The 72,089-nt window shown below is 33.5% G+C and overlaps 1 protein-coding gene and 3 long non-coding RNA genes across 5 annotated transcripts; all 4 read right to left on the bottom strand.

The window, feature by feature from the left end:
• Positions 1-5,399: 5,399 nt before the first annotated feature.
• LOC123565658 (uncharacterized) lies at positions 5,400-9,076 on the bottom strand. The gene is made up of 3 exons (XR_006689168.2): positions 8,723-9,076; positions 7,576-7,687; positions 5,400-7,045 (listed from the first exon to the last, which is right to left on the bottom strand). It is a non-coding gene; the product is annotated as an uncharacterized LOC123565658 (long non-coding RNA).
• An 8,202-nt stretch (positions 9,077-17,278) lies between these two features.
• LOC123560749 (uncharacterized) lies at positions 17,279-26,550 on the bottom strand. Its single transcript, XM_053549180.1, has 4 exons — positions 23,646-26,550; positions 22,432-23,412; positions 18,882-19,049; positions 17,279-17,379 (listed from the first exon to the last, which is right to left on the bottom strand). Exons 1-4 carry the CDS (start codon positions 26,548-26,550, stop codon positions 17,279-17,281), a joined length of 4,155 nt encoding a protein of 1,384 aa, XP_053405155.1.
• A 3,615-nt stretch (positions 26,551-30,165) lies between these two features.
• On the bottom strand, positions 30,166-34,197 carry LOC128559088 (uncharacterized). The gene is made up of 4 exons (XR_008372150.1): positions 33,885-34,197; positions 33,200-33,279; positions 32,648-32,708; positions 30,166-32,160 (listed from the first exon to the last, which is right to left on the bottom strand). It is a non-coding gene; the product is annotated as an uncharacterized LOC128559088 (long non-coding RNA).
• A 15,835-nt stretch (positions 34,198-50,032) lies between these two features.
• LOC123565659 (uncharacterized) lies at positions 50,033-59,088 on the bottom strand. 2 transcript variants are annotated; one of them, XR_006689170.2, is made up of 3 exons: positions 58,783-59,088; positions 54,983-55,100; positions 50,033-53,413 (listed from the first exon to the last, which is right to left on the bottom strand). It is a non-coding gene; the product is annotated as an uncharacterized LOC123565659 (long non-coding RNA). The 2 variants fall into 2 exon arrangements; XR_006689169.2 differs by lacking the exon at positions 58,783-59,088 and having other exon boundaries at positions 54,983-55,579.
• Positions 59,089-72,089: the final 13,001 nt, after the last annotated feature.

Raw genomic sequence — 72,089 nt, 5'->3', positions numbered from 1 at the left:
CAATCTTTTTAATTTTAACAAGTACCTGCATAGAATTCCATCACAGGCCGCTTGTGCCATAAATACCCTATTAGTTAATATAGGTGATTTCTTAATGAAGCAGATTAGAACGACAACCAGTCTTCAGGGCAGGTAACCTAACCGGTGTTCTTTAATTCTGTATTCTCAAAAAATAACTTCTGTCTTCACCACATAAATCAGAGGTTGAGGAAGAATGATTTAGGACTAGTGCCTTCTATCAAATCGTCACGCCCTACCCGGGGAACCGAACTCACAATCCATAGATCTGCGCTCCTTCTACTGAGCTAAGCGGATTGGGTAAAAGAAAGAATAATGAGCACTAAACTTGTAGAAATAAGGATTTTTGGCAAATAGCGTCTGTGGTATAGAACTTCTAAGTAATGAAAAATTAACTCTGTCCTGTAGAACCAAATTACGCCATCAAATTATGTGAACATATTCGTGAAGCTTCTCGTTTTTAATAAAACTGTGTGGTCACTAGAAATATAAACTTCAACCATCTGAGAAATCATTTTTTTCTGCCACACCGTTTAGAATTATTATTAGAATATTACAGTTCTGTAGGAAATTTACAGTATTCTGTTATACTGTATTAACGGAACATATTTAGCACGGTAACGTCATGGTTTCTACAGTCTTACGCGTCGCGCTTTTTGGCATTTAACTATGATTTTCAAAGTTTTTTAGCAAAAGATCTAACGAGAACACATGCCTTTTTTATTAGTTTATTTTAAATGGACACAGCAGCAGACTATTTCAGAAAATGAAACACTTTGACCGCACGGAAAAGAAGTTATAGGACAAAATGCGTAAATTTGCAAGTACAAATTTTATAACGATTTCGGCGTCAGTCAATTTGTTTTCAGAAACTGACGGTCTTTTAATGCAATAAATACATTTAGATTTCGTCAAATACATTGGAACAAACAACTAAATGCGCAATCGAAAAAAAAATCGCCAAACTATTATTGAAATTATGACAGAAAAACGGGCAATTGACGTGAAGAATCGGGTGCCACCAGATGGCGCTTTTAACGTAAACGCACAAACGTAAAATCGAAAAGGAAACCTACATTCTGAAAATATAGACTTTGATCTATATCTGAACCAAATTTCATACTTTTCCGTCAAACTTCTACATTCCGGTCCTAAGATGTGGATCGACCTTAAATATAAAATGTCTTTGAAACATACCACTTATCAATTATTTGGATATGAAATAGGAAATTTCATTTCTTTTCATCTTGCTTTACATTGTTAACTTTTAGTATTTTGTACCATTCATGATACATTTCTATACCATTTTGTAATAAAATATTTTTATGAACAATAAAGAAAAGTAATCATTTATACACATATCATGTCTAGATGTGGTATATTGATATACTGTACTGCTGGTATATATTTTATTCTTTCTTTCCGAGTAAGAAGCCCTGATGGGTCCAAATATATATTATAAACATAACACACACGATGATTTCCAGGTCCGAAAGAGCCATTTAAATTAATTATTCCATATTCATTATTTAACTTAGGCGCCTTTGGCAAATTATTGCTACAGAACGTATCCCTAACTCTTCCGGCTTTCGATTCATTATCCATTGTTAAATTTAAAAATTAGAATTGGCTTCAATTTTGATTTTTTTTCTTTTAGGTTTTGACTTTATAGTTTTTGGCACTCTGAAAAACTGTTTTTTTAACTTAGTATATTTGGCTCTGCGAAATGTTATTCTTTCTTTTCCTGGTACGAAAAATAAATCTGTGTACCATGAATCTGACCCTTATCACTTAACAAGGATGTAACCAAAGGTATTCAGAGACTAGCAGGCAGCGTTCCAAAGAAACTGCACTATGTTTTTGTTTTTATGTCAATGTTACATTTGCTTGTGTTATTTTACCAGGTTATCAATTGTGTTTTATTTTATTGCTTAGGATATTTTGCTACACGTGGTTTGATGCTATTTGCTGTGTGTACAGTCCTATTTTCTAACATTTTAGTTTGTTGACACTAGTGCCTGCAAGGCCACTCAGAGCCCCAACACACAAGGGAGCTAATATTTTTAGAGCAACTCCAGCAATAACTGAAATGACTGCTCACCCAATATACCTGAAAGGGCTCCAAGAAATCCTTCGTTTTCGGCTGTAACTGGCCATTTGTTTTTCGAAATTGTAGCTTCTAATCCTTATTCTTAACAGTCTTTTAAGAATTGTCCAGTTGTGGTAGGTAGGCAAAACTTACAAGTTGTGTTGCTTCCCTTGACTCATACACTTGGTATTAACACTGCAGGCACGCATGTGATCGGCTTGTACAGACATACTCGAGAATTTCCAATTCGAGTAGCCGTATTTTTATGAAATGCAGGTAAGGAAACTGTAAACTCCAAAGAATGTCATCCTATCATTCGTTTCATCTTAAAATAAGCGGAGTCCTGAAACACCTAAAATTGGCACACGTGTACATGAAAATGGACGACGAAGCTACTTTTCATTGAAGCAAAATGAAAACAAAGGACACTGCAAGTATATCGTCCGGTTCGCTATTTTGAGCATAATAGATTTAGCGCACTTTATTTTGATCTAGTTTTCGTAAACAATAAAACCTTTTGACGTCACTTTTGTGTTAGTTATAGAAATGTGGAAAATTAATGACATTCAAATACATTTAACATGCATTTTCTTTGGGTGGTTAGAAAAACACATTTTTGTTAATTCTGTTTTAATGTTTTACGGAATGACTTATTATTTGACTTGGCAAAGAAAAGTAAGCACAGTCCAATGCGACTTGCTCCTTAAAAAAGAAAAAGTTAGATAATCAGGAGCGTCAATTCGTTGTACTCAAAATCCCAGCAATGTATTGACCTACATATACAAACTAATGTTTTTATGCATAAAAAATTATTTTTTACTAGTGAATTTACCAGAAATGAAAGAAACAGATTGACTATCTATTTGGAGAGAAAAAACTACTCTTTAGTGAAAGGTCTTAGGTTAAAGAGACATACCCTACTTCTAGCTGATTATATTATGCAACCGTATATTATGGACTAGATAGACGTAAAATAAAAATTCATTACACTTTTCAAGAAGAACATATGTCAAATATTCCGATTTTGGTGAATAATCACATATTGCGTCAGTTTATATTAAATCGCTTCCACCCAAAATATGTCCAACAACGATTCGATACTTAGTCTAATAAAATGTAAATTGTTTTTGCTATTTTGGATTTTTCAGCTGAAATTTCAGAATTGATGAAGTTTTATGATTGAGATTAAATGCAGGTGCGCATAAAATCAACATTATATCAGGTAAATCGTGTGATTTTCGCATGGAATTTGCTTCCTACTGCGTCCCCGTAAATTCATATTATTATGTATTACGTTCGTTATGTACAGTGCCAGGTGATGTTTGATTTTCTTTTATATTTTTTTCCTTTTGATTCAATGTTTCATTTACACATGGTTTCTGAAGATATTTAAGTGCACTCAGTTGGACAGAGGAAGTACTGATAACTGATGGAATTAGTAATACAAATCCGAGAACAACCACTGTTAAAGATTTAAATAATGAAGTAACACAGGGTTCATTTTATGAGCAAGGTCTTTTACCTACAAATCAAGAATAATTTAGAATAGAACAACTTATTAGACGAAACTATAAGAAAAAGAAACTTTAATAAAATTGAATGGTTATGGTAAAACATTTAATATTTGGATTCCATTTAGTGAATTAGAACCAATAAAATTAATTTTAACTTGACTAAACTTGCTGCTGTTATTAGCTTTGTGGCAAAGTAAATACAGGACTACAAATTACATCAGATAGTTTTGGTTTTTCGGCTGTATTGGCTCATTCCTCTCATTCCGATATTTTAGCAGTTGCTGGAGCTGTTCCATCAGTAATTATTATATTTATTAACAAACTAAAAGTTGAAGACTATAAAACTATTTTAAAATTACATCATCACAAAAGAAAACCAACTAATAACATTAGCGCGGATTGGAAAAGTAAACAAAGAAGAAGAGGAAAAAGTTATTGAAAATATTTTACAATACTGTTAGAAATGCAGAAAGAAAACAAAACAATTAAATGCCTCTTGAAATGAATATGAAGGAATTTTAACTTAGCGCACACAAAAATAAAAAAAAAAGAATAGTTGTAATAAATATATTTATTTCTTTACGTGCGTTTATTAAAACTAGTTTTGAATAAGTGTAAATGGTTAATAGAAAGGAAGATAAACTGATTATACCAAAATTACCTAGCACTTTAGGAGAAATAGCTAATGAAAGATAAAAATTCATAAAAATGTACTAAAAAGCAGAAACGTTATTAAATCAAAACTTGATCATATTGTAAGCGATGAATATAAAAGATATGTGATTGATAAATTACAAAATGTTATAGATCCTTATGTATTAGTAAATAATATAGATTTATTTGAATGGGTTTGTGGTTGTTTATTACCCGTCCCTCCAGTGGTGTCTTTAGCCGGTGAGGAGAATAACGAAAGATTATGTGAGAGCCCCAGATCAAATAATCCTCGAAACAATCCTAAAAGAGTTATTGCCACCGATTGTGACAATAATGATGGAAAGCATATATAATTTCTTAAGTAGCATCTCAAGGCCTTGACGAAGACCTTGATATTAATTCTTGGTTAATAAAAATGTGCTGTAAAGAAAAAAATGAGTAAAAATTGGAAAATCTAAATGAAATGGGAGAAAGTATAAATTTAAACATTTAACCTCCTTTATTTTTTTATTTTCTTATATATTTTGTTTGTTTGTTTTTGCTTAGCGATTCTTTTTTTCTAAATATGATATATAGATGCCTGTAAGAAAAATTGAAAGGGCTTTAATTCAATATATAAATAAATTTGAAATTAAAATTACATATAGACAAGATAAAAAAAAAATCAAATATATATTTAAGTATAGAAGACTCATTTTATCTTCTTAAAAATGAACTTGAGACATTAAAAGGTATAAAAACTAAATGTTATTTTAAAAATTATTCTTGCGAAAATTAGTTAAACAGATACAATATATAAATCAGGTAATTTTCAATCAAAGGCTTTAATTATTATCAATAAAAAATTGAAATAAAAAGACTTTACGTCAAGCCTTTGATGAAATAATTAATATCATTGGTAACAAGCCTGCCCGCTTAGCTCAGTAGGTAGAACGTCGGTCTACGGATCGCAGGGTCGTGAGTTCGATCCTCGGGCGGGGCGTATGTTCTCCGTAACTATTTGATAGACGACATTGTGTCTGTAAATATTAGTCCTCCACCTCTGATTCATGTGGGGAAGTTGGCAGTTACTTGTTTTTGTTTTAACGCCGTTTTCAACAATATTTCAGTCATGTAACGGCGGACAGTTAACCTTATCAGTGTGTGACAGGATCAACGTACCGGGGACAATAACCATCAGGACAAGTCAACACCCCTTACAATATTTACAAATTTGTGTCAGGCCATGAGATTTTTGGCCCGAATGAGATTTTGGTCAAAAATGGGGTTTTCAGGTAATCTGACAGATTGTCATGTTCCAAGTAAAAATCTGCTATTTGACAACAGAAATCAGCCGTTGTTATGGAGAAATTACCGCTTTTCGGACACCATATTTTCGTCTAACTGTATCAAAATAGAGGCAGAATATCTTAATTCAGACTCCTTCTTAAAATAATATGAAAAAAAAATACATAATGAAATATCAAACACAACATACAGTTAATTAAATCTATTTTTTTCTGTTTCTTTTTTTTTCATATAAGCACATATTATTTTCCCCTTAAAACCGTTTCCATGGCAACACAGTTGTTAAATCCAATTTGAATAGTTCCTTGATAAATCCAGCAAAATTTACATCAAGAAAGTGAAGTTAATATACCCTCAACATTTTCCAGTGTACAGACAGAGTTTAAAGATAACAGTTTTTTTGCAAAAATCTTAATATGGCTTTCTTTTGTACAAAAATAGATTTACTGGATTACGGGTTAGATAGCATGACAAAGCTATGACAAATTAACCTTGTTGTTAGAACACTTGACTCGTTGACATATTTCTTTGTAACTGTTAGACAGAAAATCAGGCAAAAAGATATAATTATTAGAAATATTATAAACTGATTTTGCTTAAAGAAGTAGTACAGATGTCACACTGATCAGTGACTCGTTACCATAGCAACCATGATGTATTTTCTTACCAAAAGTACCATTTCTATCAAGTTCTTGAAATAATTGAATATGTTAAAGTGTTTTTCAAAATACTATTTACATTGAAAGCTGTCTAATTTCATATTCAAAAGTAAGAAAACCTCATTTCATGTAAACTGATGTCACACTGTTTGGGATATACATTATTTTCTGATACACACGACACAACTCTTGCTAGATTAAGGCAGATTCATATGATAACATAATGTTTTGTTGATGCAGTTATTACTTAGAAAAGAATATGACCTTACATTAACTTTTTTAACAAATAGAACATATAAACATGAAAGATGTTTTACAATAATTTATAGACAGATTAATGTTTAATACCATGGCAACAATGCACTGTTTTCTTATAAAATTAAAGATAGCATTTATTGTCAAATTTCTTGAAACTGTATTATTTAAATAAAAAAAAAGAGCACTCAAGACATATTATGCATGGAGTATGTTTCAAAAAAAAAATCTGTATTACTTAAACAATGAAGACAGTTTTACTCTAACCACTTCACTGCTGTTCTGACAACAAAACATACTTTTACCAAACATTTCTCACAGTTGAACTGTGACAGTTCAGTTAGTTTTACTTTTTTCTTGACTCCCATTTGCAGTTTGAATCAGCTTGAACTTTTGCAGAAAACATGACCTTATTTTGTGCACTTCTGTGACAGTTGCACTTTATTTCATTGGCATACTTTTAACTGGATGGTAAGCAAATATATTAGTTCCTTTGGTTTCATTTCCATTCACAAATTCATAAAGAATTTTATTTTTCTGGCTGGAAATTCTTTCTTCCTTCAGCCATTCTGCAAAACAAAACTACATTAGTATTAGTACCTCTAAGTAGAAAGTTACAGAATAGAATACTGTGAAGCATTTTTTAAAAATAAAAGTGTCTTTTTGTGTAATCTACATAAAAGCATGACTAATAAGTACCTATCCATTCATCAATCTCATAATTTTCAAGAATACAAAAAACTAGCTGATCTTCTGACATACTAGTAGACATACACTTAAAAGAATTAATTCATTCAGTCTAACTAAATGAATACTCAAATATTGCAACAGTTTCTTAGGAAAATACATGTATGATGATATTCAATCATTATGCATATTTCCCCACTCACCTCTTTTTATGCTGGATATGTTTGTTGAATGAATCTATTAGACTAGTAATGATTTCTTTCAAAATGCTATTAATACAATCAGGTCATTTATGTGTATGATATTTTAAGATTTATTTAACTTACTTGTATTAATTTTAAGAGGAATTCATTTTTTGTATATATTCTTAAGATGTATTTATCTTTCTGCAAAAATGCAGAAAATTACAAACCCACAAACTCTTCCAACATGTGGTATGTAGGCATGCCTTGAGAATTCCTTTTTTTTTGTTTAAGGTCATAGCAATATGCCAGATGTTTCTCAGTAGTTCATCAATAGTTGATCTGTAAAATTAAAAAAATACTTTATAAAAAAGCTGAAATGTGAGATAAAGATGGTCTAGCTAGTTACCTCAGGACACAGAACACAAAGATTTATACTATGAGTGTTATATGTTTCAATCAAAAGCATGACTTTCTTAACAAAATGTCTTTAAAGTTTAAAATATATTCATTTAATGTGTAGAAGTTGTTTGTAACTTGTAAAGAACATTTTGTAGTGGTGAGGAATCCAACAATCATGGTCAGGTGAACTGAATGCAAACTTACATGAAAAGCTATTGAGCATCTGTTTTATACAAAATAAAAACAAACAGCTATTTTTAATACTTTTTTAATTGAAGTGAGTTTGACATGAATAAGAAATAATTTATTTAAACTGACAACTGTTCCTGTAAGTCACTACATAAATATGGATAAGGCTGTGACTTTTGACATACTGGTCTTTCATACTAATACACTGATCAAAAATAAGAGTGAAAACTGTTGTGGAAAAAAGTAAGCTTCCTGAATGCCCCCCTCCCCCCCCTACACCCGCCCCCTTATTTGGAGGATATAGGAGGGGGGTAATTTACAGTTAAAAGAAACGGAGGAGGGGGGAGATGGGGTGTATTTAGTTTATAAATGTAGTGTAGAAGCAGTTCTCAAGCTGAGGAAGGATGTATTTCATATGACAATGGGTGGGAAAGAGAAGGGAGGTATTTGGAGGAAGTTGATGGGAAGGGGGGTGATTTGAGGTAACCCAGTTGTGGAATGGAGAAGGGGGGGTAAAATGTTTCCGGGAGGGGGTGATTTCCTTTTTCGAAAAAATGCGGGTGTTCTGGCTGAGATAATTTAACTGACGCTGTTTTAATTTTCTGATCATTTCCCATTACCATCAGAGGTCCGTAAGAGCATATAAACATCTCTGAGCTGAATATTTTTAGCTAGAATTAAAGCCGAGATGACAATTCCGGGATATTTTCGAAGGACAAAACGGTCAATATGGATTTAATATTAATATTTTAAAACTCTACATACTGTGTAAATATTACTACTTACCTGTAAATCGCTCAATGACATTCATTATCCCTTTTAAATCAATCGTCAAATTACTGTTTAAAAGTTTCCTTTCACACGACCTTTCATGTTTACAAATGGCGTGTTGATACAAAGGGCGATAAATTGTCAATTATTTGATAATGAAACGAAATGTCAAAACACGGAAATGTTACAATACCTGCTTGGTAAATGACGTTTGTCTCTTCATTCATTTATCGTCCCAATAATATAGTGTTAATTGATAAAATGCATTAACTGACGCGAAAACGTGTTGAACTCCACTCATTTTTGTGACGTAACTTTAATCGGGTTTTTCTCGAATGACGTAACGCCGCATTTGGGCCAAAAATCTCATGGCGCAACACATTTATTTATAAGAAAATTATCATTTACAATGAATAAATGAAAATTGACAAAATAAATTTTATTGTAAGAAATGAAGAAAAAAAATCTGAGCTCTGTTAATATTTTTAACAAGTATAAAGTCCTAATACTAAAAGTTTCGTGACGCACGTGTTTCCGTTAACTTCGAACTTTAAGTAGCACCAGAATAAACAACATATCTTCAAATAAAGCCCCTCTAAACCGTGAATATGTTGACTCCGTTTTGGCTCCCTATGATGGTAGGTTATTGCATCCCTGAGCTGACTTCAGTAGATCACAAAAATTATCGTCTTTGCGGTTTACAGCAATACCATGGGACGAAAGGTCTGCGCTTGAAAAATCACATCCAGGGGAGTGAAGACAAGTTAACCTCGGGTATTGTCCTTCCGGGTCGTGACATCATCACCAGGTAAAAGTCTTCTGGTGGAAGAGGCTAAATGACTAATATATGGTAAGCAACATAGCAAAGCAAAAGTCAGGGCATAAAACTGCTCCTGTGGGTACACCATACCTCCGTTGGCTCCCATAAATAATACGTGCTACTTAGACAAAATATATATGCTACTAAGTTCATACGTCACGTGATTAAAATACGTCAATTACTACGTCAATTATTTCTTAAATCAATTACTTAAAAGTCTAAAGTTTAAGTATGAAAAAGATATAAACAGTTTATGATGAACAAGTATAGATAGGGAAATGATAAACTGCAGTTTTTATTTACAATCTCAAATTAACACGATGCAATGCAGAATAAACGTTCTACAAAAGCTGGCATGAATATAATATCAATTTCCATTTAACAAGTGTTTAGACGTGCTATAGATTGGCACACAATAATTTCAAATTACAATAACTTATTGAAAGTCTCTCATTGCAGCCATTTCTGCGCATGCGCGAAAGCAATATCAATTCGGGCGCACGCAGAATTGCTCATTGTTTTTGCATGTCCACGCGCATTTAGTGTATAGTATGCATAATATACTGACTAGAGGTTAGGGTTAACATCACAATGGTTACAAAATATATACATTTAAGATATTTTCGTTCAAATTTAGTTAATCCGGTATATACTTGAGTCTGTGATATATCACAGGCGCACCAACTCTGTTTTTAGTCACAACCTAACTTATTACATACACGGTACTAGACTTGCCACAAAATGTATACATTACAATGCAAAGCAGTATTAACAACAAAATGTTAGACATATGTTTATGACAAAGAGTACTTTACAATTATCTTGTTACACAATTTTCAGTACAAATCTTACAGCTTATATGAACGAAACATTTTAGATTCCTCTTTCGAGATAATTTACCAAATTCTGAAAAAGTACTAAATTATCCTGACATACTAAAACTACCGAAAATCAAATACCGAAAAAGTAAATGTTGCAAAATCCTGCAGAACTAACACAAGTTTACTGAAGAAAAAACGTAATTCAAAAAGTATACAAAAATCTAACAAATAAACTTCTTACCTCGATCGAGCAAAAATTTTTACCAATAAAAATCAGTTTGACGTAAATTTTCGTCTACTTTCGAAACTGGTGTGCCCTAGGGATATCTATTCTAGTCTATTTGTAATGTCCCACCATATATTAAATTGCATTGGACTCACGACATTTGCGTGTACTCTGACTTTTTGCATTTCCGAAGGAATCACAATATAGTCGGGAAGTCTGACTACTTTGGCGCGGATTATAATTAAACATTTTAAGGCTCGTTTTTGGGATAAAAGCATAAATTTTTGAAGTTGATATATTATCAACTTTCTCACTTCCGAACCGAATATAGTAAAAAATACATAGAAATTTAAGTTATGAAATACAAAAATAACATGAGAGGTATCGCATGCGAACAATCTGACATTTACCTCAATAACTCAGAAAATTACAAAACGATGATGCAATCCCTGCATTTAAACTGCAAATACATTGAGGCCCGTATGTCAGTTTGTGACACAGTGTTCCTGGAGTCTGTACCAGTACAAACCGGAAGTAACTGCCAACTTCCCCACATGAATTATCAGAGGTGTCTCTTGTCTCTTGTAATATTTGTGGAAACGAATATAAGAAAACTGAAATTCTAGGACGAGATCATTTTCATATAACAGGAAAATTGAAAGGAAGTGCTCATTCAAAATGCAATTTCAATTTTAGATTAATTCATATTGTTTCTGTCAGTTTTCATAACTTAAGAGGTTATTACAGGTATCTTATTATGTAACAAATACAAAAAATATTAAAACAGAAATATATATATCATATAAAAGAGACTTAAAGCAGGAATTAGTTATATAGCTAATCGTTATAGCAAAGCAAACAATAATTATGTGAAAAGCTATAACCCCAAATTAGGCAATAAGTATATAATGTACCTCGATGCCAATAATCTTTACGGATAGGCAATGTGTTGACCTTTACTCACTGGACATTTTAAATTGATCACTTCAAAACAGTATGATAACTTTATTGCAAAAGGCAAAACTAATTTTGCAAAAAGGCAAAACTAACTTTGTAACTGGTTAACTATCAGTTTTCATAATTTAAGAGGTTATAACAGTCATTTTATTATGCAATACATAGAGAAATATTAAAACAGAAATATATCTTATTCCCAATAACATGGAAAAATACATGGCATTGATGGTAACTGATTTGATTTTTATAGATAGTTATAAATTTATGTCTCAATCACTGGATAACTTAGTAAATAATAATTCAGAATTTAGAATGCTTTTCAAGAAATAAATAATTAAAACCGTATGCTTACATGGATTCAGGTAAAAAATAAAGAAGCAAAATTACATCCTAAAGAAAAACTTTATTCTATTTTAAATTCTACTTGCCTGAGTGACTTTGAATACTCATATGCTTAATATTTTTGGAATAAATCTAAAATTAAAACAATGGGATACTAGCCTGATCTGTATTTAAAAACTAACGTATTACTTTTAGCTGATGTTTTTAAAAGAATTATGAAACTGTGTTTGTGATATTTTAAACTTGACCCTTGTCAATACTTTAGCCGTCCTGGACCTTGGGATGCAATATTAAAATGACTGGAGTAAACCTGGGTTTGATATCTGATATTTATATGCATCATTTTATTGGAAAGGGACTTAGCGCAGGAATTAGTTATACAGCTAATCGTTATAGCAAAGCAAACAATAAATATATGAAAAACTATAACCCTTAAAGCAGGCAATAAATATATTATGTACCTCAACGCCAATAATCTTTACGGATGGGCAATGTGTCGACTTTTACTCTTTGGAAATTTTAAATGGATCACTTTAAAACAGTATGATAACTCAATTGCAAAAGGCAAAATTAATTTTGCAAAAGGTAAAACTAACTTTTTTCTTTTTTTTCATTTTTTTTAGTTGTTGGGTTTAACGTCGCACCGACACATTTTTGGTCATATGACGACTTTCCAGCTTGTAATTGAATGTGATTTGGAATAGCCAAAAGAACTACACGATCTTCACAATGATTATCCCTCAGCTCCTGAACATATTTGTATACCTGATAAATGGCTTTCAGAATGAAGTAAAAATATTTAAAAAAAGTTATTTGAAATAGTAAAAAGTAATGTAAAAAATAGTCCCAACTTTAGTGAAAACAAAAACAAAAGTATGTTGTTCATTATATAATCTTAAAACCGCCCCGGTCAGTATTACCTGAAGTGGTCAATACTTTTCAATACTGGTCGATTGGTCAATTCTGGTCAATAAGTACTGACTGTTAAGATATTTATGAGTTTATGAACAATATTAATAATGACTATTTAAGAGCATTTGGGTATTGTGTGTGTGTGTGTGTGTGTTCGGGTTTAACGTCTTTTCAACAATTTTTCAGTCATATTAACGACGGCGTCTACTTGTAGCAGTGAGCACAATGCCAAACTTTATAGTCCTGCCTCACTGGAATATCACGCCGTACACACGTGGCATGATACCCCACCTAGTCACATTTTACTGACACCGGGCTGACCAGTCCTAGAACTATTCCTTTAATGCTAAGCGCAAAGCGAGGAAGCTGTTAGTACCATTTGTTACTTATTTTGTATGACGCGGCCGGGGATCGAACTTACGATATCCCGCTCTCGAAGCGGACGCTCTACCACTAGGCTACGGAGGCGGTTCATTTGGGTATTTATGAAGGTGAATGCAGGCATAATTTTTAGTTAAAGCAACCAAATTAAATTAATACTCCCAAATTAGTCAGAAGTAGTGAATTTGTCCGTGCCTTTTGACACAAGTCATTAAACTGCTAATCTAACTGAACTTCATTTGTAGAAAGTATTTCATAAACTGTAGCAGTTAAGTGTATGGTTCACAAGTCATGCATCTAATTGTTTTTACCTGTATAAAATTCAATGAAAAATGTTGTGAACAACTGGACGCTTTGATTGAAGTGGTTTAATTATGTATTGATAGCAAGTGTCGCATTGCCCAGTTCACACCACCTCTTACAATATACAGTAGATTATATTTTGGAGGCCTGTCCATCTAGTCACTAACTGGATGTCATGATCAATCCCTCTGTATTAAGAAGGTGCTTGAACATGGTAATTTTATGTTAAAAATAGTTATGTAATAAAAGTATTCATATGACAAATATTGACCACTATATGTGTTGATCAGTGATACTGTGAAGGACCAACATTTGAACTGACCAGTACTGTCCATTTCAAGTTGAATCATTGTTTTTTATCAATTTAAAATTAAGGCTACTATAAATAGATAAAAGCATTGAATAAACTAGTATTGACCACTGTCCAGTCTATGTATTTTGTCCAGAACTAAATCTGAATAGGACACATTGCCAAGGACCAAAACTGAATCGGCCTGTATTGTCCACTATACTTTTTAATGAACAAAATTATATATTATTCAAGTTCTTTCTTATTTTTAAATTATAGTTACAGCCTATTCAAATCTGTGAATGTGCATTATATAAAAGTGTTGAATAAACCAGTACTGACCACCCGAGAGTGACCAAAATATTGAATCGAACAGTATTGACCGGTATTGGTCAGTATTGACCGGCTGTAACAAGCCGGCCCGGTCAATACTCAAATTGACCGGCTTTTGGCCAACATTGTTGAAATTTTTGTGCGGGAAAAGAGGAAAAATGGACTGGAAAAAGACGCCACTCCCTATAAAAAGGGACTAATTTATGGGCGTTTGTTTACATTCATGCACACTTACGACACTTGAACAAGATATTGACAGCGCTATGACTTCCATGACAGTGGTAAGAACACGAGGATAGAAAGGAAGGTAGTCTAGAATTAAATACTCGTACTTCAAAACAAACAAAATGAAAAAGTAAGGCAATGAGTGGTGACTTTTTTTTACTTGATAGTCACGGCCAATTGTAATCCCGCTCGAAATTAGTTGAGAAATATAGCCAACTACACCAAATTATCCATTGGTCTAAAACAATAACAATATGTATGTATATCTTCTTTGGACCGCGACTGGATATGAAAATGAAGTCATCGATATGGTTGCCGATTACGAAAATAATACTGCTGAATAATTTCCGAAAAAAAGCGGTAAAAATGCTTATAATATCGAATATCATAATATTAAACAAGCCAATATGACATGTCAGATATCTACATTTACACTTCATCAGGAAAGAATATACTCAATATATTTTAACTGTTTAATTTGTATCCCACCAACGTAATTAACAATGCATTTTTTACACGTCGCTTCTTCCTCTTGATATTAACTAATTTCGACTATTCTCATGGTGTTGAATTTGAAATAAGTTTTTTTTCCTAAAATTACAAGAAGTATAACATACAATTAGGTGTATATGTTACCAATATCTGCTTCTAATAAGTACCCAGAAGAAAAGGTATTTGAAATTCAGTACAAAATCAATGACGGCACAAATAGTTGTCTATGCTCTTATAATAAGATTATGACTGTGCAAATTACATGCATTGTTTGCAAGTTCATTTTGATAAGATTTTAGCATGATTAAGACGATTATTCCAGTAGAAGTGTAACATAATTATTTTAAATGATGCAAGCGTTAATTGCATGATAGCCTTCCTAATTAATGTGAAATACTAGTTAATTATATCAATCAGGACTTGGCATCAACACTGAAAGTGTTCTACTAAATTCTTTTTCAGCCTGACGATAACAAAGCTATCTACAAAAATATTATTCATAAATCTATGCATTTAAATTTTCTGACATTAATATGGGCTTTTCATAATTACGTTCAGCTAATTGCAAAAGGAAGGGATCAGGGGCATAGGGTAATCATTTTTCTTTTTTTCATCATTCTTTCTCCTTCTATGCAACTCAAAGTATTTCTCAAAAGATCCGACGTTTAACATACTCTTTGCAGCAATGTGTGTATAGTTCAGAACATAATAAACACATGAAAAAAGTAAAGCATATAGACAGAAAGCTCAAAACGTGAAATAACGGAAAATAACGCAATACGGCAAGGCGTTGGAGTGGTCAGTTGTACAACAAGCTGATGTGCTTAAAACAGTATTTTGGCAAAAATGTTCACACACTATATCCCCATTATGTTCTAATGTGAACAATAGACATAAAATTAAACCCTCGACAGCTAAATGTCATATTCGCGAAAGGGAAAGGCACTTATGTGAAAAATAAAAATGATTGGGTAAATATCTATATTGTATATTAAAAACCTCTAGTATTTTAGCTTTATAGAATTCATTTGGTACGATCACAATAGAATTCTGCTAAAGCTGCTGCTAAAGAATGTGAGGGTATTTCATTTTTTAAACATCTCATGAACAAACTTAGTCAAACCGAGTCTTCTATTATTCTGATTGGTTGAGTTCTATACTTTCAAATGATCTTGTTGAAGCTTTTAACAAACTATTTGTGCATGTTGTCCATGCCGTTGCAGAAAGAAGACCAACAGCAGAATATCATTTAGGATCCGACGAATCAGGAAAGCAAAATAAATCAAAGTAGCTCAGTATAAGTTGGCATTAAGAACTATCATGGCGTCGTCCACAATTCGCTAGACACGATTAAACAGGAAAGTCTACCATCCAGCTGACAAAGGACTAAACACCAAATATATAATATATCTCGAAAAAAGTGGATCAAAACCGCATATATTAAAGCATTTTATCATTTTATCAAATACATTTGGGAAAATTTCCATTGAATGTGATAAAAATTTATTGTTTTGATACACTTAGCAACAGAAGTGCTTTAAATTGCTATTAAACGTAAAAGAAACACTAAATTACGCTACTGACATTTGAATATTTTCGCAGTAGGTAATAGCGGTATGTTTGAAAAATGACATGTTGATAACGTTCATTGAATTCTTGAAAGTCGCTCTTGCAAAGATATGACGACCTTATCAATGTAAAAGAAAAGGTATTTATTAAACGTCGCATATAACCAACAGATTTCATGACCTACAGCTGTTGTTAGACAAACTTCTATTAACAGATACTTACTTGGTCTGATATATTTCAAAAGGTTGTACGTGGAATATCCCATAACCCGTCTAAGTAGAATAAAAATCACTTGAGTAAATCGGTGTACTAAATCAATTTTAAATATGCGATACATATATGTCAATCGAAAGCGATGCAGTTTTGTACTTAACATTTAATAACTGCACCTTCCTGCCATAAACATGTAAACTATTCGAGCAACAACGGTTTGTCCGTATTTGAAAACATCATCAAGAATGCGTTAATTATTGTTGATATAGTAACACACATGACCATACGAAAAATATCTGCGACTAGCTAGGCAGAAATATTTTTTCACTTAATATGAAAAAGGCAAAGCCTAAAAGCGAGCTCGAAATTCGAGTAATCCAGCTGCTAGTGCTATCGCCTATAATTCGTATACTATAATCCATATTGTACATAGCACAGGTGGCAATAATGCCAGTATCTAGATTTATCATTGATTGGTAACTGACCTCTACCACCTAAAATCCCTGATACAACCCTTAAAAAAAAATCTGACACTCTCGGACTTTCCTTAATAAGTCTAAATAATGAGACCTCGAGTAGACTGATTTTGCATTTTGATATTTTATGTTGTCTACCGGAGGCGGATGTCGACAAGTCAAAAATATATATCGATATATAACTCTCGAGTACAATTATTTGGACTAGTTCCTTAATATCCCCACCTGAAAAGATCCCTGATGTACCCTGAAAAAATATCTAACACTTTTGGACGTTCCTTTATACCCCCATTGAAAGACCCCTGATACAACCCTGAAAAAAAAAAACAACAAAAAAAAAAAACTATCAAATCAGTACATATTATACCAGTGGTAAGTATACATAGGACATTATCCAGTATAGAACAAATCAGTTGTTGTTAAGAAGATGTTTTTAAAATGTAAAACCAGTTGCATTTATTTATCTTATTTTGATACAGACAAGATTTTGTCAGTGCCGTGCCACACTGTGAAAATAACATTGAACAAGATTTAACCAAAAAAAAAAAAAAAAAAAAAAAAAAAAAAACAACATTTAACTTTTCAACTGTCAACTTGTAAATACCGTATATTTTTGGCAGTTATGGTAGAGATCCTCTTGGTAGTGATAGATGCTGATAGATGCCAATGTTGGTGACTGTTTTTTTTTTTCTCAGTATTGTATACTTATTTAATTCGCCAGGCAATATAATCTTTGTCTCATTTTAATTTTCTTTTGTCAAAATAATTTCCATTATTTGATTTTGAGTTAATATTAAATTGTAAAGTCACAATGCTTTTAAACGGAACAGTTTAAAGTTAATTTGTTTCAACTATTATACTAATAAACTTAAAAAGTTTTATACAATTAGTTTTACAAGTTTGTTGTCTAGTCATTTGATATGTACATTTACAATGAGTAGATATGATATTTCACAATTTAAATTCCAGTAACAATATTATTATGTTTTTAATGAATAATTTTACTTCCAACACTTAAGTATAATTATATGAAATTAAGGTCAGCGACTGTCATGTCACCCACCACAAGTATTGTTGGAATATAATTATATGAGTATTTAAGGTCAGCGGCTGCCATGTCGCCCACCAAAAGTATTGTTTGAAATTAAACCATTCAATACCTTATACATGAGATAAGTAACAATGGTCATATTTCTACTAGTCTTAGTATGAATCTATATAGTATATAGACACGTAAAAACTCAAAAGTATAACATCTATAATAATAGTCAAAATTGTTACATTACTCCTTATATATTATAAGGAATAATCTGTAGTAATTTTGACATAATTAACTGGCAAAGTTATCAAGATTGTACTTAGCTTACGATGTAACTCATTGCAGAGTTGGAGCGGTCTTCTGTGCTCGAAAGTGATTATCAGTTGTAGCGCACGGCAAAAATATGCATATTTTTGCATGTCCGCACACATTTAGTGTATAACATAAAATACTGAGTAAAGGTTAGTGTTAGTATCACCATGGTTACAAAATATATACATTTAAGATATATTTAGTTAATCCGGTATATACCGGAGTCTGTAATTTATACCAGCGATCAAAGTCTGCATTGAGTCACAGTCACAGTCCTTAGCTTATTACATGTGCATTTTTTTCATCTAGATTTACTAACTATCCGAGAAATGTAGTCTTGATCGACTATATAGAAGGATTAACAGTAAAAACAATGGACACATTCGACAGCCAATATGTAATTTAACATTTTCTTTTTCTAAAATATGGTATAAGTAGAATAATCTACCAGATATATATTGTACCTAAAATATCAGACTTTTCAAGCAACTGAGTTATCTTCAAACCTGGTATTTTCTTCTTGCATACCAGACTGGGATTTCTGACCATTTCACCAGTGATGGAATACTCCATCTTGCACGCCGGGGTGTAAGATGGTGCTTGTTCTGTAAATGACATAGAACTAACTACATCTGTATACCGTAGTAAAATTGTGTAGTAAGAATTCTGTTTTACTTAAACAAGATATTCTTTCACTCTGGCTGCGCCCTCGTGATATAATTCCTTCACATCTGAACTCCAAGCAATGATTTTATTCCATAACAAATCACAAAATGAGAAATATTATTACATATACAGTACGTGGAATGCCTTGATAATTTCTCTTTGTTCCTTTTAACATAATTTTCAATTTAAAAAAAAAACAAGACCATTTTATAGGAAAAACCATAACCGCAGGTGATTAAACAAAACAAGAACTACCCGGTATTGCGTTGTTTTCAATTTTATAACATCATAATGTACATCATGTACACAGACCTAAATATTCTGCGATAATTATGACCATTTTGTGTCGATTCGCCTTAAAACCCTACTTACTAAAGATCCTGCGCTTTGTCATGTTTGTTGATATACTATAATAAGAAAAAAGTGCTATAAGAAAATTATTGTTTGAAGTTATTTTTTACTATTATTTCTTGAATATGACATCAGTCAGGCATGCAAGAAAAAGAGTCAATCACTGATGGCAGATGCAGATTGAAATATCCGGCTCTCAGGTACTATTTAAGAGGTAACTCAGGAAAGCCATGTTACCCCCTAAACAGTTACTCTCAAGTCGGAAATTGCCATCTGCATCTATTACCAGTGAAACATTTTTTAAATGTGGATCTACAGGTATTGAAAAGTTATTATTAGATCTACCTAGTTTAGGCTGTTTTAGAACTGATTATTTTAACGTTTGAAGTCCCAAGACTCACTGTCGGATGTATCGTTGCACTATTTGTTCCATCATTGAATGTAAGATTTTGAACTGTTTTACACATTAATTTGAACCATTTTGTTTCCAGTATATTATCTGGATGAACTCCATCATAAAGATGAGAGTAAAAATATTTCTTAACTTTGACTTTTAAAGTATTGTTTGGTCCCCTTCTTTTTGTTGAAATTTTTGTAACATCTTTATCTGTTCTTATTGTAGGTTTATTAGAATTAGAATTTATTTCTGAAATATGCTTGTTTATTAAAGTTAAATCAGCTTCTAGGTGGTGTTGCATTTCAGTCATATCATCATCATTAATGAAACTGTAACAAAGTTTGTTTTTTTGAGATTTGATAGTCCCTGAATTTTTTTTATGGATACAGGGGCTATCGTTGAAAAGACAAAATGAAAAGAAGCATCAAATTTGCTTGTCACAGATGCAGTAAAAGTTTCAAAGCATTCAATAGTGTTTGTAACATTTGTACGTTTTCTATTATAAGTCAATTCAATTCCCCCCAAGTGATGTATTTTTTCAGTCAGATTGCAAATACCAGCAGAAACAATAATTTTGATAATGGTTGATGGTAAAAAATATAGACCAGAAAGTGTTGAAATGATTTTTTCTTGCAAATTTTGTATTTTTCCACCAGGCTGAACAATGACTTTGACAATAGAATTTAAAAATAACTGATTGTCAGCAATATAATCTGGAAGACCTCTGCCTCTGGAATCTGTAGCAATTATAATGATTGGCTTTTCCATTTTTATCATTCCTATTAAAGAAAGAAAAGATATGAAAGATGTACTAAAAGGCTACCATTTGCTAGAACATTTTATCATTATTTAATTTGAATTCTAGAAAGTCATCAAATGAATTTTCACACTGTGTTTACAAATACTTACACACAGTAGTATATAGTATTTATAAAACTGACACACATTACTGTTTACAATTATGAACATACTGTAAAATCATTTAATGTAAGTGGGCATGAAATTTCATAGTTTTGGTCAAAACGTCAAAAGGATATGAATTTGTGGACTTCAAATTTCGTACATACCGGTAAAATGAATGGGAATTTTACTTGTTCATTTGGATTAGATTTTGTTGATTGTTTCAACCACGAAACCCACAAAAATGATATAATATATATATATATAGGTTTAAAGTGAATCATGAAAACCTGTTGGCTGGTATGCTGAATGGACACAGAAAAATCATTATACTATAATATTTGGAAGGCAATATAGAAACTAATTAATCCATATATTTAAAATAAGATTTTGTACAACCCCAGCCTGTGGGTGGATTTAATACTTTTTAACAATGAATACAAACATATATAATTTTCATTTATTGAATGTAAAAAAGAACAACAATGTAAATACATGCACAAATACTGTATGAGTATTTTAATTTTGTAATGGTTAGCGACTGTCATGTCACCCACCCTCAAATGCTCACATTCTTTAATATTAAGATAGTGAACACATATGAGCCAGGTCATGAGAAAGCCAACATACTGCATTTGCGACCAGCATGGATCTAGACCAGAATGCGTATCTGGGAAGTCTGGTCAGGATCCATGCAGTTTGTTGGTTTTCTCATGGCACGGCCCATATTTTTTTATCTTAAAGATTTGAAGTAAATGTTAAATGTAAACTGTATGAACTAATTAATACCAGTGTTTTTTGTGACTGCAGATGCAGCATTACTATGAATGTTAAGAAAAAGAATAAATCAGTCAGAAATTTACTAACTTTTATGGACATTGCAGCAGGGGACAGTACATTGAATGGTTTTTACAAGCACTCAGGTTTCTTATATGAAATATAAGATATAATGTGTTGGATATGAATGGATGCATAAGCCAGTTGATCACAAGAATCATATTCATTTTTACATATAGACTAAAATTAATTATGAATTTCTTATATATACATTTAAGAAGATATCTATAGGTCAGCGATTGTCACATCACCCACCTGACAATGTAAGAGTTACATTACATTACCCACTACATAATGTCTTGGTCAGCGATATACATATCACCCACCTGGTATTATATAGGTTGTTAGCTTTGTATCGAGAAATATGCACAAGTTCTGCAGTGGAAGTATCATGCGACTTTAGGAGGGTAATATTATTCTGCTAAAGAGTGCATATTTCTTAATGCAAAGGTATTAAATAATGGTATACTGATGTAAATAAACATAGGAAACACATACTTAAGATAAAGATCAGACACAACTATATAGATAAATTCGGACATGAATTTGGAAAAATACCAAAAGTTTTTGGTTCCAGTGTAACATAACGGGAATAAAAATGAGTACGCAATAAACATTCATACTCACTTTATTTACACACAGTGAAATGGTCACTTTGTATCAATGAAATAACAAGAAAAAGCTCATCTAGAGCTTTTCTGTTTTACTTAAACCAGGGCAGGTATTGCAAAAAGAGCAAGTTATTTCACTAGTTGTTGTAGAGGATGGAAATTCCAACTATTCTTCTACTGATTCTATATCTATTGGTAATTGAAGATGAGAAGAATTGTACAAAGTTATGAATTCGTTTTGAGTTTTTTTACATAAGGATTCTATTCTTGCAATTTCAGATGATCGGGCTTTTACTCTGTTTGTATTAACAACATGGCAAAGTCTGTCTTCGTTGACTAATACCGATGAATGCCAAGCAAAATCGGGCTCCCTAGTTGCATTACCAGCAGACTTTGCCCTTGAAAGTGCTACAAACAAAGCGCCAGGATTTCTTGACTCAAAAGCACGTGTGCCAGGATAGATTACAATATATCTATGGCATTCACCTTCGCCAACAGTCATTCCTTGGCATTTGTGAATTGTTAATGCCCAACCTAGACGTAGTGGGATTTGCTTCCGCTTGCATGTGTGACAGGCACAGTCAATTCGCCTCTCTACAGGAACTTGTGGAATGACTTTAGGGTGTGATTGTATAAATGCAGGCCCTGTGTAGTTTGGGAATTGTACCATAACCACAGTTGGCAAACATTCTGTTGGCATTTTATTAGGGGGATATACAATATCAAAAACTGTGCCAATGGCTCCATTGAATAGTCCATATTTCACACATAGGTTCACTGTTAGCATAACTCTAGCATTTTCACATATGTATATGCTAAGTAAGAGGCCATTGGATTTGGCACTACTTGCTGATTTAGAATGGGGACCTTTACAGATTGCATCGAGTTTTGCAATTGGAAAATATTTGTTAACATCTAATATCTTTTCTTTGTTGTGTTCCCAAACTTGGTCATGTGTAGGAAAAACATGTAGCGCATGTGCAGAAAGGTTGCTAATGAATTTATCACCATATTTCTTTTTCAAAGTTTGCCACTGAAAGTTTTGTAACCATTGTGATTGACTAGATATTAGCCTATATTCTCTGAGAGACAACAGAACATTACGAAATTCATCTTCTTCATTATTTTGACGGACAATTGTCTTAAGGGCAACAGCTACAGAAAATTCTTTCCAAACAAGTAAACCATGTAGTGCTGCCGGTAAAGAATTCTTGCAGTCATATATTGGGGGATCTAAAACAGGTGGTAGTTGGACATCATCTCCAAAAAAACAACAACAGGAAGACCACCCCAAGATTCATTACAGTTTTGTCCACAGTTTACCCCATATCTACAGTGATATTCCATCCACCCTAAAGTTAAAGCACCAATTAGTGAACGTTCATCAACAAGTAGAACTTTTAATCCATCACAATTGCTTTGAAGCTGCAAACCTACTGCACCATAGGGTAGGGTCATGTCATTACCTTTATAATTTGTTGGGACTTTTAAAAAGCTGTGTAATGTAACACCTGCAATTATGTTTGCACTATTTCCTGTAGGACAAATAACTTGAACAGATTTATTTGTACCAAAGTATGATCTAATTGATTTGACTAAGCATTTTATCAAGTATGATTTTCCAGACACAGCAGTACCAGTAACAATCATTCTTAATGGTTGAAAATCTTTACTTTTATTTGAGATTTCTAGAATTTTGTTCATTATAATATTAAATGCAAAATTTTGCTCATGGTTCATTGTACTTAGATCAACATCTGGTATTTTCAACGATTCATTTTCATCATCTAATTGATCGGTCAAATTTTGTATCCAGGAATTACCAAGATCATCAGGATATTGACATTTTGTTTTACTCCAATAAAAAGAATCACCTCCATCATCATAATTGAAATCTGTTACTGGACTTTCAAATTCAAAATTTGGTCTAATAGCCTCCATCCAGTCAGGCTGTTGGGAACAAATAGATAATTCATCATCACTTTCATTGTCATTAATTGGACATTGTTTGCGTTTAGCCCTTTCTACATCAGCTTTAACAAAATTTGGGCATTTGTCACTACACAAGAACTGACTCATTTTTTGACACCATGTTAAATTTTCATCTTTGATATCGGAAATGTGTCGCCAACTTGGCCAGTGGAGAAAAAGCATTGTTCTACAGTACTCTTCTTCCAGTGGCCAAGTTGCATTGATTGTACAGCCTGAGAAAACAGGAACTTTACCACCTTCACAGACAAATTCATAAAAAGATACATTTTTGTTTTTATCTCTAAACAGATATTTGTCAAGAGCATTGTTTCTTGAAATTGCTTGGCCATCCTTTTCAAGGACACGAGCACCTGATAAACTGACAGATTTAAATGTATGACTACTTCTATACAAAGGAAGTGACGATAGTTCGAACGAAACTTCAACAGATGAAACGTCTCTTTTTACGGTATTTATCAAAACCTTGGTGCAGATGGACTTGGCATTGGATCCACTAGACTCATCTGAAGTGTGTACCATATCATTAAAAAGATCTGAAATAGCACCTGTTGGCTGATTGCCTTTACATGCATAACCAGTAATATATTTTTCTGTAGCAATTATTTCATCTACTGAAGGGTTATCTGGTGGACTTTTAGAAAGAACCAATGAAATGTCACCATTAGCTCTCCAGCCTTGTGTATGATACCTAGAATGTTGTACAAGCATTGGATGGTCTCTTGTCATTTCAATACGTAGAGATCCATTTTTATCCTCAAGTAGTGATTCTTGTGACTGGCTTACATCCATTAACAATTTTACAAGAGGATTTTTGCTCTCCAACGGAGCTGGGGCTGTACCTTCAGGGGGTGGCCAAAGGTCTTTTCTTGGCTGTCCATTATCATCTTTGCCGGCAGGGTGACTGGCAGTCATTCCTAACTGTATTTTTGCCCAATTTTCTATTTCAACAGCACATTGATCATCAGACAGACCTGCTTTCAAAGCTTCATGTATTAAATTATGTGGTTCTCTGTCTGATCGCCAGCAAAGACCATGCCAATGAATCATGCCTCGAGATTTTGCAAACTCTTGGCGGTACCAATAAGTGTCGACACCAAAGACAGGTCCCATAACCTCGCGAAAATAAGAAGTTGTACGTAAATCAAAGTAATGAGCTACTATATGGGTGTTCTGCTGCAATGTCTCAAAAAGTAAAGCAGGATCATTTAGATTTATTTCTTCACCAGTTGCGTCCTTTTTATACATTTGTAACAATCTTTTGAGTGGTTTAAAGTGGTACTCTGCACAACTACCAGTTGTGAAAAAAGATGGTAAACCATGGCCTTTACTAATCTGATATTGTGACAGAGAACGAAGTTCTTTTGCACGCTGTGCCCAGTATTGACTTGTGCCACGGAGTGTTGCACTTAAATATACTATTTTGTTTGATAAAGAATAATCCCCATTTTGTATTTTATTACGAAGGTCTTCAATTGAAAAATGCTGATCTCCTAATTGTTGCCTTATAATAAAGTTACCCTTTTCAATTGCTGCTTTTCTCATAATCATATTATGTACTACAAATTTAAAATAATGATGACTTGCAAATCTTCCGTCTTCATACCAGAGTAAATGGTCAGCCCAGTTTGCTAATGATGTACATGTTACAGGACGATTAATGTGAAAATCCCCTGTCGCGTATGGAAAAAGACAAGGGAATGCTAATGTAAAAAAGTACTGTGTTGTAAATTCAGACAAAGGATTGTTGTCGCGTGTTGGCCATGGAATTGTTACAGTGCCCTTTTTGTTCACTGTAACCTCCCCATGACTTTCACCAACAACATCTTTGACTATATTGGTAACTTTTTCTTGTAAATTGATTGGTACATCTGGCAGAAGAACAGAAGATGCAGTTTCACCATCAATCTCTCCAGGTTGTATTTGATCAGGAGCAGGCCCAAGGTCATTCAAATGAGAAACCGATGAATTATATTCTGCAGTTGGTATATCTGTAAGTTCTCCGTCTTCAGGTAAAAGACTTAATCTCTCTTTACAAATTTTGATGTCTGCATATGCAGGATTATTGTTCTTTAACCATTCAAGAGCAAGTTGGATTTTTTTCCGCCGTACCCTGAATTCTTTGCTGGAATGATTTAAGCCTAATTTTCTAACTTTAAGTATATTTATTTCATTTGGCAACCTTGGAAATATTTGGGCAGGTTCATTAAGTTCTTGTGGAAATGTAACACAATGACCACTAGATGCAATTCCCCCATGTTTGAGCATGTGTACATTAATACATGGTGATATCCTACATATAAGTTGTTGTTCAATAGTTGTAAGATGCTTGAGTTCATCAGGCTGGGGTTTAGGATCCATTACATTCTCAGGTGAAAACATTTTTATATTATTTTTGTCAGAGTGACAACGTTTGCAAGTACCTTCTTTAGACATTTTCATTTCAATACGACGCTCATGGCAAATGTGACACTGATTGATTCTGTATGACATTTGTTCAAGTTCAAAAGAGCGGATCGAGTCCATAGCTTTGTTATACTTCTTGTCGGATGATAATGGGGGAGGGTCTGGTATTTCATGCAGTTCAGTAAGAAGTTGATTCTGTTTTTTTTTATTTGGTACTCAAGTCTTCTCTTTTGGTTTAAATCTGTATCAGATTGTGAATCAAGATCACACCAAATACCTAATTTTTTGCAAATGAAAAACAGTTCATCCATATTGGTTGTAGAACATTTCTTTTTTTATTTTTAGTGTCAACAGACGATGTTGGCTCATCATGTTTTTTTCTTTTGTTTTTATTTTGCTGGTCACTTAATAGAGTTTTTTGTTTAGTGGTTGAATCACTTAAAATAGTATTTTGTTGACTGCTTGACTTTGCATAGGAATGATCTGCAAAAGGCATTTCGGTACTAAAATCTGGCTCAGTTTCACTGTTTTGTTCATCAGAGACTGTGTAGGAGCGTTCTTTATGTTTTTGACAAAAAGGCATTGCATAGGAATGATCTGCAAAATGGGATGGGTGTGTACCATCTTTTTTTGTGTGCAAATAATTTTCAGCTTGCAATGAATTTGACATGTATGAATGGGAATCATGTGAATGACAAAAAGGCATTGCATAAGAATGATCTGTAAAATGGGAAGATTGTGTTTGTGGTTTATTTTCTTTTGTATTTAAATAACTTTCAGTGGGCAGTGTTTTTAACTTTTCAGTGGATTTATTCAAGTTTTTGTGCTGATGAACAGGTGTATTTTCCTCAGTTTTACTGTTAACCACTTTGTTTAAAACCATAAAGTGGTCATTTTCCAGCAATAAGGTGATGGTATTGTTTTCACACACATTTGGTTTATATGAAACCAAGTTATAGGTTTTTTGACAATTTTCATTTACTCCCTTTAAATAAACATTTATTTCAGACTTCAATAAATCAGAAGCAGACTCAATTTCAGATGCATGTGCCCACCAGTTACCATCCAGCATACCAGCCTTATACATTTCTAGTGACATTGCATGACCATGATAAATTTGTACTTTGTTTTGCCAGTAATTCCAATTATTTACAATTCTTTGACAAGATTTCTGAACATTTGTGAGTTTTCATAATTTTTACACAGTGCATGACTTAAGCAGTGAAAAAAACAATTTCCATCAGGTGGTACATCTTGCACCATATACAGAACACCATCTATTCTTTCAAATCTTTGTAACAACCTACTTGTCATTTTTGACAGATGTTATGAAAATTTTTGACAGATCTAGGTCAAATTCAGAAATTTGAAAAATGGAGTTTCCAATTGAAATAAGTAACTATTAAAAAGAGAAATTGTGCCAGTATATTTTTTATTGAGTTTAAAAGCAAAATATCTCTAAGATATAGATCTAATCCTTTATTTTAGTTTACCTGAGTTGAAACCTGACTATTTTTGTTGTTGTTGATATTGTGCAGACGATTAGTTGACGTAACTGGCTCCGCCCACTTTCTTTCTTTCTTTTTTTTTTTTAAATACGCAATGTGTATAGACACAGGGACAAATGCATTTTAGTCTACGCTTAGAGAATCTATTTTGTGGATAATGATTGATAAATAATAAGTGCTTAAAAAAAGAAAAAGAAATGCCAGTACTAAATATAGTATAATGACGTCATGTAAATGGGAAACCCCGGCCTCCTGACAGCGAACTCAGGCAAAACGGCAAATGTAATTTACCAAATAATGTTTAAATATTTTTTTCAAAATAACTGAATACAGTTTTGACTGATTTAAAATCATTTGTTATTTATGTTATTGATTGATTAATCGAATGAAGTTCTGTATTCACTCCGGAAAGAAGTACTTCCTGTGAGCACCTATCCGTTAGGGTGGGCTTTTTAAGAACTTCCGACGAAACTTTTCAAATCCATCACCAAGTGTGGAAGTATACTTGCGTTACCGTAAAGCTCGATTCTCGAGCAGGCCCTTCGGGCCTGCTCTTCGAGCTCGCTATTACTTATTACATCTCGAAAAAATGCAGTCCAAAACCGGACATCATTGTTGTCAAATAAGGAGAGGCTTTGACAAACTGCTTCATAGCTTCAGATGAAATATGCATATTTAATATATCATATATATAAACTTGACAATGAAAAGACTCGGCACAAGATGGAAGTCTATAAATCAAATAAATAAAATGACTTAACATGCATTTCCAACAGTATTTAAGACCAATTCTCTGTAAGAACCAAAAAATTAAAGAAGGGGTCGGAAACTCATAGTCTCAGAATTACTTCACATTTGCACCCTTTTTAGTATTCAAGTCATATATGAAGAATCAAGGGGGAAAAGATATGAATCAGCTCTGGTTACCATGGAAACGGGAACATTATACTTTTTGCGAAAAATGGCAATTTCTGAGAGTCAACTTTTACTAAAATGTTACAATTTTCTTTACACATAGTGGTCTCTATGTCTGCAATAGAGCACTAATTTTCATATTTGCCTGAAAAATACCTGAAGTAATTATTGAAAACAAATATTGTCTTCCAACATATTCACAGTTTTAGAAGCAACAATTTTATAAATACCCCCTTTTAAGATTTTACATTATCTTTAAAAATTGGTCTGCATGTATATTTTTCAACTTCTAATAGAAAAAAAAGTGCACGCATCTGAATATAATACTTGTATGGATTCAGCAGAGCTATGATACCCATTTCAATTTAAGGAGGAATTTTAGTGGGTCATTCATATTTGAGCTTTTTACAGAAATTTGAAAATTGACAAAAAATGAGTTTTCAGCAAACTCATTTATGCCTAAATTACAGAATAACCTGATATAATATTATATTGCCAGATACAGAATTGTTGCAAAACATAAGTATTTCATGTAAAATAATTTTACAAAGTTATACTGTCCAACACTTTGTCTAGAAATTAAGGAGAATGTTCCGTTACCATGGCAACGTACAAGAAAATTATAATTCAGACCTTTTTAAAGCACTTTCTGTATCAATTTTGTATTCTATGAAACAAGAAAAGTTCATCTGCAAACTGTCAATGCATCTAACGCACCTGAAGCACATTCTGGGCAGAATTAAGAAGGATACAACCATAATCATGATCTATGAAACTTAAAGCATTTTCACATGGTCAGTTCTCAACAACCTTGTATGCACTTTTCTTTCTTTTGGGTAAACTAATTTTGAGTTTCAAAGCAGTTGGAAATACTCATAACCAACTGACACTGGCCTTTAAGGTATTGTATGGTTACTAATCATGACTGTCCAATTTTTTTTTCAAGTTGCCATGGTTACAACATTCATTTTGCATTAAAAAACAGGGATCATCCTAGGTCAAAATTTGAGGGAGAAGTCCTCCACAGAATTTAGGGAGAAATCGAGGAATTTAAGGAGAAGAATCGGCATAAAAATATCTTTGTGTGTTTGTGTAAAGACAGTGTCCTTTCACCTTTTGAAATCATTTTGTTGCCATGGAAACAAATAGTAGTAAAAGCAAAATCATGTCTACTTCGCCATTTGATTTAATATTTACATTTTAAATACATTTCAAAATTATGAACAAATAACAGTGTAATCCAAGACTGAAAAATATCATGATATTTAAAAATAATACAGTATGTTTATGTAATAACAATCATGATGCACATTCTTCCTTTAACAAGCAAAGTAAATCAAATTATCTACAGAACAGTTTAGTCAATATTTTGCTAGATACAACTTTAAATGAGCCGCGCCATGAGAAAACCAACATAGTGCGTTTGCGACCAGAATGGATTCATACCAGCCTGTGCATCAGTGCAGTCTGGTCAGGATCCATGCTGTTCACTAACAGTTTCTCTAATTGCAATATGCTTTGAAAGCGGATGGATCCAGACCAGACTGCGCGGGCTGCTCTGGATCTATGCTGGTCGCAAAGCCAATATATTGGTTTTCTCATGGTGCGGCTCAAATGTATCTAATTCTTTCAAACTATCAAGACAATGGCTAGACTTTTTACGGATAGCTATAGATAATGTAGATTTAAGACTTTACTAAGTTTATTCAGAAAAACCCTGATCATGCACATTCCAGTGCCAGTAAATACTCAGTTAATACAAACTGCAGTTGCAGAAATATCACCTAATGCTTTTTCCAAAATTTATCAAAATACACACCTAAATCTACTTTATTTATTAAAGTAAATACATGCTGGTAAAATAGGATGTTATATGCCTTGTATATCTTAGAATGAAACCTGTTTTACAGATGACAATTTTACTGGATTTCTGAAGATTAATAGATGTTGTTACATGAATGAGGTCTTAAATTAGTCAGAAAGTCAGCTAGAAACTCAGATGTTCTCTTTAATCATTGGCCAATTAGTATATATGGGCTTAAGTTATTACCTAACACAATATAGGTAACTTTACAAATGTATGAATTTTCATTAATATCTGCATTGCAACATTCTTAAAAAATAAATTTCATCAGAAAATATGATTTTATGATACAGGCTTAAGAGGGAAAAAGAATTGTAATATTTCAACAGTCTCACAAAATCAAGTATACTAATTCAACCATTGTTTTGCTATATTTTCTCAGTATTTTTTAAAGATTTAAAAAATCTATATGAAATAAAATTATCTATGGTAGAAAATATACAATTAGATATGCATATGTTTGAGTAATAAGCCTTCATGTATAATTATGCTGTAAATTGGTAACCAAATCTGATGAGAACTGCAAAATATGTGCTTTTTTACAGATATTCAAAGACTGTCATGTGTTTATTCCATTTAGATATGTTCAAGTGCATCTTTTTCAAAATACATTAAATTTTATCAAATTTAAATATAACAAATTTAATGTTATACATGCAAAAGTAATCAAACAGTATCATTTTTTTTTATTTTAATATAAACATGATAAAGTCAAGAATAAAGATATTTTTCAATTACAGGGCCTTTGGTTAAACAACTATCAACATTTTTAAGAAATGACATTCTAATTGTTTTTCCATAAATCTGAAGAAAAAAAAACATTAATGCAAACAACATACATTCTTGTAATTCCATCTTCAGGGTGTCCAGTGTGAGTTCTTCTATTTATATCAAAGGCACCAATCATTATTTTGGTCTGTGGCAATCCAAAAAAGGGACAGATCTTTACTATTCAGATGTCCATAACTTATTCCAAAAACACTAATTGATGATTCCCTACTTTCAGCCTCTCTATTTGGGAAACACACACACACTATATTCATAAACATTTTGCCTTCACAATGACATACTGCATTTCAAACTTGTGTCCTCTACTATAGAGATGAAATGTCATCTTGTCAACACTAAACTACCTGGATCAGACAGTTATGTCACAGGCTGCACATTTGCAAGTTATAAAAAGTCTTTTTAGCAGTCCTTGTTATTTTTATTTGATACAGAATCTTGAGAAGGCTGGCTCTTCAGGTGATATCAGAGGTCTTCTGACTGCATTTACTTTTACCCTGACTGTAGCTGTCACTGAAAAATAGAGATGTGAGAGAACAACAATCTGAATGTCTTTCATTTGACTATGGATGGTGGTGGGATGGGGATGGGCTCTCCAGTTAAAATATTTGTGACATCATGTTACTGGGTAGAACTATTGATCTTCTACAAGCCAGCTGGAGGGTTTCCTTTCACAAATTTGTAAATGAATAAAAATTACATACACTATTTCAATCATTTAATAAATTTTGTATAAGTAAATGTATAATATATACATCTTTCTTTTATTCTTTTAATGAAAATAATTTAACACATAGACCTCCCCCTCCTTGAAATGATTGTATGAAATACATTAAATACTTTTGACTTTGCTACACTTTGATTAAATTTAAGATACATGAAATTCTAAACAAAGTTCATAAATATTCTGTCAAAAAATAACATTCAATAAAGCATTTATAAAGATCTGAAATCAGACCTGATCAGAGACTAAGACAAACTATAAATAAAATGTAGATACCTTCCTTCCTTTTATTCCAATATAAGCATGATGATGATCATTCATTCTTTGAAGAATTAGTCTGGAATATACACAAATCAAACTAAAATGGTTGTTACTGTTGTAACATTTTGACAGATACAGGATTTCATCCTTTTCAACATTATATGGGCCACTTTAAAAGTAAAATCTGTTTCTCATACATGTGCAGAGGGTCCTTTTTTGAAAAAGGGTATATTTTAAAATTTCAAAATCTTATCAATATTTATAGTCACAATACTTGTATGAATATGGGCATGTGGGGGACTTTATTCTTTATTTAAATACATGTAGGCCTCTGATGTGTAAATATATATAAAAACATATTTACTTTGACACAAACCATTTTCATTCAATATGTACTTGTAAAACAGGCATGTGCAGATTAAAACATGCTGACTTATGTGTAGCAATGGATGCAATTAAATGTTTTCATTTTTCAGCATTCAGTGAGTTTTTACTTCAGTAAGTCTATATTTCTGCAGGTACTTTGGCAAACACATACACTGTTGCAAATGACTAAATTATGATTACCTCTCTAGAACATCCACTCACTTCATAGTTGTTTGAAACTTTATCATCAAGCAGTCATTTTCAAAAGAAACAACTCACAGCTGAAAAACAAAACAAATAAATTTACAAAAATATATACATTTTGATATGAAAATATGTCTTTATCTGCTTTTTACAAATAACATAAAAAGCATGCTAATGGTCATTTACAACTAAAATCAGGGCTTTTTCCATTATAAATCTACCTCCAATAAAAGGAGGTAATCCCAAAGAAAAAAGTATGTTTCTTCCCAAGTCTGAATATGAAATTCCCAAATGTGTTACCTTATATGGTTGTTTGATGTTTTAAAATGGTTTTGAAATTTGTATATATCTATTTTTAGCTTATTACAACAACATTTATAGTGTTGCTTAATTTACACAAAAAATTATCTTTACATAAATTTTGGTAATTTGGAAATTTCCACATTAGCCAATTTCTGAGAGCATTTTCCCAATTCCACTGGTGTTGGTGCATGGTATTCCCAAAATGATGGAAAAATGCCTGTAAGTTTTATCTTGGTAAAATAATAAGAAATGTCTGTCCAATATTTAAGAAAATAACCTCTGTATGGTCTTTGAATCTGTTGAAGGAAGTGAGCACTTATCTTGCATAGCTTGGAATTTTTACATGTCATATTAAAACATAAAATATTATGAGACTCACCTGTTTTCATTGTAGTGTTATCCTTTAACACTGATCCTTCAGTCAGTTGATACAAACTTCACTTATGGAAATAAACACACAGATGTCAGGCTGATGTCTATCCACAGTTTAGACTCTTTTCTGCCAGAGTATTTTTCCCAAACAATGTCGTTATTCAGCAAATTTTAAACGTGGACTTGGTTTGAAGGGACACATCCAAGCATCCCATGCCCATTTAGCATAAAATCTCTGACTGTCATTGTATCTATATACTAAAAATTTGCAAAATCCGAGTGGAAATCTGAATTCAGCATAATCCAGGAAGTAAACTTAGATAAGCTCTTTGTGATTTCCTAAATGAAGAGCATCAAGGGGAGGTAATAAAAATAGGAAAAATGCCCTAAATCATAAACTTTGGCCCAAATCTACAAGAATGTGTCTGAATGACCCACTACGATTTATGTTTCTTTTTGAAATATCATCTTCCCTTTAAACAAACAAATATACTTTTCTGCTGAGACCTGTGCACTTTTCAAGATGTAGAGCACAATATAAACATATGTTTTGCTCCATAAATATATGTTTTCTTGCAGATAAAAGTCTAGATCATACAAGAATCAAATAAATATTTGGAAATATTAGTTTGGTATGAAACCTTGTTCATTTGCCTTTAAAATTTGCAAGTACGAAAATAAAGGACACTCTCTAGTACTTTCCAGATAACAAAATAGGCATGCACCCCTACTTTTTTGAAAATTCAGCAAGTTGGGGATTTGCATCCTCGTTTCCATGGTAACTGGGACATATATTGAAAAAAATGAAAAACAGGATTTTCTTAATTTTGCACCCTCTTCAAGAAAATATCGGTTTAAAGGAAATCTGTGACTATGAGTTTCCAACTTTTTTTGGTTTTTACAGAGAATTGGTCTTAATTATAAAAATACATACAAACTAGTTTCGCCTATCGGCTCATCAGTGTACATACAATGTAACGTGACGTTACTATGTTAATGACGCGACGTCAATATAAAGGAATTCAATTCTGACGTTATTTTCTCAAAGGGGCGTAATAAACGCTGTTATTTAATTATTCAGAATATAACTGTTACTATAGGCTGTTAAGTTTTGGTTTAAAGCATTTTATAACATAATTTTCTTTCGCTAACCTATCTGAAGTACTATCTACCTTCATTTTAAAACATGGGAACATTTGAAACTTTGGATCTTTATTACTGCAAATGTCTATACGATTACTTATGTGGAATTTAGTCTAGTCGTCAGGTCTCCGTATTTGTTGTGCGTCGATATTATTTGTTTCAATTACTACAGTTTGGCATTAATTTCTGCACCATTGCGGTGATAATAAGTGTATTTTACTACAGGACATATTTTCATTACGTTTGGTTTTGCGTTTAAAGCTTTTATAAATATTCGTTTATATGTGCATAACTACTAGTATAGGTCTCTTGCATTTTAACAGGAAATTATGTAAACTTTGGTCTATTATGTCAAATATAGTTCTTAAGGTTTGGTGGTTGCCTTTGCTTTATAATTTTTAGTTTGTGAGTACTCTATTCATTTAGTGCTGACATTTGTACATTACATTGATCTTTTTGTGCAATTGTATATAGATTCGTGTGTTTCAGGGTTTGAGTGAGTGGATGTTCTTATTGTTTAATTTTGAGTTTCTAGTATTTTACATACAGGCATTTTTCATTTACTGAAATCTTTGCGTTAAAGTATGTGCATAAGTTCTTTTTGTTGATAAACACAGTTGATCCTGCATTTTAGATGGTGAAAGTTAGTGAATTGGTTTGTCAAATATCGTTTGTGCTGCTTGATAATTTTTAGTTGACTCTTTCTTTATCGACTATCATTTTGGTAAGTTATTGTGATATGGATATAGTTAGTTTAGGTAGTGAACATAAGGAATTGTGTAAGTGTTTGATTTGTGTTTATTATGTCTCACTGATTTTCTTGCTATTCATTTTGGATATTTTTAGATAATTTCTGTAAAATGATAAAATTTTAAGCGTAATTCCTTGTAAGTATGTGAAACATTGTGCATACGTCTTATACATTTGGTACTAATTGTTGTTGGATGCATGATTAAATAAGTATGATTGATCTGTAGTTAAAAATTCTGTAAAATGCAACCGTTCTAATAAAATCTTAAGAAAGTATGAGTCTCCCCTATTTCTATTGCGAATATAATATCTGGGTGCTATTTATTTAACAGGACGTGGAAATGCTCAGGTAGGTTTTGTGATTTTGTCCAAATGACAAAACATTCATCTAGGCATCGTTTCCCGTTTATTTTTTATATATGTAGCAAATGTTGTGTCTGTTGCATGTTCCAATATTGTATAAAGCTTTTATCCAAGTAACCTAATATTAGAGTTGCATATGTAGGTGCACATTTTGTTCCCATAGCTGTTCCCCTGATTTGATTGTAAAATGTTCCATTGTATGAAAGATTGTTATTTTCCAAAATTGTTTTGATGCCTTTTAAGATGAATTATTTTGTAAATATTTTATGAGTACAATTAGGATGTTTTTCCAGCCAATGTTGAATTGCTTCCAGTCCCAGGTTGTCTGAACTATTTGTATAAAGGTTTGTAACATCAAATGAAACTAATAATGCATCTTCAGTTGTAATTGATGGAATGTGCCAGACAAAGGGTTTTAATAAAATATCTATAAGATTACTAACGCTGTGTGTTTCACAAATTGGGCCTGCTACTATCGGTCTAGTTGAGATCATCTGGATCTCCTTGTTCTATATAGTCATTGTTTTGTTTAATGCACTTATCTTTTAAAAGCTTACTTTTATGAATTTTAGGCAGACCATAAAATATACTAGGTTTGAATTCAAAGTTTATTAAATAATATATTTCTTTCCTACTTATATCTTTACTAGATTTAATGACATCTCTAATTTTCTTAAATGTTGTTTTAGAACATGTTTCATCTGTTTCTCTCTAAATTGTTTAGTCTTCAAGCATTTCTAGAATTTTAAGTTTATAATAATTTTTATTCATTATAACTATGCCTCCCCTTTGTCTGCATGTTTGATTACAATATTAATCATCATTTTGTGAGGACGTGATTGCTTTCCTTTCCTCCATTGTTATATTATATTTTTCATTGACATGTAAATGTGTGTGTGGAAAATTTTTATGAGCTTCGGTAAACTGGTCTTAACGTATATTACGACCCTTAGATGGTGCAAAATTGCTCATGTTAAGTACTAATGAATTATCATTATCTATAATTTTATCATGAAAAAATCTTTTAGTCTAAGTTTTCTATGAAATTCATTTAAATCTTTTTTAACTCTACTTTGTTTTCATTTTTCGGGTGTAGGTGTAAATTTGCGACCCTTCAGTAATAACTTTCTCTCACCTTGTGTTAATTTTCTGTTAGATAAATTGAATATGTTGACATCATTTTGTGTAGTTTCAGCTAGGTAATTGTGTCTGAGCTGTCGCTCTCTTCTAAAAAGTACGTGTCATGATCAGAACCAACGTTTATCTCTTTTGGGTATATTTCTTGGTGTGGCTGTCTGCGTCTCGGTTTGTTAAATGTTGTTGGTCTATCATAATGTTCAATCTGCCGCTCATTTGTTCTATGATTTCTATTTCTGTTCCATACCGGATCTTTTCTTGATGCATTCTGATTCAAGTTGCTTTCTGCTCTGTTATTTCCTCTGTTCTCTGCTTTGTTATGTCCTCTGTTGAAATTTGTTATAATTTTCTCTGACAGGTTTAGATTTTGTAGCTTTGGCATATGTTAGCTGTAATTTACGACTTGTGTACATTTGTTTCAAATAGGGCGATTCTTCTCTATAAGTTTATTTGAGATTCTGTTCGTATTCACTAAGCCAGTGTTTTTTTTCTATCTCTTTTTTTGAAATGCCTTCGTTGTATGCAGTTTCAACTCTCCACAAGTTTGTATGTATTTTTTATAATTAAATATTGTTGGAAAGGCATGTAAAGTCATTTTTTTTATTTGATACATATATACATGCATTTCCATGATGGTAATTAAACATGCTTTGTATGAAGAAAATGAGAACAAACAAGTATCAAATTGCAAATTGACTGTCACATAAATAAGGCCAAGACAATGTGTTTAATGTCTTAACATGTTTATTGAATTAATGTTGCATTATGTACATAAATCAGCCTATTTATTTAAAATTTCAATCACACTTTTATTTCTATATTGTAAGTTATTCCTTTATATTCTTAAAACTATCCTGAAAAGAGATTGACTGAATAAGTGTGCAGATGATGTTGTGGAAACACATATATTCAAGAAGGGCCTTAATTGTTCACCTGAAAACTAGAAGTATAGCTCTATATTACCCATATTATAAGAACGATTTTTATGAAGATTTAGTGGGTGAAATGGATAGGTCACTAGGTCGTGGTGGGTCTTTAACTGAATTTAAATGCACAAAAATGCGTTTAATTTAAGCAGTTTGCATATACTTTGTCGCAATATCGTTTCACGCGGCGGGGTAAAATATCAGTTAGACATTTAGTTATACGAGAAAATAAATTAGTATCGGTACATGTAAAAGAGGTTAAATTATCCATGAAACGAGCTAAATATGACCGTTCATGCAATTAAGGAATCCATCATAATACACACTTCTGGGATGTGATTATTAAGCGAATTCTGTTCTTAAGAAGGATAAAAATTTAGGTTTTAATACTATAAATTTCCTTATGTAAAACGTAAATATAATGTACACGTTAAACGACGATGACATCACATACCACTTAGTATGCTGGATTAAAACATATATAGAGAAATCTTTTGATAATTTCTTTCGTAGATGTCTTTAACACAGGTTTGCGAAAAAGTGTGTATTAATTGGATTTATCAATTTTAATTGGAACTCTATAAAATAGTTTACTTTTAAAAGCTGTTATATTATTCGAAAGAACTTTCTTAAGATTGTACCATTTAACATATATTTCTTTTCTATTGATCTTGCGTTCTGATCACAATGTCGGGAATTTAAGCTGATCTGAAACACTCATACAGATAACAAGGGTATATAGATATATACAATTACCTTATTTGACTATTCCTTATGAGTTTATGAACAATAATAATAATGACTATTTGACAGCATTTGGGTATTGTGCGTGTGTGTAAGTTAGTATAAGACTATTTCTATTATTAATCTAGCACACTGCACAATTTAACAGAATTGTGTCACTTAATAGCGTTATTTTCTTTTCATTTCCGTCATTTCAATCTTATTTTTTATAAAAGTATTTTATCTGCTAGCATAAACATTACCTTCACTAAATATAGCATTTTTAGAATCAAAACATAGTCTTCGAAGACGTTGCCTCATGTAATTATTCAGCCGTCGTACATTTTCTACTTTCGTTTCTACTCTTTAGGCGCCATATTAATGACGTCATACTTTTTTCCAGTCGCGTGTCTTGAAAGAGATACATGGGAAATTACGATGGCTCATTCCGATCTAAAATGTGGTATAGGTCTATATTTTTCTCAATATTTTTTTTTCTGGCGGCCCAGATTCCTACAGATCGACAAGTACTCTGATGTTACTGCTGTGGTTGTTGCAGAAAAAAAACCTTCACCAGTACCAATATGTCCGTATTGATCACATTAGCACAGTAGCAGAGGGAAGGAAACGGCATCGATAAAATTGGAGAGCAAAGTTGATATGAGCACAAGGAAATGTACTTCTCTGGTGGGGCGTCGCCTTTGTTGACATTTACAATAAAAAGACAAAGTTGTGTATGTGACTTATCAGTTCAAGGCGGTGTCCCACTGTGTTCCTTTATTTGTCCGTTCTCTTTTCAACAAAAGTCGTAATCGGCGTCTGCCGAGGGTTTGCTACATTATAGGTCTGGTAATTCTGTTTGTTATTTGTACTTGTCGTCGAAAAAAAACCTTCAACAGTAGCATTATGCACTAACGTACCTCCGTGGCTTGAATGTACAGTAATTTAAGGGATAAATGAATGTTTTCAACGTGAAATGAATGTATTTCTATATTTCTGTTATCGTCCTGAATTACCAATGCATAACAATCATTCGTTGTATGATTTTAACTATGTTTATCACTGAGGAATAAACACGAAAACGAATGTTTGTTTCTGGTAACTAAAACACAAAAAGTGAATTCAGAAGATCCGTTATATGTTCTTAGACTTTCATACACAGTTATGCCCGCCCGGTTAGCTCAGTTGGTAGAGCGTTGGTCTACGGATCTCGGAGTCGTGAGTTCGATCCTCAGGAGGAGCGTATGTTCTCCGATACTATTTGATAAACGACATTGTGTCTTAAATCATTAGTCCTCCACCTCTGATTCATGTGGGGAAGTTGGCAGTTACTTGCGGAGAACAGGTTTGTACTGGTACAGAATCCAGGAACACCGTTTAGGTTAACTGCCCGCCGTTACATGATTGCAATACTGTTGAAAAACGGCGTTAAACCCAAAACAAACAAAAACACACAGTTTGAGCTGTACCAGTTTCCACGCACACATGTGTATTGTATCAATATTGAATTTCCTTTGTCTCAAAGACCAATTTCGATTTTAACATTTAATTCAGACAAAGAAGTGTTGGGTCTGTCTTTGTAACAGAAATGTATTAGCAGAACTTTACCAACAACCATAGCTACATAGATGTTTAACATTGTGCTCAATGTTGAGGCAAAACGTTGGACTTCCATAAAAAACGAATATCAATTGCATGTGACATACCGCATTGGGTAATAAACAAACACATAAGGCATGCTTGTTTCTGGTAACACTATCCAAAAAAAAAACAACATAAGTAACAAGGTTACATACTTTGATACACATTGGCAGCGGTGTCCGTTTCGATCCACTAATTTTAACATTATCAACAATGCATTTTCCTTTGTCATAATGGCCATTACGATTGAAGCATTTAATTCAAAATAAGAAAGGTTTTATCTGTCTTTGTAACACAAAATGTAATACAAGAACTGCCTCTATTCAGATTTACAAACAAATCATATAGGTTCACAAATTGTCAACATTGCACAAAATTTGGACTTGAAACAAACTTTTTAGTAGCAGTACACGTTCAAAGCTTTATCATGTACACGAGATAACTTTTGTTTGATATGTACAAGGCATAAACAAGCACTTGACTGAGGATAAAACAAAATATTCTCTGAAATATGCACTTTCGCAGCCAAACACTGTTGCATTCTGATCTAAAGCGTTGTGCCCATATGTGATGCAAAATACCTTATTTCAATAAATGCAAATATTCAAACTACTGTAAAATTACACAAGGTTTCGTCAGTTTAGTATGTGCAAGCCATTAGAAACTATTTCCAGTGGAAATAAGCACTTTATATTGATTTTTTCACGCAACGGCATTTGCGCAGATATAACGCAATTTGAGACCTTATATTTTGCTAACGCATAGATGGAAGAAAGATCTATTTTAGGAAAAGAAAGCCAGTTCCATATCTCATTCAATGCTGAATAGAAATTCAGGTTCTTGGTGTCATTTTGTAGGCAAACCCTCTCTTGTTTTATGGTTAATTTGTAACAATTGTGGAAGAACGCGATTTTTGCTCAAAAATGCAAGTCCACAGTAAACAACAAAATAGCAACGCTTTTACAACAAAGATGAATGTTTGAACGATTTCTTTTAGCTAAAAAGTAAACAAGACTTGGAGTTGAAAACTTGATACAACAAGAAAAAACGTCTAGACAATTTTATGAGTTTTACTTTCATTTTTCTACGATAAGGAATAAATTCAATTAATTACTTTGAAGTGGCCCTGTCAACCATCAGTTTTCGTCTTTTTATGGAAACCCGATTCTTATATTTAGACTGCAGTGTTTTTGAAAATCTTGGCGATGACCTCAGTCACGTGAGATCAAGTTAGGTTCAGCAAGGAGCGGGAGACATGACTTCCAGCGTTCGAAATTATTTCTGTGAAATAAATCTTATTATTGTGTTTTCAGATGGGGGGAACCGAGAAATCTTTATGTGAAAATACATCTCAGAATGTCTGCCATTGAAAACTACCAAGGATGGAGCTGGATATCAATTACAGGAGCTGAAATATGCTTGCAAAGTTTGGTCGATTTTGTGTTTACGCTGTAGCGAAATTAAAAATGGCGGTCAACCAAAGCTAGATGAATTGATGGCGTTAGGCGTTTGAAATAAGTTTATTTCACAAACACTTTGCATAAATCTTCAATTTCAACAAACATTTTCACATTTAATTACTGTCATAAATACAAAGCATATTTACTTTCACTTAGAGAAGTTGAAATGCATTTCAGTCTCATAGATATTCGTTTTCTATTACAGGCTGCCAAAACAGACCACATGTTTAAGACTGTGTTCACAGTGTTGTGTACTTATTGACAGAACATATATTTGCAGGTATTGTTTGAATGTTGAAATCAGCCCATACAAAAGGTGATGCCCGTAAAAGAGGCACAGTTTTGCTTGTTGAGTTTGTCTATATTTATCAATGATAATAACAGTCACTACAGAAAAGTACTCCGAGATGAAGGTTTTGTGTTGGTTAGTCTGTATCATAAGTCTTTATATTATCCCGTCTGTCTGTATTTAATACTATGCCGACTGGTTTGTCTTGTGCACTCTCCATATTTAATACTAAGATATAAGGGTATTCACCTGTGTGAATGAACACGTTCACCCATGCTGGTTGTGCCTTCGCTTATCTAGTGTACTTGGCAGACAAATTTTGTCTAACATCTCGGAGAACCATGATAAGATTAAGCAAGGGTCTTTGGCAAATATAGCATGAGACATTTAGAAGACTACGGTAGTCAGACTCAAAACATCATTTCACTCAATTTTACACTGAAAATGTGCCGGGTAGAGAGATTTTCAAAACTTCAACACTTGGCAAAACAAATATCTGACTTCTGATTGATCATTTTTTACCAAACGTTTCATTTTGTCTTTGCCACCGAGTCATATGCATAATCAAACCACATGATATAGCATCGAAATTGAAGCAGTTCAATACCTTACAAAGCACCGTCTGGATGTGAAAATAAAAATAACTCAATGTGCACATGAATAAAGAGAAAACTCCTGCCAAACTTATAAGACTATATGATAGAAGAAGTTACTCAAAGGTTTGAAACTGACTGTTTTTCGATGGAAAAGCAGGATGATGAAATTTGATGGTAAGAATTTTATCTTTGTCCTTACATAACATTGAGCATTTTTCTCCTCCCTTGTTTTGTTTTTTTTTTCTTTTCTTTTTTGTCTTATTGGCACAGGCAAAGTGTTAATGCTGATTGTCATGAGCCTATTCTATATTTGGAAAGGCAGCGGAGCCGGTATGGGAAATTAATGGACAGGGATACTGATTTTAGGTCAAATATCAACAAATACATTTTAGCTAAATGGCAGTCTTCATGGAAAAATGCTTCGTTCAATAAACTTCGTGAAATTAAACCTACTTTAGGTGAATGGCACCAAGGAAACAGGTCTGTTCGCAGGGAGGAAGTTGTTCCTTCTCGTTGTCGAATAGGCCATACTCGGTTGACTCATTCGTATCTTCTGAACAATGAAGATCAACCTGAATGTGTACCATGTCAAACACCGCTTATTATTAAACATATTTTAATCGACTGTATAGATTTCGATCCACAGCGCAATTCGTGCTATAATGTTGAATCGTTAAAAGAACTGTTTGAGGAAATTTCAGCCGACAAAATTTGTAATTTTTTTAAACAAATAGACATATATCATAACATTTGAACTTTATTTGATTTTTATTCAGAACTTATATACTTTTTAATGTTTGCAATTGATTTATACGCTATATATGTACATACACCTTTACTTTAATAGTTTTATGTATGCTTTACAATGAACGTAATCCATTTAATTTTTTCTCGGCGATATATGACCTTTTTGTCTCGGTTCGCCGTAAAACCCAACTCACTCACTCACTTTTATATCTACTACCCATTGTTGTTACTATAAATATATTTTTACCCTACTTGTTTAAAAAATAAAACCACATTAAATATGTGCATTACGGAGTTTAGCATTTAAAAGCATTCACCAATTATAGATTTCCGGACATTTTCAAACTTAAAATGTCTTTATGAATTATATGATATATAGCTTTGATTTGTATACATTGTTTCATGCTGCAAATATGGCCAAATAAGTAGCTTAGTGATAATAAATTGTAATAACATTATTATTTTGTTAAAGGATACATTCAAATTATTGATAATATATATATTTATCAGTGGGTGGGGTAATTCAATATTGAAATACAATGTATATCTAATAGCAGGTAAAATAAATAATAAATTGACAATCATCTTCAGTTTTGTATACATCCTATAGTTTCATTATCAAAACAATGTATAAAGTACGAAATATATATTTAGACGAAACGTACCAAGTTTATTTTAAAAAATGGCCGCCAAGATGGCTCCCGCAATGTTTTTGCTATGACTTATATTTTATACCGGCAGCAACAACTTTGAAGAATATGCTATAGCTAGTTGATTTCTTTGCGTTATAGCAGTTGTACATATGTTGATTATTTAATTGTATTGTGATTTATAGAGTAAACTGTAATATTTTTTAGGGACATTTATCAAATAAACGAAGCAGAACATAGGTATATACATCCATACCAGATATTGGTTATAAATGTAAATATTCATCTACAAATATCTAATAAATGAATCTTTCCTCTACACCAAATACACAGTGAATAACCACTGCTTAATTAAATTACTGAGATCAAGGGAAACTTTCTCTTACACCAAAGTTACAGGAAATAACGAATAAAGGGCCCGAGCTTTTTTGGCTGTGAGGGTCAAAACACCCGTTGTGCACGTTTCAATAATTTCTGCCACTGTCTGGGCAGTCATGCCCAACAAATGTGGGCTGCAAAATCTGGAAACACCATAGGACAAACTGCCCAAAAAATCTGGGCCGCCAAATCTGAAAACCCCATAGGACAAAATGCCCAACAAATGTGGGCTGCCAAATCTGAAAACACCACAGGACAAAATGCCCAACAAATGTGGGCCGCCAAATCTGAAAACCCCATAGGACAAAATGTCCAACAAATGTGGGTTGCCAAATCGGAAAACCCCATGGACAAAATGCCCAACAAATGTGGGCCGCCAAATCTGAAAACCCCATGGGACAAAATGTCCAACAAATGTGGGCTGCCAAATCGGAAAACCCCATGGACAAAATGCCCAACAAATGTGGGCCGCCAAATCTGAAAACCCCATAGGACAAAATGCCCAACAAATGTGGGCTGCCAAAGCTGAAAACCCCCATAGGACAAAATACTGAGCATTTGACTCCAGCATTAACACACTATCGGGAAATAATTATTTCCAGTAGGTGACCTGGTGAATACTCAAAATGGCCTGGACATTCCCTGCCAACCATGTGGTAAATGCAGGGAGAAATAGATCCTTGAGAACATACACTATACAAAATGGTAACCTCCCTGGTTTAATATCTTACATCATATCACTCTGCTCCTTCGGTTCAGGGCAATCTCTTCTCAGGTGATCTCCCTGACAATTAAATCATCTCCCTGAAGATCTAGGCAAAATACGATTCTTCAGCCTTCAGAGTCTGTACTGGAGGCAAGCTTCTCTGAACGTCTGGGAAATGACTCCCTAGTAGCCCTAATATTTGGACATTCCTTACGCGGAGACAGATTGCCCTGTAATGCATTATGGCACTGTTGAAATTCCTTAGCACATTCTAAGCACGAGCGTACCGAATTTAGTCTGAGATGGATCACATGTTCAGCTGCACTAACGTCCCGCATTCCATAACCTAAACGGGTTACAGCATGTGATTCTATCAATGGCTGGTCAACGGATGGAAATGCCTCAGTGGCCAATTCCAACATCCTATCTGACCAATCGTCAAGGCTCTCATCCGGGCGTTGTGTAGCAGACTGAAGTTGGACTAGATATATTTCAGTGTGTGGGGGCGCTGAGGGAGGGGTGTTAAATCCCCAAAATTCCGTTCCAATTTCATAATTAGTTCTTCATAGGAGATGTTAGGTCTACGTGTGATTGAGTTTGAGAAGAACTCCCCTACCTTTCCGGAAAGGTTCAATTCTATATGAAATTTGCTCTGTTCTTCCCCAACTTATTATAACGTGCATGATTCAAACTTATGACGGCAGGTTCGCCAACTTGAGGTGCCATCATATGGTGGCAGTTTTGGCAGCTTAAAGTCTCTTTTAGAATTTTCTTTTGGTCTTGCAGAAGGTTGTGCGAGGGCAACCCCATTTTGGATCATAAACCGCACACCCGAGCTATTATAGTCTTGCAAACAAGAATTACTTGAGAGCACATAAGGCGCCTGATGTTGAGTCCCCAATAGCCCCAGGGGGCCCAGGTTTTATGGTTCAAGATGGAATCATTGGCTGGTAAATTGACTTGATGTTCATAAGGGGTTGTATCTCTTGAATCCGAATATAACAGACCAGAACCTCCCCAAGGGTACATGATCTGAGCCGCAATCGACTCATTTACCGTAGGTAAGATCTGTGCCCTTGTGGCAGGCACTTAGAACGGTGCCCTGGCATGCATATTTGCATAAACTGGGTGTGGATCATTGGATTAGCCACGGAAACAGGTGGCATTGAAGCAGCCATAGTGTATGGTGTCGAGGCCACTAAAGATACATTAGCGGGCATTTGTGCAAAGGACGCAGTCGTATAGTAAGATGGCAGTGTATCAACTGTAGTATTTGGGATTGAGGCCAGACCGGACCCAGCTATACTGGTTGGAATGGATTGAACCCCAACGATACCTAGTCCGGGTGCCAGGGGTTGACACAAATGACTACCCCTGGGTTGCACTACGCGAGAGGGAGCTTGTATATTTGTACTAAGTGTGCCACTCATACAGTAGGGTCTTTGTGCAACAACATGGTCACCAGCTCCATGTGGAAAGGATCGAACAACCGTTTGTTTGTGGCACAGGAGCCATAAGCGGTACATTTGTACTAATTCTAGGGACCTGAACCCCGGTGTCAACCATAGGGTAGGCTGGTCGAACCAGAGTTTTTTGATCAGGTGGACGGATATTATTCCAAATGCAACTTGTGTGTTTTGATGCAGAAACTGTTGCGGGTACATTTGTGTCAATAGGAGGGGGGTGATCGCCTGTACTATCCATATAGTAGGGTGGTCTAGAAATAGCATTCTGGCCCCCGTCAAGTGGACGGGATTGATCCCAAGTGCCACCTGTAGGATATAGTGCGGGCACAGTTCCTGACACATTTGAACCAGTTGTAGGGCCCTGCAGCCCTGCTCCTCCCCTATAATTGGGTGGTTATACCAAAGTGGACTGTTTTATGTCGGGCGGACACAGCCTATTCCATATTTCAGCCTTAGATTGTTGTACCATACCCAAAACTGGTACAGCTGTACCATGATGAGGGTCAAGTACCCCACTCCCACTCATAGGACAAAGCGGCATATACTTGGATGCTGGTACAACTGTACCCTGCTGCGGGGCACATTCCCCGGAACCACCCAAAAGATAATTTGACACAAAAACTGATGAGGGCGTTTCCGTACCAGTCGGAGGTACTTGCCTCCCGGTACCACTACTAAGACACGGATGCGGGCGTATTTGTACCACGTGGAGGTATTTGTCCTCCGATGCCACTACTAATAATACTTGGCACGAAAACCGAGGTGGGCGCATTTGTACCAGCGGAGGTACGTGTCGCCCAGTACCTCTTGATGCTATAGTCAGAACTGGTTTATATGTAGCAGGAGTCTGGCACACTTTGCCAGCATAGAGGTTCAATATTAATGCTGCTTGACCCGTCGGTTCAGACATACGGGAGGCGGAGGCTCGGCCCCTCTGAATATTCGCATGATGCGATACCAAAGATAACTTATTTCATTTGTATTCCGGTTAGGGGTAGGATTCCTCGTGCCACCTGTAAGGTTCGAAGATGTATGCATTGCTGGATCAGACATACGGGAGGCGGGGGCTTGGCCCCTCTGAATATTCGCGTGATGCGATCCCAAAGATGAGCTTATTTCTATAGATATAAGTAAGCATTTTATTTTTACAGAAACTACTTACGTCTTACAAGTAAAGTTTAAATCGCAAATACAGTTTATGTATGAGTTGTGCGTATTTGACGTATACAAAGAACCCCATTAAAAAGTGCCTAGATATCTTCCTGCATATGTTCTCAAAGACCTTCTTCAATTTAAGGCTTTTTTACATTTTGTTCTGTATAATTACCTCATACTACAAAGTATGAGAAAAGATATGCTTTCTTAAATGACAAATAAATAAAATTAAGATGTTGCTGTTTCAAAACCATGACTTACATGTAGATTACTTAAATCATATTTTGTCAGTTTGTATCAAACAATATGTGTTCAATGTATGTTGGTGTTTTTTTTTTCAGAATTTAATAACATTCTAAAGGTTATTTATTCAAATCTTAAAAAGATGTCATTGCAGAGCAGTATTCCATATTTTACTGATATAATCATATCTCACAAGCTTACAATTGAAGATAAAATGTGAAGACATTATTACGTATGTTATATATTAATCATTTTTACATTCTCTTTTTACAAGAAAACGACTAGCAAACACTTAATTAGTTTAAATCAGTATTTTATGTAATTGCTAAAGAAATATTCTATTAATTTACATTTCAGCCTGTTTTAGTTACTTTTAGCAAACATATGTTTACTTAAAGATCGAACTGTGTCATAATGTGAAAATGATATATTTTCATCATTTACTGATTACCCACAACAATTATGTAACTTAGTTTTACTAATGTCGGTATATATGACACATTTTATACATGTAATAGTTCTTTTTCACATAATTGTTCCGTCAAGAAAAGAAAAACCATTTGCACATTAAACAAGGAGCTGCGTACAATAAACGCTTGATGCCCCCGGTGGAATCCTTGTCGAAGCAAAGCAACCTCAGTCCAAAACGAGGTCAAGATCGAGGTCAAGGTCAAACTGAGGTCAGGTGATGTTTGAAGATGAGGAATGGTCACAGGTTACATCTGCATTAGTTTCAAGTCATTCTAGTTAGGGTACTGGTGCTAGACGAAACTGTCTAATCTGGTTAACCTCGTACGGACGGACGGACGAACGAACGGACGGACGGACAGGACAATCACTATATGTCTCCCGCATCAGTAGATGTCGGGGGCATAAAAACCTGCACCTTTACTTAATATGAATTTTAAAGTATTACACATATTTTATGTAAGTGTACATAGATTTACCCCACCCACTAAGCTGTTTACTTAGCCCTTGATTGCTGGATTAACAGATAATAATTTAATTAAAAGTTGTCATGTCAAATACTTATGATATAGTTTATGAAATTCTTAACATTATAAAGCATAAAACTTGTAAAATATAATCAAGTAATTAAAAGTGGTAGAATTACTAAAAGAATGTATGTATAACAACATTTTTTTCCTGATCATTTTGCATGCAAAATCCATCATATTTTGTAAAAATTTATCTCAATTTAGTTAAAGATGAAATATACTATGTTTTAATCTATTCTGCAACAGAAACTAGTCTAAGACTAGGACGATGCCTTTAAATTTGAAACATATTGTCCAGTCAATATGTATAATATGAATTTTAATTTTCGGCGGCCATATTGGCGGCCATCTTGAATTTGAGCACTTTGCCCAGCACTTGCATTCTGACATCAACTGGTTTTGGAAACTTAAGACTCTTACAAACATTTTGATATATAGTTTGCGATGTGCACATTCGTAGACCACCTACCCCCCCACCCCCATGTAAGTGAACTCGTTTGCGACAGTAGTTAGTATGTTGGCCTATTACCTAGAAGATGTTGTAAGACATTATAATTTGTAAACAATGTCCCAGGGCTGGGGACGTTTTTTACTCTGATACAATTACTTGTTATCTCAAAACATATATTTTTACTCAATGTGATCATCACGATGATGTTTTCCTTAATAATTCTAGTTTGACTTATTTACTGCCACCACCGTTTGAGTACAAACTTATCTGAAAATTTTGCTTTGAACGGTACTCGGGGTCACGGATAACAAAAATAGACAAATGACTCGGGTACACTAATTGTCGGTATACTTTATTATACAAAAAAAGGCCATTGGGTAACTAATGTAACTAAGAATAAAAAAATAATGTCATATTTTTAATAAAAAATATATTTTATTTTTAGTTTGATCATCAAAAACTCGTTTCGGGTTTATAAATTTATACATAAGAACTGGCTTTGAATTGTACATATTTTGGGTCACTGTTCCTTTGAAAGGAGTCTAATATTAAAATTACTGTACTGCGAGTACAAAGTAGTAACGTCATGACAGTGTTGATAGCATAGGAAGGTACTTGAATTGCAGCCGTCTTTTCATTATAAGTATATCTTTGTAGGATTAAATTATGCGTCTCCGTATTTCTTGCATGAAACTTAACTTTTCCTTAAGTTGCAATGATAAATCATAATCACGAAACACTTGTAGTCAATGCAACCTAAAACTGTCTTTTATTGTGTTGCGTCATAGGGTAACAATTTCTTGTTACAGTAGATAAAAAAACAGAAAGACAAACCAGCAACTATTAACAATACCACAACAAGCTGCGAATCATTAGGAGTTATCAGTAAACATTCAATCGAATTAAATATTTTCCCCGTAACATTAAATTGCCTGGATCATATATATTTGGTAAATTATATATTTATCGTCTGTGTGCATTTTCATTGAGATAAAGCGACCCTAATATCCTCTATACACTCTTTTACTGAAAATTTTTACGCCACTTGTTTCGTGGCTGTAATTAATCCAGAAAGAATCACATCTCTAATGGTTGCCCCATATCTGGTATTCAAAATCTTATTTAATGTTGTATTCCTGAATTAATATATTGCCCCGATCTCGCAGTTATGATCATAAATTGATTGTTGGGAGTATCCTCGTGGATGTCATGTGCCATGAGAAAACCAACATAGTGGGTTTGCAACCAGCATGGATCCAGACCATACTGCGCATCCGCGCAGTCTGGTCAGGACGAATGCTGTTCGCTAACAGTTTCTCCCATTCCTATAGGCTTTAAAAGCGAGCAGCATGGATCCTGACCAGACTGCGCGGAAGTGCAGGCTGGTCTTGATCCATGCTGGTCCAAACCCACTATGTTGGTTTTCTCATGGCGCGGCTCATATATGTTTTAGATATGGTTTCTAAAGTTTTAGCCACTGAAACATGAGAAATCGATTCTTGTTATCTCTTATCTCAGTAAAATTAAAGTACCACTGGCTCTTTTAACAACTCACCTTTATATAAAGAGTAGGAGCCAGTGTTTAAGGCCTGTGATTATACGGTAAACAATATCGATTTGCGACATTTATTTGAATATGATAATCTTTTGAACAGAAAAAATAAATCGACGAAATGTGTTTACAGTCCGTGATATGGAAAATTGGATATCAGAATTTTCATATGTGTATGTTCAATTTTTAGACTCCAAATGTTCGTAAATATGTGCCCTGGGCAATTACTGAAAGGCGGTTCTTTGTTATTCATCATGAAATTGGATTACATATAAAATAAGCAAGAATGAGACAGATCAAAATCAAGAACATCCTACAAGTTTTAATCTTTAACATTTTCTTTTTTCTTTTTACGCGAAAATCATAACAATTGTTGGGGGAACTCAAATTTATTTAAAAAATACGTGTTTGACTTAAAGATGAACATAGTTGCAAAGTAAGTCCATCTATTAAAATGCACATACAATTTTCGATTTATTTATTTATTTATTTATTTTTTTTTTTTTTTGGTAAATTACTATTTTTGAAAATACTTTTTGCTATTATATCAATACATTATATTCTGTTGTACCTATTACAACAGACATATCTTAAACTTCGTTTCAGTTTGAAAAAAAATTATCTGCTAGGTAAGTATTATTTCTGGAATGTTTAATATGAAACACGTTCGTTTTTGCTCATTTGTCTAAGTAAACTGATGCAGCCTAGATGCTCTTGTGACGTCATTTCTGTGTCAGAACAAATTGACTACCCTAGATAAAACAGTCAGAGGTTTGATTGACAGTTACTTTTTAGGAGCTTGAAATTAGGTATTCAAAGAGTTGAAGTGATTGTCATCTGCGAAAGTTATATCATTTTATTTGTAGTTAGTGATGTTTTACATTAAAGACATGATAACATTGGCGTTACTTTAGTTACAAAATAACCTCTAAACGTCATTCTATTTCTCAAGTACAGTTGCTAATGGACATACAGCCTAAACAAGAGGAGCACAACTTAGAGTCGAAGAGTTATATTTTCTTTAATATTAATGTGTAATCATGTAATTTATAATTTTGAATCTCTGTATCTCTGTTAGATATTTCACCTGGTGAATCATTGTAATCAAATAATTAAAATTCATTTGAATAAATGGTTCTAATCTCGTCTAAAACATCAAAAGGCACACTTCTATATGCTTCTTTAAAAGCCTGTTTTTTAGCCAACCTCTTTCACCGGAAGTCGTTTTTAATCTTGTTTCTTCTAGAAACGCAATAAACTCTTCTTTAGCTATAGTGTTTGCCTCATTATCTGTGAGCGGAAAACCATTTACAACAATAATTCCCCTTATTTGAAGCTTCCTCCATATTCTCTGCAATGCTTCAGGCCACGTAATACATCTAATTATGCCCCACTTCCATGAAAATGGACCGGAAGTTGAATCATTAATAGCGTCGTCCGCGTGTAAGGAATTTAATTCATGCTCAAATACTTCCAAAGTTTGCGTTTGGTTAAATTTATATATAATGTGGAAAGTATCGGCTTTAAATGTCTCCATTTTTGCAACAAATGTTCAGTTTACTGCACATGACTGACAGGCGTCAAATTTGGCTAGTGGCAGTCAAGGGTATGTTTTAGTTTGTACATATGCACAATATTTCTCAAAAAATGTTCAAATGTGAGGTCTGCACCACAAGTATTTGTTACCGTCCCTTCAGCACGTGCGCTGACTGTGCTTTTAAATAATTGCCATAATGAAGGGTTTGGTCCAACAATTTTGTCCACAAATGCGGAAAATAACAGACTGAATGGATTTCGAACAAATAAAAATCTAAAGGACTTTGAGCATTTACTGTCTTTTCAATCTTTTGGTCAAGTATATTAAAATGCAGCTTACTGGCTGGCGCTTGTAAAATAGGGACTTCAAATGGATGTGTAGTAAATCTTCCTTAATTGTTATTGTCTAACATTTTAAAGACACGGGTCCAGAAAGTGGAAGCTTATTTGCATAAAGGGCAATACAGGGCTTTATGTTTCACGTCGTAGCTTACACGAACTGTTCGATGAAATTGCCTTTTATCAATATTTGTACATTTATTTCTCAGAAATGCCGCTCTTTTGTACCCTTCAGTAGAATATATATTTATATTGGGTGGCTTTTCTGACACATCATCCGTGAATGTCTGTAAAAATAGAAAACATACGTTTGTTAAACCATTGTTAAACTGCTAGTATCAGAACACAGTGTATTGAGTTGGTACATATTTCTCTCACACTAAAGGAAGCAGCTACTTCAGAAAGCTGTTCAAAACTAACGTATACTTTGTCTCTAGCTAAAATATTCCAAAAATGTATGGCCAAATGAGATAGAAAGATTGCGAAAAACAATCATATACTTCACATTGCAGGAAAAGGTGACGATATTTTTGAACAGCCTTCTTATTTGTAAACGATGCAGTCGTTTATATGCAAGTTTTATTTTTAATTTGCTAGATGGAGTTAGTTCAGTTAGAAAACAAGACTGGGTGACACAATCAAGTGAAAATGTAAAGAAAATAGAGGGCTCATCACAAGAAACATAAGAAACTTCAACTATGTAGCAAGACACACGAGCAACTACAGAAATAGATGCATACTTTTCTTTGGATGGAGTGGTGTAGAGGTAGTGGTGGTAGTCATGAGTGTGTAAATGAACACTAAAACAATATCAAAAATCTAAAACTATTTTGGGGGTGTGATGGGATACGACTATTGACGGGATACTAGAAGACAATATCACAAAGCACAAGCAAATGGAAGTTAATTAAATAAAATTAGGTTCGAGGGGGAGGAAGTGGGGGGGAGGGGGTTTAGAGGGTTGATTGGGGACCAACGTTGCCGGAACATGAAGACACCATATTAGGAAATCAAATGCTAAAAAGTTATTGGTTAGGTGTGTATGTTTTTGTATGGTTGAGGGTAGGATGGTGTCAATATTAGCGGATGAAATATCAAGAAAAAAGAAGATTTGTTTTTAGGGAATAGGCTTGGAGTCACGAGTGGAGTAAGACGGACGAACAAACAGATAGAAGAACAGCATAACTCAATTATCCGACAACTTCATGTTACTGCTGGAAATAACAAAATGTAAAAACAAATTTTAAAGACAATAGAAATGGAAGCTTGAAATCTTGAACGTATAAAAATTGTTAATCATAGAAGGGGACATTATTTCAATAAAATAATAGCAAGAGTTGGGGAACTACATTATTCTTATGGGATTGTCATGACAAAATTAAAAGTAAAGCAAGAGTTATTGAATTTATGTCATTATGTTGATACTACAATGACAAAGAAGTGCCTGAAGTTTTATCTAGGTGTAATATGTACTTATTCAGAAACTAATTTGCTGACAATCGCATAATATTGTTGGAAATAATGCGTAGTTACTCTACAAGAACGGGTGTAATTGCATCGAAATGTCAGAAAGAGTTAAATAACCTATGACATTCAGCTGGAATTGTCGTAGGAAAGGCATGTATAATGCTGATCGTGATGAGTAAAACATGATAAACGAGTTTGCTGCGAATCGTTAACAAGGTGTCTACATACGACGACAAAGCATGGCTATCTGAATAAACACATTTCAAGGCAATTAATACATATTTGTACTCACAAGGCAATGCTGTTTATAAAGTCAAAGTTTTTTTTTTGTATCTACACATCTGTACATTTTCAGAAACAACCTGTTTATATCGTATCCTTTTAATTACCTTTCCCATAGAAATCTTATGCTTCCTTTCCACGAATCCTCCATCTTGGTCAGTCAACAGTTTAGTGTTATTGCATCCTGTTGAATTATTACCGCATTCGATATCTATTTCGTACTCTCTGTGAATTGTATACACACGGGTGGTAAACGCGCAATCCAATTCCCGCTGGAAATACGCTTAAAGTGGGTTGCGCAACGTCCGGTGCTGGTGTTGCGCGAAAAACAAAAGACGAAATTGAGGTATGTGAAGTTATGATTTTGCTTAGTATGGGACAAGAATAAATTTTCTCGAAAAAAGCAAAATGCTATTCGACACAAATATGATAATTCATCATATGTGTAAAATATCTGGTTTGTAATTTATGATTCGGCTCTATTGTCACAAAAACTCAGGCGACACGAAGCGTGAATAAAGTATGAAATCAACAAAAATGGAAGTTCCTGACCCCATATACCTAATCTGAGGATATCTGATGCTTTTTATGATACCTCAACTGTTATAAAGTAACGAATATCAAAATTATTTGCTTCTAATCCTGCTTACGGGGACATAATTGACAAAAAATCATCGGGAATGGGGTTGCTCACCGGGAATGGAGTTGCTCGTATACATCATTATGTATATAATGTATACGCGCAACTCCATTCCTGTGGCGCATCCCCATTCCCGATTATTTTTTGCCAATCTGTCCCCCAAAAGCAACATTTCATTCAAATGTATGTAATATTCATGACTGTTTTACACGTGTTTGATCATTAGAAGCGTCACATTTCCAGAAGGAATGCACAAGAGTTAGAACATTTGCATTTTTCATGATTCCATGCTTTTTTGACAGTTCGAGCCAGCTGAGTTTTCGTGATAACAGAGCTGATTCTTAAATTAATAAGTTGGTATTTCACACACATGATCTTTATTCATTTTTGTGTCGAATAGCATTTTGCTTTTTTTTCGAAAACACTCGTAAATGTGTCATTATTTACAAAAACAAAAACCCACCTCCCTCGATTTTGTATATATTGATGCGCAACACCAGCACCAGAAGTCGCGCATCCCATTTTTAGCGTATTCCCAGTGGGAATTGGATTGTGCGTTTACCACCCAAGATACGTTATTGCCGGTTGTTCATTCCGTGGCAGCCTACGTTTAACCCCGACGAGATATGAAAAATCAAAATCAAACATTCTCTTTAAATAAACTGTTTAACAACAGATTATTTCTCTATCTCAGATGATGCTCTTAAACTAGATAATAAATGACAAAATTGTTTACAGTTGAACTGTAATGTGAAGATTTATTTATTTATTTCTCTGTTTACCTACTTAGTAGGTGATTGATTAATTGATTAATTGATTGATTGATTAATTAATTTAACAATTCTTACACATGAAAAGGTTTTGCTTATGGCCGAACAACTGGCACCAGAGCAGAAAAAAAATGCCTCTGTACATGTTATATCCTACCAATAGGTATTCTATAAGAACTATGGAAATGAACGGGAAAATATACTAACCCATTTCAATCGCACATTTCATAACTAAAACACACAGTTCGGTCAATGTGTACTATGGATATTAAACACGCGACAATTTATCTTCCATTGTGTACCGGTCACATTTCGTCAATACTTTTTTATCTGAGAAAAACAACGCGTAATTTATAGTTTTTCAACGTTAAACAAAAAACACTTGCTTGAACTTCCCTGGTGAATTCCGGTCTAGATTACAAAACCATTTTTATTGGCTGATGTGAAAATGTGTGTCAGTCGTTATTTTACTACACGTGTACGCTAAAATGTGTATATACAGCATAAATGTGCAAAATGAATTAAAGAAACAGAACAGATGTATGATTTCAAATTCAAAATCATATACAAGATGAATTTCATTCATCATTTCGAGTTATGTTGTTTAATTGAGAATAATTTACATTCTGTTTTTGTTTGTTTACATTTCGCCTAACATGTGCACACTGTTGTGACCTTTAGACCGGATTTTCATTAGGGGAGTTCACGCAAGTGTTTTTCTGTAACGTTGAAGAAAACATAAAATATGTGGAGCATCTCTGCAATATGGAATATTGAGACAATGTGACTGGTGCACGATGGAAGGTATATTATCGCTTGTTCAATATACTAGGTACGATTGAAATTGGTAGAGCATAAAACTTAATCTGCCAGGAGTTGTAGGTTTGAATCCTGAACAGCCTTGTCTGGATCAATGTTGGTCGCAACCCACTATGTTGGTTTCTAATGGCACGGCTCATATAAAGGTTGCCTGAGTTAACACAATGGTATAACAAGCTGACTTGTATAATCATTATGCTTTGTAATCATAGTGTCTTTAGATGGCATATGAAACTGTTTTGACATTCCTTTATATTACTGAATATTATAATAAATCGATGACAGAATTTCAGCCCTTGCATAAAGTAAACCAAAGTGTCCGGCCCATTTAAGCTCAGCATTTTCATGCAGAACCACTGTCTGAATGGATTACAAAATGTTCAAAAAATGAAAATATTAGGCCTACATTTTTACAGACAATATATAGGAATATAGTTCATTCTAACATGATTCAATTTATTTGCCATTACACAAAGAGAAAGGCCAAGCTCTGCACAGTCTACGATAACAAATGGTTAACGCGCGGACCTGTTTGTATAATACAATGAGCATGATGACGTCCGGTTAATTACTACTCGGGTTCTTACTTTACCACAGCATATCTTTAATCGAAATGTTTCAATGTCCGTATAAGAATAAATACAATCAGGATCTTCTTGTGGTGTATCATTAAATTTACCACGGTTTAGATACTAAGGTACTCGCGGTTCGATTCCTGTGCATCTTTACTCTGCAACGTGATTAATCAGGCGTCAAGTCACTCGAATGCCTTACTTATTAGTTCTATAACTCATAAATCAAATATGCTTAGGACATTTCCAAATAATGTAACGATCTTAAATGTAGGAAATAGTCGAAAAATCTTGTACAATCTATATGGCATTTATCTGGCTAATTCCAAGAGTTATTGCTTCAAATATAGTCTAAGGACACAGGGCACATTTTTTTTTATGCAACCTCGCCAGGCATATGTATGTTTTTGACAACACAGATAATGACGCCACTAAACCTTCAGCTATTTCCGGAAGACTTAGTAAAGGAAATGAAATTAGACATGCAAAACTTGAAAACGAAAGTCGCCTTTAGACTGGTCGATAGTCAGGGTCACGCGCAGGGGTCATCCCGTAAAAATGTATGCGTCAATTTCTTGTATTCTTTTCCTTTTCCTGTCCATTTTTAGCATTTTCTAACGATTCAAAAATACATGGGCTTAAGCACGACATGATACCTTTTCATCTACGGAAACATATTTGAACGCGGAATAAATACAAATCTGACAGGGGTCCGTAACGGAGTAAGAGTACATAGAGATTTTTGGAAGTTCCTCAAATCGTTCAAAAGGTCCTTTTTGGTGTTGTCTGAAAGTGTCAGTATATACATCGGGTGTTTCATATTTGACAGTTTCAGACCTAGACATTTCAGAAATATTGTCAACATGAATTCTGTGCAATAAATGTTAATTCTATAAAAGCGTGAAAGAGCAATCAGACGCTAATACGCTTCATCATGTTACAGGAGGGGAAAGGATATGCAATGCGTCCCAAAATAATCATGTAATAAATTACATGTACACTCTATCTCGATGTTTTAATTGTGACATAAGATTATCGTGCAGGAACTGAATCAGCCAGTTATCTAGGCAGTGATTATGACAGAAGAATATCATGTAATAACTTACATGTTCCTTTTATCTGGATATTTCCAAGAAGTGTCACAGCTACAATTGCTACAAGTATTACTCCAGGAGAATATCGTCTCAACTTCATTATAAAATAGCGTGCACTTTATTTGAATATCAGCCCTTGTTGATTCATTATCAAACGGAGTTAAAACCTCTAATTTCTACTACAGTCCGGTCATCGAACTGAAATTTATAAGACACTACTATCTAGTTAACGAAAAGAAAAATAACACATTGTTCTTTGCTATTGTCATTAAAGAACTATCAAAATTGTATCCATATTTCTTAACACCACGAATTTATTTTTTTTATTATTATACCGTACAAAATTACCCAATGCAAGTTTCCCATTAGTTTACTTAAATCGTATATCATATTTCCTAGTGATTTAATATATCTCATGCACAAAATCGTTGTTTTCGTTTCTATGCATATGATATGATCCGTAGTCTAATATCACATGCGCAGCAGCGCTATTTGATTTTCTGCGCAAGTGATAATGATACTTTGGAATTGATTTAATGAGAGCAATGACCAATTTTGACGAGCCGCTTATGGATATTATAGCATTTTACCGCTTGTGTTCATGCCTGTGTGAACCCTGCCAATTTTCCTTTTTTTTCCGTGCCCAAAAATTCGAAAACAACTTTATATCAACGTTTGTATCGAAATTATAATCTTCGGGTGAGATATCGTGTAGCTGAGAAAATAAGTGCTCACGCTTATAAATTTTTCTGAGGAAAAAAGAATAAGAGTATCGCCGTTTTTCAAGTATCTTCTCTATTTTCAAAATTTCATGAATAGAAAATAATACAAACTGTACGATAATTATCTGTGTCAGCGGTATGTTAAAATTGCTTTTACGAGTTTATATGCTAAAAAATATCTTCTTCAATAAAAAATATTAAACTTAAATTTTGAAAATAAGCATGGAAACGAGCTTTACCTCCCACTTGCTATTTCAGCTGAGGATTTGAAATCTCAGGTGACTAAACAATGTCCCCCAGGTACCCCAAATTTTAATTTCAGAGACTAACATACTTCAATTTATGCCAGGAAATTCATTCAAGAAAACCGCTTTGAGATATACTGGAGCCCGCTTCAATGTTTAATTCAGGATTTAGACAAGGCAAGCGCGTCTATATCACCAGGATGAACATGATATCGCAACAAAGTTCAGATACCGAAAACAGTTCTGAGTTAGGTTTAGGGAAGAATTGTTATTCATCTGTCTTGATGACGAAGCCATAGCTCCAGTGGGTGAACTTGGTGTACCAATATCTACGGGGGCTAGAGGACAAAGCAAAGTTATGACACCAGTCAGTAGACCAGAACTTTTTGCAGCAGATCATGACTTCCATCTTGCAGGTTTTATTCCATCAGTTGTTCTGGTCACTGAAACCCATTCTAGTTCAAATGATCAGATTTTTTTCACTGGTAAAGTCTATGTTAAAACAAAAGACAAGGTTTTACAACATTCACACCCTTTTAAACATGCGACAGAGCTGATAAGAATTCTTAGAGAACACCAGTCCTCTGATAATATTAACCTTGTGGTACCGATCTTGTGTATGATGACAGACGGATGACCACCGTGTTACGTATGAATCAGTGAAAGCATATCTTGTTCAGTTGTTTATGTAGCTTGACCTCGATATGCTAATCACCGTCAGAACAGCGCCAAATCATAGTTGGGTAAACCCGGCAGAGAGATGCATGTCAATTCTAAATCTTGCCTTACAACATGTAGCCTTATGTAGGGAGAAAATGTCAGATGAATTGGAAAAAAGTATTAAATATAAATAATCCTTGAATGCTGTTCGTAATGCTACCACTAAAACTCAAGAACTCAAACAAGCATTTAGTGATAGTATGCAGAGTGTCATTGCAACATTTAAGTTGAAAGGGACACACGTTTTAACTTATTTAGCTTATATTTATTTGTTTAATCTGGAAAAAAATATCAGCATCGGTACAGGTTAGTACCGGTATACCGGTTGTTAAACTGGACTGTATCTCCGATAGCAGTTGTCTCCCTTGTTTTAATTTCGCCATAGTAAGTGGAAAAATATTTGAAAACGAGCTTTGTACTTTTAACGTTCCACAATACATTAAGTTGTGTTATATCATCAGACGCAGAACTAACAAACGTTAGTACAGTGTCCATACAACCAAGTCCTTGAATAAGGTTTGTGTTTTTGTAAAATTCATCAATATCTTCAAAATAAAACTCTTGAGTAATTACATAAAAAAGAATAGAACATTACATAGTAGGGTACTAGGCTATTCCTGGAACAACATTACTTTTTGGATTAACACCATCTTCCAACAGAAATTCAGTAATGTCGGGCAGTTAATCTGACCAGTGTTCCTAGATTCTGTACCAGAACACAGCTCTTCTCTTCAAGTTAGCTACCCCACATAAATTATCAGAGGTGGAGGACGAATGATTTCAGACACAATGTCTTTTATAAAATCGTCATGGAGAACATACACGCCATATTCTGCCCGGGAATCGGACACGCGACCCATTGATCCGTAGACCAACGCTCTCCCTATTGAGCTAAGCAGGCTGGCAAGAATATACTAGGTATTATACTAGGTATAAGAGTATGGCTTATCACAGTTTAAGGGATGTGGAGACTAACCCTTGCACTGCTAATTGTATATAATGAACTTGTACAACTTTTAATTTGGACAGTATCAACAGTTTATAGGGGTGCTTACCAAAACGATTCTGAATTGCGAACAGTGCAATTCTTGATCAGACTGCATGGATATGCAGGTTGATAATGATCTACATGGGTCGCAAATGGTAAGGGCTACGGTCAGTTTCAGCTCACAACAGGTTCGACTCAACCTCCAGGTTTGGAGCCTAACACTACTCAACTATGTCCCCTACAAGAGATGCCACATAATATTTGATATTTGTACAGTAATATTTAAATTCCACAATCTGTTTCAATATATAGAGTCTGTTTCTTTTGTCTTGAATTAATAATGAATCACTGATGTTAATATTTCGGGATTTCATCAAAATTCACGTCACGGGGAGAGTAATCATTACAGATTTTAGTTGAAAAGGGGCCAAGAATTTTCTTCAATCAGTCAAATGTTAAAACATTGCCCTGTTCAGGATTCAAACCTAAACTCCTGGCAGATTAAGTTTTATGCTCTACCCATTGAGCTAACCAGAACGGTTTTAAGAAAATGTAGTGGTAAACCCTAGAACAATCCTAGATGCTTTATGTTGTTTTGGAGTACATGTATATTATCACAACTTTAGTTCACAAAAGTGAAAAAGTATGGTTGTTGCACAACATATATTCCATTGTCGATTGTCGATTGTTTAACGTCTAAATAACGTGTTGTGTTTTTGTTTGTTTAGTAGTTTTATAGGCTCAATTTGGAGTTTTTCATTATAAACATGTTTTTGTAAATATTTAAGATTTTTAAACCTCTTTTTGAATATTGAGTTCATTACATCAAAAAAAAAAAGCATAACGGGTAAAAATGTTAAATTCTTTGTTGCTTTCAAATTCTAGCATATAAGCATTTCTAACGTTGACTGTCAATGTTGATTGTCTACAGCTATATTGAAAGGACATTAATGACAGCCATAGAACTTCGGCTAAGACAACTTCAGAATTCGATGACGAAACTGTTGAATGTGACCTTAGAAACAGAGATATATTGAAAGCGGTCAAAGCAAGAGATGCGATATCTTGTTCTGAGTATACCAAGTCGCTTTGAGTCTATTCTGTTGTTAAGATGACTACGGAGCAGGTAAACTAGAGAAAAGTAGAAACTTCACAGGTCGCTCAACACGGCAAAAACAAAAATTTTGCAGGCTCGGTTAGATTGAGCCTGTTCATGGACGGTAGTGGAAATGCATGCTACCGTCCACGCCCTCTAGCCCAGGATTGAGCAGAACTCAACATTTGCACATGCTAAAAGTATAAAAAGCAATTTAGAGACATTCGCAGATGTATTCAAACGGCGATGAACATGGAACCGTCAATGATACACGTGTTGAGGCGTGTAATTCCACGAAGAGCGGCGTTTGGTCCCCAGATAAAGTAAAGGGCTTGCCCCAAACGAGAAAACAATGGGCAGAACTAAACAAACTGGAATTTAGGAAGGGGATCTGAGGTTATGGAGCCTGCGTATCACAGGAACTGTCAAAAGACAAAATTATAAAGCAGGCACCATATCCAAGGTTTGATTAAACAATACCTAAAGCTATGAAAGCGGGAGTATTGGAACCACCCAGGCCGAAATGGTCATGTTGCGAAACTAAACAGTACCAATAACACGACATAAAAGTCGTGCTGAACGATCTTAGAAGATCGAAATATAACAGCCCTGATTGAATGTACGAGGATACTTTATACAGCCGCCACACGGCACAAACAACGCTGCTGTGAAAATAAAATAGAGAAAAGTAGAAACTTCACAGATTGCTCAACACGGCAAAAAAGAAATTTGTGCAGGCTCGGTTTAATTGAGCCTGTTCATGGACAGTAGTGGAAATGCATGCTACCGTCCACGCCCTCTAGCACCGTTATTTTATTCACGCTTTAGGTAGAGGATTTGACACAGTCCTTGTATTTGTCCATTCAAGCCATTTTTGCCTTTGAATTAATTTCTTTGTCGTATTGGAATTTTATAAACCTTTTTAGACCATTTTGTCCGCTTTAAGCCAGTCCGGCTTTTACAGATCAAACTGCTGGGCGGATTTTGACGAAACTTTACAGGAGAAACCAGTACCAAAATTTGTGTCTTAATTGGCTGTGTATTGACTGAGAGAATTTAATGAAAAAAGTATACCTGCCCGACTCCTACAGTTCTGGGTCGTTCAAAGCACAACAAACAAACATTTTATGTTGGATGGCCGAATTGGGATCATTGTTTGTCAGTTTGTTATCAAATTTGCTTGAAATGAACCTCTACCACAAAGTGTAAGCCAGCTTAATATGTTAAGAAAATAATGTGTTTGCCTTTACCGTCCTAGCTGTCCTGTACCGCTTTGAGCTTGTCTGCAGTTATTCACCAAGGTTGAAACGCTGAAGGGGCGGAATTTCGAGGAAACTTCAACAGGAGTGACCATATTCAAGTTGAGGTTGTTGCATATTCAGCTGAATGTTTATTTCCGTTTTGCTGCTCAAAATGCCGCTAGAGCTAAAAGGTATCATAGGGGATAAACATATGTTAATTTATAATTGTGACTAAAAACACCTACCACCGGAGATTCAAGGCAAATTTCTACTCTACTATGATCTCACTGGTCAAGTTGGTAATCACTATCATCTCACATTTGTAAGTTTGAGGTTCACAAAGTTGCTCATATGTCATAGTCATCTAAATGGGTTTCAGAAGATATGTGCCCAAGACCAAAGCATTCTTATGTCGTGCTTTGTTTATCACATTTGCTTACAATCAGTTCATGTATATCATACTCAACAGGCTCTGCAAATTTGGATGCAAACTTAGTGCTATAAATCCGAAGTTTCAAGCTGTATGCTAGATATTATTTGCAATGGTTTTGTTTCCGCTAATTTTTGCAAATAATACAAAATATTCGTGAGACACAATCACTCACGTTTCGCGAATAATCAAGAACGCGATTAAAGTACTAGCAGTGAATTTGCTAAATGAATTCGACGCGATAATTATCCAGACTAAAGTAACAGAAATATATTGAATGATACACAGGTTACATATTTGTATATCCTTCGCTGAGAAAACACCAGATTCTCGAAGGGTGAAATTGAAAAATATTGCGTCCATGTGTTCACTAACAATTATTATATAAATTATTTTCATTGTCAATGGAACACATTTTAATATTTCTACGCAAAAAATGAGTTTCACTTAACAAATAGTTTCATACATGCATGCTTGTGAACTGAAAATGATTTAAAACAAATAAAGAATACATAAAATTAACAAGCAATTGCCTTTTCCTGATTTTCTGATTTTGCTATACAGAAATTGGAGACCACCAATAAAACAAAATATCTGCGTTCAATCGGTATATCGACGTCGCAAATCTGCGTCTTTCTGCAGCTTTGTTTAGGAATATTTCAACTAAGCGACATCCATAATCTCTTTTTATGGCTAACAGACAAGTTTATCTCAGCACGATAGGCCTAAAATGTGATTTATATCACTCTTGTGCAAAATGGGGTACATTGCCGCGTTTGACCAATGACCCTAGCCATTTCAAATATTGACCAACTTGCGTACGACTCCCGATGCTTACACAGATTTTGACCATCTTGTCGCTCGCCGCTACACAGAGGTACATCTTATCCTGCGTACACCAGTGAAATGCATGCTTGTACTTCGGCATTGACGTTTTCGGCTACATTTATAACGGGTATCGGGTAAGTTATGTAAGCTTACATTGCTTTCTGTTCTTTCTGTTGTTGCAGCAGCATAGGTTTAAGTTACATTTGAAGTGCATATTGTTTCCTGGAAAACTATGCATTAAGCTTTAAATAACGCAATTTATTGCATGCAACCTATCTTTTTGTATTAAATCAATGAACTTGAACACATTGCAATCTTTAAACCTTTGTTGCTTTGAGATATGAAACGCTTTTCATAAGACGAAATATTAAGTTTGAAAAGCCTGTTTCATAAAAGTTTGGCCCTTTGTTCAAATCATTTCACTTAAGCATTTTCAGGGCAGGTAGATCTTTAAAACAACAAATTCTAATGAAATGCATTATACACTATTTTATGACAAATATATTCAATGCCAAACATGTGTACGAATATAATTTCTTGCAGTAGTTTGGCCTTCGTATAAAGATGACCCTAAGTACCTTTGACTCAAAATTCTCCATGGCAGTATTCTCAAGTGCAGCTAAGTGGCCAGAAGAAGTAATTGCAGAGCTGATAACTGTGTTCCGCTGGGAAAGGGATCATTTAACAGAAGATAATAGTAAAGATAGGTGTTTAAAAAGCAAGGATACAAGTCTTCGTGCTAGAGATAGATAAAAAGAATTAACTACACTTTTTCAAGAATGAGTTCAAGCAGCAAAACTCATGACTTTTTTTTTCAAAGTTAGAGTTCTAACAAATATGATATTAATCAACCAAAACAATCTTGCTAAATGTAACCATTTTGCTTTATTCTACAGTGTTAAGAAGCCAAGATAAATTTCCAGGTTTGATAGTCCTTCTAAAAGTGTATTTTTACAGGAATGTCCCCTTTACATAATGAAAACATATTTTTTACGCTTAGATATATTTTAAGTTATGAAAGTCTGTGATATTATGGCATTGGAAACAATAAAGAAACGAATGATTATCTATGTAAGCTTCAAGGTCAAAAGGTGAACTTTTCAGCCGAACGACGTAGGCTCATTTGACGTTATTGCTTTTAAAACATATTCCTTTAAATAAACTTTTCAGTTGAGCGACGTAGGTCCATTTGGCGATCTGGCTTTTAAAATTTGTTGCTTAAGATAAATCTAAATTTTCGTGGATGTGTATTTAGCATGGCGTAGAATGGGGTTTCGCGTTTGCGCATATTTTGCGTAGAATACAAATGTTGAGCATTTGAACTAGGTTTCTTCGTTTGATGTTAAAACGAAATTATTTTTGCGTGTTTTGTTTGTTGTGCATGTGAATGTTCTGTTTAGAATGTACTGAATAATTAATATTGTTGTCTCTATATGACTTTGATGTGCTATTTTGTCAATAAAATATAAATATTTGTAAAACTTTGAAGCAAAATGAAGATATACAATTTAATATACATTCCACCAATCCCTCAAATTGAAGTATAAATGAAGCAGGGAAAATTATTATTTGTTCATTTGTTTATGACATATCCTTTGCTGTAACCAGTGAATATTAATTTCACCAATCCGTCAAAATAAAGTTTAAATAAAGCAGTTAGCTATCAGATTAAATAAAGTATCATTTGTTGAAGCTAAACAAGTATGTTTTAAAAGCAAACTGTACCTACTCTATTTTAGTACTATCTATATTTATGATGCTGGATATGCTTGTAAATGTTGTAAAAGTATCTTTTATGATCGCGAATGTTGCATTAGTTTTATTATGTTTCCATTTGTCAATACTTAAGGAATGGAGTTGAGGTTAGGTTAACATTTAAAAAGGGTTTTAAACGATCCAGATCTCTATAGATTTGACTGAATAAGCTAAGCAAATTACATTCGGCATCAATAATATGTTCTTGAAGTAGAAAGGTAATAAACAAAAATGACATATTTAGAATAGTTTCGATAGTTTCGGTTTCAAATTCATACAGCATATATCAAGTGGTCGAGTCTTGTAAATTGCCAGTACTTTTCTAAGCGATCTATATTCCAAAAATGATCAGCGTCTACATAATTTATGAATAAAAACTATGCTCATCTTTTCCCAAAATAAATTTGAATGAGTTTTGAAAAAGCTTCACAAAATATATCCCAGTAATATTTATGTCTAGCTGCAGTCACAATGGAGTGCCATATAGTAACAGCCATTTTTAAAATCATTCCCAGCTGTTTAATGGCATTACATGTTTATTTAAAAGTTTGTTAGCCTAGATACTGTGTAGCAATTGCTCAAATTGAAATATGAAATTTGGGCATATTATATATCTTAAGAGTTATAGTCATTTATTTATAGCTGGAGTGCTAGACAATAAACATATCCCGAGTTGCAGTGCACACACATACTAGTTGAGATTGCTGGAGAGGGGTTTAGAATTCGCGCTCTCTATTTTTTATTTTTATACGTAGAGAACTATAAAATCATGCGTCCAAATTTCTTGCATGCCAGCAATATTCCACACTCATCAGATCGATGGGTTAGTGACTTGATAAAATCCATTTATTGGTCGCTTTAATTTGTCTATCTGAATATACACCATGTGTATAATTAGCGCATCATGCAATGAATGAAAATTTGACATTCTTAAATCCAATATAAAATTATCATGAATTGAAATTAATATTATGAAACTTAAATAAAATTCTAAACTTATTGGAGCAATGTCTGATTTGTCAAATTCAAAATCACCGTTACTTATTAATGTCTCTCTGATATAATTATTTGATGTCTGTATAAATGTAAGAACCATTTGTAAATATAATACCTTTCTTTTCTTTACCATTATGATAAGGAATTATTTTACTATCGTATTCGTCACTAATATTATGCCAAGAGTAAGTCATAGTGTTAATACTATCCTAACCAACAACATAAGTTTTATTTTTATCTAAAATTAAAGAACGACTGAATCTGACTGTAAAATCGCTTGGAGTATTTTATTGTCGTTTTTAACAGCTTCAGAACTTAATACTATTTTTTGTTCCATTTATATATTCAAGAAAAACATGTTTATATAACATTTAATGATGTTTTGGTAACAATTAATTTATCATTAATAGTTCATCAATTATGCTAATACATTTATTTTTTAGTTCTTCATTATTATTTCCGGCATCAATTGAACCACAAATAGGTTCTAAGTTACTAACCAGTTCTTCTGGATTACACAGACAAATGCTATAACCTTGGCATTGATGAAAACACCTCTTATTACTTTTTTAGATTTCATAGATCTTTTATTGATAGGTAATCCTGATTTTTCTGTTAATTCTTTAAATATGTTTCTAGAAAGTATTGATGTTTTTTTTATTATTGTTATATCTTTTACTAATCAAATCAATTAAATCATTATTTACCTTAACGTTAATTACTTCTTTTCCGGTGTTTTTATTTTGAGCAATCAATTTATTATCAATAAATTACTATATTGTTCATTTGGTGAAACTTTATACGGATTATGATATATTATTCCTTTTCCCGTTTTTTTTCTGCTTATATGTAAGAGCCATATCAAGAATATTAGTAGTATTAAATATAGCGTTTTGGAACCAATTTGACCTCACTTGACCCCTTGCCCAATTTCATAAGTACACTTTGGTCTTACCCTAAACTTTAGTAGAAACAAAGTTTCTGTCTTAAAATACTAACTTGGTACCCTTGGTACCCTGAAAATCTTTGGTTAAACCAAACGAAATCCTCCGGTTTAACCAAATGAAAACATTTGATTTGATGGACGTGAGGTTAAAGGGTCAATCTGACCCCATTTAACCTTTAATCCTTGGTATGGACTGACCAATGCCAAACAATTTAAAACCCACAGGTTTTAAACCCAGTAAAAAGTTTTAAATACATCTGATATAGATGAGTTTACAGAACAGAATATATTGTTTGAAAGAAACAAGATTTACTGATAATATAAATCCTCATTATGTTACAGCAATAAACGGGAAAATAATGATAATGGCTACCTGTTCATCTTGTGGAAAAATGAAATAAAAGTTTGTTAAAAGTACTATCTCAGCAGCTAATTTAGATATCCATAAAGCAATGTTACCTTTATTACCTAAAAAAGGTTTAACTCTTCCAGGATATAACTATTGTGGACCAGGAAATTCTTTTGATAACGAACCCCCTGTTAACGAACTAGACGCAGTATGTATGGACCATGAATTTTGCTATAACAACGGTGTAAAAGAAAGTACATGTGACAAACAAATGCTTTCCAACTTAAATAACACTAAATCAAAAACATTTGGAGAAAAGATTGCAAAACATTTAGTTGTAAAACCTGCAATTAAAACGAAACATAAACTTGGTGTTGGGCAAAAACGAAAGTCATAAAATGGGAAAAGGGGGTAGAGTATACCCCCGAAATAACTGCAGAGCCGGTAACTCTTGGCTACCGCTGGAGCGATGAATTAGCAGAAGAATTACACAGACCAATTAAAAGAAAATTTAGGAAACGAAGATTGATTGTCCATGACATTGATGATACTTGGTCTTCTGATTTAGTTGATATGCAAACCTTTTCAAAATATAATAAAGGAGTAAAGTACTTGTTAGCCGTTATTGATATATTCAGTAAATATGCTTGGGTTATTCCATTAAAGAATAAACTGGAGAATCTGTCACTGAAGCATTTGAAAAAATAATTTCTGAAGGTAGAACACCTATAAATTTATGGGTAGATGAAGGAAAAGAATTTTATAATAAAAAAATGTAATCAATTTGAATAAAAATATTAATATGTATCATACATTTAATGAATGAAAGGCTGTAGTAATAGAAAGGTTTAATAGAAGTTTAAAAAGAATAATGTGGAAATATTTTATTGCAAATAATACATATACTTATTTAAATAATTTGCAGGATATGGTTGATAAATATAACAAAACAAAAACACTCTAGTATAAAAATGACACCAACCAAAGCCAGTAAAAACTTAAATAAAGGGACTGTTTACTTTAACTTATATGGTAATTTAAAGATACCAAAGAGTAAACCAAAATTTAAAACTGGTGATCGTGTTCGCTTAAGCAAACTTAAAAGACATTTTGAAAAAGGATATACACCAAACTGGACAGAGGAAATATTTATAATTCATGGAATTAATAATACAAATCCCAGAACATGCACTATAAAAGATTTAAATGGTGAAATAATTCGGGCTCATTTTATGAACAAGAACTTTTACCTACTACACAAGAGGTTTTTAGAATAGAAAAAGTTATCAGACGAGACTATAAGAAACAACAAGCTTTAGTAAAATGGAAAGGTTACAATGAAAAATGTAATAGTTGGGTTCCGTTTAGTGAATTGGAAGACATTTAAGTTGAAAATATATTATATAAATGAGTAATAAAAATCTAATTTCTAATAATGGAATAAAAACAATAGATCAGTTAATTATTCACCTAACTAAACTAGCTGCCGCTTACAGAAAAAGTTATAAATTTTGTGGGAGAGTAAGTTCTTAGTTATATATTACAGCAGGTATCTTTGGCTGTTCAGCTGCATTAGCACTTGTTCCAGCTATTTCTATATTTGTAGCAGTTACTGCCGCTGTTCCATCAGTAATTACCATATTTACTAATAGACTAAAACTTGACGACAAGAAATTTAATTTAAAAGCATATCATCACAAAATAAAACAACTAATAACAAAAGCACGGATTGGAAAAGTAAATAAAGAAGATCCAAATAACGTTATTCAGGATAATTTTACAATACTGTTAGAAATGCAGAAAGAAAAAACTATTCAACACCTCTTGAAATGCATATGAAGGAATTTAAACTTAACGGATATAAAAGTAAAAAAGAAGAAGAGTTATATTAAAGATTTTTTCTATAAGTATTTTATATCAATGAGAAAAATTATATCAGTTGAAGGTAATATTGCATCAGGAAAAAGTACGTTTTTAGATATTATTAAAGAATATAATCCTAATTTTAATATAATTCCAGAACCAATTCATGAATGGCAAAATGTTATGGACCCAAGCGGAAATTCATATAACCTTTTTGAACTTGCTGCTCAAGAACCTCTAAAATATTCATTTCCTTTTCAATTAGCAACTTTAAACAGTCACATAAAAATGTTAAATTCTGCTAAAAATTTTGATGGTGTGTCTTTTCTTGAACGATGTTATTTAACTAACAGCAATGTTTTTACAAAACAATATCACGTCACCGGAGTTACAAATGATCCCGAATGGGCAGTATACAATCTGTTCTTAATTGATCATGTTATTAAAATACATGGAAAAACCCCAATTGATGCTTTTATTTATGTTAAAACCGATCCTAAAATATGTTTCCAAAGACTTCAAAAAAGAAATAGAAGAAAACAGAGTTGGTTTAGATTATTTAAAAAGACTACACAAATTACACGAAGAATGGTTAAATATAAAGTATCAGAAAGGAAATAAAATTTTAACAGTTGATAGCAATTTAGAAAAATAACTTTAAAATTTTATTCAAAAGATATAGATAATATTAACCATTTTTTAAATGTTCTTTAGGTGTGTTTTTAGAGATTTCTTTCTATAAGTATATTATATAGATGGTTAATAGAAAGGTAGATAGAATGATTATGCCAAAAGTGTCTAGCATTCTAGGAGAAATAATGAATCCGGACAATAATTCATATAAAAAAGTACTCAAAAGAAGAAACGTTATTAAATATTGGTTAAATCAAATTGTTAGCGATGAATATAAAAATCATGTCATTGATCAATTACAAAATGTTTTAGATCCTTATCTATTAGAAAGGAATTTATTTGAATGGGACTGTTGTTGTCTATTAACTGAAAAAGAAAATGTCGAAAAGTTATGTGATTGTCCTAGACCAAATAATATTCGAAACAATCCTAAAAACGTTATTGCAACCAATTGTGATACTAATGAAGAAAAAACATATATAAAAGCACTTATGCAGCATCCAAAGA

This window comes from Mercenaria mercenaria, chromosome 8 (genome assembly GCF_021730395.1).
Source record: "Mercenaria mercenaria strain notata chromosome 8, MADL_Memer_1, whole genome shotgun sequence".
NCBI classification, from domain to species: Eukaryota; Metazoa; Mollusca; class Bivalvia; order Venerida; family Veneridae; genus Mercenaria; species Mercenaria mercenaria.
This window is presented reverse-complemented; position numbering and strand designations above follow the sequence as displayed.

What these genes read in the sequence shown, in the direction of transcription:
- LOC123560749 (XM_053549180.1), bottom strand. Translation starts at nt 26,550, where the DNA reads ATGTTTTCACCTGAGAATGTAATGGATCCTAAACCCCAGCCTGATGAA. An exon ending in AGTCCCAACAAATTATAAAG is followed by an intron (nt 23,413 to 23,645) that starts GTAATGACATGA and finishes CACCTGTTTTAG; the next exon opens with ATCCCCCAATATATGACTGC. An exon ending in TGCAAGAATAGAATCCTTAT is followed by an intron (nt 19,050 to 22,431) that starts GTAAAAAAACTC and finishes TACGGTATACAG; the next exon opens with ATGTAGTTAGTTCTATGTCA.